Source organism: Gallinula chloropus (genome assembly GCF_964237585.1).
Source record: "Gallinula chloropus genome assembly, chromosome: 1".
Lineage (NCBI taxonomy): Eukaryota > Metazoa > Chordata > Aves > Gruiformes > Rallidae > Gallinula > Gallinula chloropus.
The window spans coordinates 66,721,851-66,793,318 of NC_140085.1; the positions used below are offsets into that span (position 1 = coordinate 66,721,851).

Here is a 71,468-nt window from a genome sequence, read left to right on the forward strand (position 1 = left end):
TCACAGAATCACAGAATTATCAAGGTTGGAAAAGACCTAAAAGATCATCTAGTCCAACCATTCACCTATTACTACTAGCTCCCACTAAACCATGTCCCTCAATACAACGTCCAGTCTTTCCTTGAACACCCCCAGGGTCGGTGACTCCACCACCTCCCTGGGCAGTGCATTCCAGTGCCTGACCACCCTTTCAGAGAAGTAGTGCTTCCTAATGTTGGTGTTAATTCTGTCTCTCACTAAGAATTTGACCAAACGGCTGAAAAAGGCAGGTAGCAGGCATAAGCCTTTATCTGCAGTGAAAGACATGGTACACGTACGTCTGCAAGTAGGTGCATTCAGTGCTAGAATCATAGACTCTCCTGAGTTGGAAGGAACCCATAAGGGTCATCAAGTCCAACTCCTGACTCCACACAGGGCCAGACAAGTCAGAGCATGGCACTGAGTGCATCGTCCCGATGCTTCTGGATCTCAGCCAAACTCAGTGCTGTGACCCCTTCCCTGGGGAGCCTGTTCCAGCGCACAACCACCCTCTCAGGAAAGAGCCTCTTCCTAATATCCAACCTAAACCTCCCGTCACACCTTCATGCTGTTCCCTCAGGTTCTGTCACTGGTCACCAAAGAGAGGAGATCGGTGCCTGCCCCTTTGCTCCCCCTCATCAGGAAGCCACAGACTACGATGAGGTCTCCCTCAGTCTTCTTTTCTCCAGGCTGAACAAACCAAGGGACTTCAGCCCCTCCTCGGCAGACTTCCCCTCCAGACCCTTCACCATCCTTGTCACCCTCCTCTGGACACTGTCCAATAGCTTCATGTTCCTCTTGTACTGTGGCACCCAGAACCGCACCCAGTACTGTTCGTGAGGCCAAACCAGTGCAGTGAGGGACAAGTCCCTCCCCTGGACCTGCTGGCAATGCCGTGCTTGATGCACCCCAGGATACAGCTGGCCCTCCCAGCTGCCTGGGCACACTGCTGGCTCATGGTAACTTGTTGTTGACCAAATGCTAGTCAAATAAAGACTAAGATGCATACAATTTTCATGCTGTGGTGCTAAACTGCTCCTTCCTTGTCCTGTCAGAAGTGAGGCCAGGCAAACTTTCTCTCCAGCTGCAGCAAGACAGCAGCTGCTGCACCTGACTCTTGCCACCCCTCTGCAGACCTAATCTGCTCAGGCACAGGTCTCACTGTCACAGTATCACTGCTCTGAGCTTCAGTACTCAGAGGGTCTGCAGTGCTGCCCACCTTACTAGCTATGTGTGTGGTACTTTTGCAGAGGAGGTATCAAGAGCTGTGAGATGGTGTCCTGGATTCAGCAAGGATATGGTTAATTTTCAGCAGAAGCTGGGACAGGGCACAGCTGCGACAGGAGAACAAGCTAGCCAAAAGGATTATTGTATACCATATGATGTCATGATCAGTGTAGAAGAGGGCTAGTCAGGGAGGGAGAATGTGTGGCTCAAGGATGTGAGGCTCAGGGATTGTCCAGCTTCAGGACGAGCCTGAGCTGGACGGTTTGAGCTGTGGTGGTGTTGATGAGAAATGGCATTATTGTGCATCACCCCTTTTTATATTCTAAATCCTGCTGTTGTTATTTTCCTCTCCCTGTGCTCTCCCAGTAAACTGTCCTTATCCCAAAATCCATGCATTTTGCCCTTGTCTCCCCATTCTCCTCCCCATCTTGCTGTGAGAGGGCTGAGCGAGCAGCGCAGGGTGCTCAGCAGCCAGCTGGGACTAAACCATGATAGATGGTGTGCAGGATAAAGCAGGGGTATATTGGATGGCAAATGCAGGTAAAGTCTAATTCATGCAATACAGTTCATCTACTCCTTACTGTCCTGCTAAAACTACAAATAGAATGCGTTTACCTACTTCTTTTTTTTCCCCAAAAAATTATTGCACACAATTTGTACTCTGTATTTCTGCGGTAAGCGTTGGAGCCTGGCTGCTAAGATGCAGGAGGCAGCAATGCAGCAGCTATGTCAGTACCCAGCATTCTTCCTAGATGGAGGAATTCTTCTCTAGGGCATCACCATGAGGACAGCAAAAAGCCTGCTTCAAAGGGGTGGTAAAATCATGCTTTCGGTGGTGGGAAATGGTCAGAAGTATCGCAAATCAGAGAGGTGAAGTCCAGGTGCAAAGTCCGTTCTGCCTGGGCTCTGTGGCTCCTCTGCTTCACACAGAGCCAGCTGGGACTGGCTGAGTTATGCAGATGGCCCTGCCCTCACAGAGAAAGTTTCAGTGGAATAATAAATTAACATTTTTCATGCAAACAAGATATTCTAATTAAACAAATCAACCCCTTTCACTGAAAACTCCATGCTTCTCCACAAAACAACCATGAGAACATTTTCCCCACGCCTTCAGTGGATTCACCGAGGAGGAATTCATGCATGAGTCCACACTGATCCTAAAAATTTAGACCCATGCTTGAACAGAGACTGCCAGGTGGAAAAGATTTCGAAGACTACTTAGCATGAAGTGTAGTTATACTAGGACAGCTCCACATGTATCATTCCTTTTATGCCACTATAAAATAATCCAGTCCCTTCCAAACCTGCCTGGGGGAAAGATGGTTAAACCAGAGTAAGAATGCTCACATTGAGAATGAAACCACTTTATTGAAAGGTAATTTAATTTAGACCTTATCATAAAGCAGGAAAATGTCTTTCTGTGGGCAAACTTATAAGCAGGGTCTTGGCACATACTTGCTTTCAGGGGGAACTAAAGCAGATCTATTGTTAGAGGCTGGAAGGTGCTCAGCATCCTGCATTCCCACGGATCCCTTTGATGGGAGCTTTGATAGCAGAAACAAAATACGAGGACTCGTGTAAACCAGGACATTGCTTTCTGTGATGTAACAAGATAGGGAGCTTTGAGAACAGTGATGCATTTGTCACATTTATCTCTCCGTTTAACAAAGCTCCCTATGAACCACTGTGCATTATTCATCAGGTCTGCAGCAGCACCACGGGCACCATTCACGCTCCCGAGATTGTGTTACATATCCGAAACGCACCCAGTTTTCACTGACAAGACCTTTGAGGCTATCCTGTTCCTGTCTGGGAGGCTTCAACCAGGCAAATATCTTTTTAATGAACAGTTTATTCACCAAAAAAAAAACCCCACCCCTATCTGACTGGTTATTGTGAATTTGACTTAAATTTACCAGGTAGCTTTGAACCCCTTTTCAAGTGAAGGAGAGAGAAGAGGCCGTTGTCATTTTAGCATTTTAGAAGAAGATGGTTCAATTCTTCAAGCCAGATTTATGGCAACAGAGGTTATGGACATTGCTCTGGCGATAAGACAACACCATAAGAAAAGCCAGAAAGCCAACTGAGCACCCTTTAGTAGGGTTTGCAATGCTCCAGTATATCCTGATAGCACACGTGCTGTTAAGAACTAACATTGCTTTTACTTCTAGATGGAAATGGTTTCTTATAAAGCCAAAGTGATCTAGGAAAAGCCACCATTCCATCCATGCTGCTTTGCATTTAGGAGAGAAAGCTTCTTAACATTGTCTTTGGACAAAGACCAATAAATTCTTATAGAAGACAGAATCTAAACTCCTTTTACACCTGTGTTTAATATCTGTGATGGTTGAAGACTTCCTTCAGGGTGAATTCCCCTTCAGAAGAGCCATCATTTAGCTTTTCTCACATCTTTTTTTTCTAAACTTTGCATCCTACATGGTCAACACACCTAATCTGTGCCTTGTAGGATGCAGCAGGGCTGCAGCTTCTTCTGAAGTTGTCACAGGTTCAGCTACATGAAAGACAAACCTCATGAACACAACTTCCGTGGGTCTCTGTGCTCTCTGACTTCAAACACAGACAAGGGTTATGCCGACTGGAGGGATGCTGAGCAAACACTGAACCCACTTTTCACACAGAACAGCAGAACTATTCCCTTAATGTGCATATATGCTTTTTTCTTCTTTTTCTACAAGCAGCTCTGTTTTCCCTCTAAAAACCCCCATGAATCAATTAACCTGGCAATTAGCAACTCAAAAGAGAAGCACAGGAACAAATGACCTGCTTTGCTCAAAGGAATGATTGGTTAAGGACCTTCCCTGAGAACTTCAGATCTGTAAGGACTTTCTCCTGAGATAGGGATGGGATAATGCACCTTTTGTCTTTGAGGAAGCTCTTGGCCCTACAGCTACTGCAGGGAAGGTGCACTCTATATGAAGGTGCATTACATTAGTGTAACAACTTCAGCGCCCAGAGATGGGTGGGCTGGTTGGCTGTTTAAATGCAGTGCCCATTCTCCCATAGGAAGCTGGAGTATGAAGCACTGGAGAAATCCCAGACATCTATTAAATGCTTAAAAGGCAAGAAAATTATTGTCTTGAGCAGGTCCTTAGTGAATGGACAGGCATCTATCCATTTGTGTTACCTACCCTGTATGTGTGTTCTGATAGGGCAGTGCCCATCGATGCAGTTTCCTGGGACTGCATCAATGGGAAGAGGTTGGGAAGAGGTTTGCAGAAACCTCCTTGGGGTGGGTTGGTGCTGGCTGGATGCCAGGTGCCCACCAAAGCCACTCTATCACTGCCCCTCCTCAAATGGGCAGGGGAGAGAAAAATGCAACAAAACACTCGTGGGTTGAGACAAGGACAGGGGGAGATCACTCAGCAATTACTGTCATGGGCAAAACAGACTCAGCTTGGGGAAATTCATTTAATTTATTGCCAATCACAATCAGAGCAGGATAATGAGAAATAAACCCCAAATTTTAAAACACCTTCCCCCAACCCCTCCCTTCTTCCTGGGATTAACTCTACCTCTTCTCCCCACAGCAGCACAGGGGGAGACAAGGAATGGGGGTTACAGTCAGTTCATCACGTGTTGTCTCTGCTTTTCCTTCCTCCTCAGGGGGAGGACTCCTCACACCCCTCCCCTGCTCCAGCATGGGGTCCCACTCACAGGAGACAGTCCTCTACGAACTTCCCCAAGGTAACCTGTTCCTACTGGCTGCAGTTCTTCAGGAACTGCTCCAGCATGGGTCCTGCATGGGGTCATGGGTCCCGCATGGGGTCACAAGTCCTGACAGCAAACCTGCTCTGGTGTGGGCTCCTTTCTCCTCAGGTCCACAGCTCCAGCCAGGATCCTGCTCCAGCATGGGCTTCCCACAGGGTCACTGCCTCCTTTGGACTTCCACTTGCTCTGGCACAGTCTTCTCAATGGGCTGCAGAGGAATCTCTGCTCTGATGCCTGAAGCACATCCTCCACCACCTCCTTCACTGACCGGGGTGTCTGCAGAGCTGTTGCTCTCATGTATCCTCACTCCTCTCTTCCTGCTGCTGTTGTGTAGTGGGTTTTTACCATTTCTTAAATATATTATCACTACCAACATCGCTGATGGGCTCAGCTTTGGCCAGCAGGAGGTCCCTCTTGGAGCCCACTGGCGCTGGGTCTATTGGGTATGACAGAAGTTTCTAGTAGCTTCTCACAGAAGCTGCCCCCACAGCCCCCTGGCTACCAAAACCTTGCCACACAAACCAAATACACTCCTTTAATTCGAGTTTCTCATGCCATTTTCTTCAGCTTCCTAAACCCACTTTGCTCTCAACTGACCACTGGCGGAATGATACCAACAGGTTGATTTAAAAGTAATAGTTTGGTGTTTCTGGCATGGAGGAGATCTGATCTCCATAAGGTGTTTGAAAAACAAAGGGATCCCCCCACCCCAACACACCTCATTCTGAGCTTGTAAAGTGTCTAGAAAGGGCAAACCCAGAGACTTCTCCTTTCCTAACACGTGAAAGGTTCCTTCAGAGTACAGTGTATTCTCTCACTAGACTGTGCACATCAACACCAGCAACATTAGCATAGAGCTCAGGCACCACTGGCTCAGGCACCTGCAGCACTGCATGGTCATTGCTGGTCTTTACAGCTGTTTGTAAGGACTGGAGCAGGTCTGCTGGAGAAGGCCGGTTAGTTGCATTCCACTGCCAGCAGGACTTCATGATGCTGTACCTGTAAGATGGAGAAGCAGGGAAGCATCAACACAGAGTTTTGCTACAGGCAAGTCATTTCATATTTAAATTGTCTAGAGACTTCCTCTGCTTCACATGAAGTTCTTTCAATGACCCCTTGAAATTTGGAACCACATAATAATGTGCAGGGACAAAGGCCTGCAGTCGTTGGCCAGGATGCCAGCTATGAGTATGGGAAAAGTTTGCTATTCCCTTTTGAAATATCCACTGGGATTCCTCATGGATGAAAATCCCTCTGAATATTAAGAGACATTATGTTTTCACAGGAGGAAATGTAGTGCCTTTGATCCTCCCCGTGAATGCTTTGTTCGTTTCAGGAAGCATCGCGCAACTTACACAGAGGTTACTCCAGAATAGTCCCACATCTTGCAGGGAGGCAGTGGGGCAACAAAATGCAAGGGCAGGTAAGGAAACAGAAATAAGCACATTTCAAAACCAGGAAAAAAGAGGTTTTGGCAATCAAGACTTCATGCAGCACAATCCAGTAAGGAGATATGTGAGAGCAAGTCTCCTCAGCTAACAGGTTACTATTTTGTGTAGTCTAGACTTAAGGTTCTCTATGTCTCACTTCCATTTAGCTCTGCAGATCTCAAGTTGAATTGTCCATAAAGCAGGTGGCTTACATGGCTTGCTGGCAGCTTGAGGGCTGCTTCATGATGTTCTGTCTCTGCAGGTACAGTAATATTTCAGAAGGTGGAACTTCAGGATAAGGTGGAGCACCTGGAAGGGCAAAACAACTAACAGTATAAAAGCTGTAAGGTAATAATTGAAGATAGCAGCTTCTGTGTAAGAATGCCTTCCTTCCCTGCCAAAGTCCATTTTTTCCCTACCAAAATTTGCCCTGACAGAAAGGCTAAAAGGAATTGCAAGTTGGAGCATACTGGACACTTATTTAAAATGACACAACTGTAGGTTCTACAATTTGAGATTTGGGGACTTGTTAATTTGCTGCTTCCTTACATATTTTTTTATTATATTTAAATCTTCTTACCTAAGGTAATCATTTCATACAGTAGAATTCCAAAAGACCATCTGCAAAAAAAAAATAAAGAAAGAAAAAGAAACCAAAAATTGCTAAGTTTCTACTCTAGCTGGCTTAAATACATACAATGACTAGGCACAACCTGCAGGAATGAGAAGGTAGGAGCTGTAAAGTGGAGCTTTATGCTGAACCTAGGTATGTCTCACTATGGACTTCAGGATGTGAAATGACACACAAGAGAGTGAAAAAAAGACAGGACTGACAGACAGATTAACTTCTAGTCCAAAAATTAAATCATACATGTCTGCCTTGATGCTGGGGGGCTTCTTCATGAGCCGCTCTGGGGCCTGCCACTTGACTGGCACAGTCTGTGTGGCTGAGTTGGCACCGTATGTGTGAGTTTCATAGGCCAGACCCAAACCACAGAGCTTAGCAGTGAAGTTGTGATGGAGGAGGACATTCCTGGCAGCAATGTCACCATGGAACAACTTCTTCTCTTCAAGGTAAGCCTGGAAAGTTGGAAAAGAAAGAGCCTGTGAGAATTTTAAAAGCCATTTTAGCTGACAGAATTTTTCACTTGGTTTGTGCAGGTCTTCCACTCTGTGGAAGAGAGGTGAATGCTCACCAACACAATGCAAGCGTGTTTGGCTCCGTTTTAACATGGTGCATCCTCAGTGCTTAAGCCAAGACTTAGGTCACCATGCAGATTTGTGTCACAATCAAGCAAGGAGGAAAAAAAAGTGCAGTGCATGTGAGCAGACTTACCAGAGCTGCTGCAACCTGCTGGCCAACTTCATATACTTGCCTCTCGGTGAGGTCATAGGGGATGCCATCCATCATCATTACATCCTGGGGAGAGAAGAGCAGGCCATGGATCAAACAAATGCCATAGCTGCAGGGTACCAGGGAATGCTTCCTGCTAATCCAATAAAATGACTGTTATCAAATCTTTTGCTTCCGCAGCTCATTTCATAGTTAGTCATAAACTGACTGAATTATAAGGGTACATGGGTGGGTGATGTTGATGGATGGATGGTTTCCTGGGTAAGACAGGTACACTAGAGACAACTGGTGGGTAAATTTAAGGGTGGAGAAGAGAGTAACAGGTTAGACAGAAATGGACAGAATGACAGTGGAGAATGACAATCCATGCAGATGAATTAAAGGTGTATTATAAATTAGAATGATGAGTAGAAAAGCACATTTGTAATATATGAATGGTAATCTGGTATGAGACCAACAGTCCACCTCTCTTACTACCCTTTCTGTTACAGTGACCATGGGTGATGCCCAAGTAAGAGAAAGAGGATAAGGTAAGTACACAATGCTTTTCCTGGGTAGTTTTTCAGCCCCCATCTGTTTTCAACTTAAGAACTTCCTGGGATGGTTATGGTTTCAACACCTTTTCAGCAACCTTTGAAAGGTTATTTTCCATGAATGTGTTCACTCTTGTATTGAACCCATGTAAAGTTTCAATATCCAGAGCAGCCTGTGGCAAGGAATCCCATTAGCCAACTTCCCACTTCATGAAGTGGTTGCTTCCATTTGTTTGTTCTGAACGTGGCACTTACTAGCTTTATTTGCTACCACTTCATCCTCCTGCTGAAAAAGACAGTGAGCAACCTCTGAATTTAGTGTTCCAGGTGTTAGAGAATCAAGATATGCACCAATTCTTACACCTGTGTAGAATTTCTAGGGGGGTGGAAACAGTTTAGACTGAAATGGATGGACACATAAAGAGATTAAAAGAATCATCTATGACTTTACAGATAGATGCCTATGTGAGGAATTTAAAAAGATATTCTATCTACCATCACTTCTTTTGACTCACCTTCCGACATGTCCACAGAAATGTCAACAGGTCACCAAGAGACACATCCTCCATGATCATATAAAGCGGGAGCTGGTTTACACAGCATCCAACCAGTTCAACAAGGTTCTCATGATGCCCAAGATTCTGATGGAATTTAATCCTTCCCAGGAAATCCTTTACTTCCTGGGGAGTAGCCAGGTCTGAAAGAAACAAAAAAATGATATAAAAAAATAAACAAGCAAACATAACAGACAAACCCAAATGGAGGCAGCAAAGAACAGGATGAGTAGCTTTGCAAATCAACATGAACAGAGATCTCCTTTAGTCCTGGCAAGGCACTCCGACCAAACCCCACCCTGACAAGCTAACGTGACACTGAACACAGCTCGAGCTTGCCCAGCAGTGACGGCAAAGTTCTGCCCAGCATCACGTCTCTGACACAGAGATACGTGCCAAGTGGGTCCCAGCCACGTGCCTCACCTTGTAAAGCTTTCAATATTACAGTCTTAGTCTTCACAGAGTTCCCCAGTTCCAGCTGTGCCCTGTAGATGCTTCCATAGCGGCCACGTGTTATCAGCTGGAAGGTGCCTGGTGAGAGCTTCTCTCGCGGCACCTCCAGTTCCTTCAGAGACAAGCAGGCAGAACTAAGCAGGCTCTCCACAGATGTCTCGCTCAGCTGGATATAGCGCTTCTCTGTCGAGCTGCATTCCTGCTGCTTCTTGTCATTCACTGACAAAAACAAATGCACATGATGCACAAAAACATAAAGCTGAACTTCTGTGGCAGGTGGCAATGCCTGTCCTTCCACCCTCTTTGATTTTGGCTCAGTATTGTTTTGGAAATCAGGACAAAGTGAGGAACCGTTCTTGTATCTTACTTACCCTGGCCCTTGAAGAGGTGAAGGAATTTATTTCCTACTCTACTTGATGAAACAGCAGAACAAGTCTGAAGGCTTCTACTATGTTTAACTGTGTAAACTTTCTAGATAAGATGTACTTGATTCCCATGTGCTGAAGCAATGACTTTTTTACCACCAGCTACCAGTTGTTATGAAAGTGACATGCACAGGGTGTTCTCACAGAGGCCTTATCTTTGTTCTCAATTATTTCCCTTTATATAGGCTGAAAAGGCTTTTTCCTCTACAAACCCCAAGTCAGTTCAGAACCAGACTGTGGTACCAACAAACCCTTCCTTACCCCCTCACCAGACCCTGTTCTATTTCCTGTTGTCCCCACAGGAAATGGGAGACAGCTGCTGGAAATTTCTTAAATGACAGTATAGCAAATAGATTAGGTGTCACCTACATCAAAAGGGCTGTCACTCATAATTACCCTAGTGAAATTCTCCTTGCAGTAACAGATACAAAGTTGTTACACACTTTTCAGCTCTCAAGTAATGTCACCACAGCATGTTAATCAGCCTAAACGCTATGTCTATACTGCAGATTCCTACTCCTCCTGCAAGTGGAGTTGATCAGGGTTCCCAGTTTTTCCTATGTTCACTGGATTGCTGAATACCATTCAGGCTCTTCACAAATGCTACTGCCTAACACTGCTCCAGCAACAGGGCAATGGGGTTGACTTCTGGCCACTGCAACCAATGCTCTTTCCTACGGCTGAAGTACGTTTTCTCACCTTGGTGTCCAGATGATGGTGACTGCTGCTCCTGCTTTGCTCGCAAGCCTCGGCAGTGCAGCCAAAGGATCACAGTCAGCACGATGACAAAAAACCCCACAAGGAGAGCTGGGACAACGATCACTTCAGTCTGGTATTCGCGCACAACTATCAGCAGAAAAAGAAAATGGGAAAGCAAGGAGTAATCAGCACTGCCTGGTACCTTGGTCCTGTATAACTAAGTAACAATAACCCATTTCATGAACTCCCAACCCCGAAAGCATGTGTATCTATCTGCTGTTCCTTGGAACAGCAACTGAAAACTGTTAGTGATGCCACCCTATTTTTTAAAGGTGCTGAGAATCTAAGCTGCATGAAACCACTGGGACTCCTGCACCTACGGTCACTTATTTAGGTGACTTAATGCAGAGGCTAGAAATTATATCCATGTGTAAGGACCATCCACCAGTGGAACAGACCAGCCCTGGCAGAGGAATAGGAGGGGAATGGGAAGGGATGGATATTGCTGTACCACTGCCGATACAGGTGCAATTGCAGGTTCTGCTCCTTCCATTAGAATTATAGGGAACATTTTAAACAAAACAGGGAGTGGTTACCTGCTTTGGATTTGCCCAGAAGACACTGCAATCAACAAGAATGTTGCAGGTAACTGACTCTCTTAGGTCCCCAGGTTTGGAGGTGGTGCTATTTTTGTATAAGGCAAGATCACATTTCAGTTCCCAAAGATGTCAGAAAGTCATTAAATCAAAACCTTACAATACTTGTCCTTAGGGAGGCAGTGGGGAATCTATAGTGTGTCTCATTCAAAGCAGATATAGTCTAAATTGGCTAAAATTATGCAAGATGCATCCCACTACAAAGGGCGCATCCCCTTAAAAGTTTCTACCTTGAGACACAATGCAGGGAAAGCTCTGTCAGATCCTTCTGTGTGGGCTGGAACACAGGTGGAGAAAGTGAAAGGCTTGGCCCACTTTTTAGGAAAGCTGGCCTTCCTGCTCAGCATTTGAACACCTATGAGGGAATCTGTGACTCTTACCACACAGCTTGTCGTTGCTGTTGCATTCCAGTAGCATGCGCGTGAACCTCTTCACACCTCCTGCCATGTTCAATTACAAGCAAGTGGGTCTCTCACCTCTGTCCTCTGCAGACACAAAGAATATTAATCAAATTTATCAGGAGGAAGGATGATTTATGAAGCAACAGGTGAGGTGAATATGGAGCTTTCTAGCCCTTACGATCGGTGGCCGTGTGAAGAAGCAGCACTGGGACTTCAAGGCTTAGAGAATGACACAGGATATCCACTTATCAAATCCTATGAGTGGTAGCTTGCATGAAGAGAGAGATTTTAAGATTAAGCTTCTTCTACAGTTCTCCACAAGCCATCAAGTAACCCTAGCCCTAAAGGTTGGCACATGCACAAAAATTCATTGTCATGAACAGCTCAGACACACCCAGCTAACACACTTCTGAGATGACAAAATGGCTCTGGTGCCTAACAAAAGAACAGATCAGTAGCACACATACAAAATGCCTGTTGTTCTTGACTACAGCCCCTGCCACAAGTTGTGTTATTCCTCCACAACAACAAGGAAGGAGAAAAAAAGATCCTAGGGTCATTAGGGTTCTCTGGTACCGACTCCTTAATGCTGCCAGATCTATAGGTAATTTGAAGCACAACATCTGGACCTCTTTGGGATTTTGGTTGAAAATCCAGAGCCTGTGCAAACATGCACCTTTCCAGCTGTAATTTCAACTATCAATAATCTCTACAAGGCACATCTCTGCCAGAATCACAGCTGTTCTGCATTACAGAGGGAGATTACCCCTGCAGAAATTTGTATTTCAGTTCAAATGGGTGTATGTGGTTTTGTTTGTTCTCCAGAGAACACTGAGTATTCTAGAAGATGCTCCACTGCTACACTAAGTATACTTACAATCTTTACTGAGGGCTGAGGTCATATGATAGGAATAGGCTCTACAGTGCTGCACTGATTTACATCAGCAGAGGACCTGGACTACTATTTCTAAATTGCAAAAATCTATGTGGTGAAGAGTGATGACTGATGCTGAAAGGCAAGGCAGGTACATTTACTGGTTTTATAAACACTGCCAAAAAGTTTAAGACTTAACAGCTTCACAAACCTTCTAGAACATTTTATAGGCATTGGGACTTTTATCCTGGAGGTACTTACTTTATTTTAAGCTATGAGTTCAAGGCAATTAACCTCAAAGGCAATTTTTAATCATAATATATGGCATTCCCGTTGATATCAATATGGTTTTATGGAAGTTGGTGATGTATGAAACATTAAACAGAGTTTGTTCTCATGCCCAAAGTGCTTTATCAGTTGCAGAACAGAGGCAGCACAAATAGGAAAATGGAATATATCTGCACTTTAGGTCTGCTTCATGGCCACAAAAAGTCTGTTTCATTTTTTATTTCCTTTGATTATCAATGTACTAGCAAATTCACCTGGTTTCAGGGTGTGGCTACGAGATGAATCCAGTCAAAAGAGCAATAATACAGCAACAACATCAAGCTTTTCAAGTGCACTCTGAAAGCAAGCACACTGAGTCAACCCACCCTGGCTATAACATATACACACACAAATGCACAGGTGTTACTGAAGGAGGAACAGTCCCAGCTTCTTTCACTCTTGGATACACAGATATGAACAGACATGGTGGCATCACAGGAAAAGAGACTTCAGCACCATTAGCCAGCAATCATGTGCTACAATCTGAGCCATAAACTGCCCAAGCTCCACCTTAAGACCAGAAATGCACTCTTACATTTAAATGACGTGCATGCACAGGCATGTGTAAGGGGACACACACACCAACATGTACTCACACAGAAACATACTCATACAGTCACAAAGACCCATGGAGAAAAGCTTGGACACAGCAACCATGACTACACCAGGACACTGTCTGTAAAAGATTCCTACCTACTCCCTTCTGCACCTCCACCAGTGATGCCAGAGCACAGCACCCATGTTTTCTAACCACACGCAGGGCAGAATTATGGGATCCAGAAATAACAACGCTGGCAGCCACCAGTGTGCTATTTGCACTGGCACTCCTATTTGTTGTTACTTATGGAGCCACAGAGATGTAACCACTGGAAAAGTCTGATTAAACAAGTCCATTTACTCCCTGTGTGTCTGTCCTCTTGCAAAACTCAGGAAGCTGGAAAAGAAGTTACACTTAAAAGGATAATTCTACAAGTGCCTTTCAGTGCTACTTTCCAGGTCCAGACCACCTGAATTCTCATAATTAGCTCTTTCTGCAGCTTACTTGTCTCTCAGTTAACCTCACTGCAGTTCCTAAATTTCCATCCTCACGAGTGGTAGCTCAGAAATACACAGATCTCATCTTACTCTGATTTCTCCCTCCTTCAGTTGAAACTCATTATTTTTGTTGTTTACCCAAAGCCTGGAATTTCCACATGCAGTTTTTTCATCAGGTCCTCTACTGTGCAGCACATCAATGTGACTTAACACCTTACCTAAGGAAAATAGTTGGCAGTGCAACACAAAAATCAAGCACAATAGATAATGAGCACTGCAACTAGACCACTCTTCTTGCAGAACACCAAGGCTCAAGGTAAAGGTGGTTCATTCCCGCTCAGTTTCAGGCTCCAAAGCCTTCCTTAAAGACACCTCCCCTTTGATAACAGTGACCAGAAAGCAAATTAGCTTTTCTAGAACAAACCTTCTCAACACAAGGGACTGAATGGGAGCAACAAGGGGCTCTGAAGGTCTTTGTAAACGAGCTTTGAAAAAGGTATTTGTTCCCCTCACTAGAGCTCAGTGAAGCTCAGTGAAGGGAGCAACAGGATTTCCGATGAACAGACTTGGGGAGATGTGGGAGCTTTTGCTGTGGCAAAGGGAAACCAGTTGGAATCAAGGCAGACACAGTGGCCTCAAAGGGCAACACTCCACATGTATTAAAAACGTTCAGATACTACACAGTTACAAGCAGACTGCAGAAAATATGTCTGTCTTTGACTAACACCTGAATCCAAAGCCCCACATCCAAGCTAAATATACAACACAGACCCTGGTATCCAGAAATAGCAGCAGTGGCTGCTCTCAGGCAATGAGAGAGGCAAGGCAAAACCTTAGCAGAAGCTAACCTGCAGCCAGCAGTGTCTGCAAACTGCTACTAGCAGACTGTTTGGTGAACTATGCATGGCACAGCAGTTTCACAGCCCGGGGACTGTTTATTAGCCCCTATATCTGCCCTGCGCTGACACGGCTCCTCTGTGCCTGTTTGCCAACAGGATGAACGCTGGGGGAAAGGTGGTGCTTTGTTTTCAGCAGTGTTTGTTTGCAAAGCACATCTGCTGCCCTGGCGATTGAAACAAAGCACAGAGGGTGGCAGGGGCAGGGCAGTAAGAAGCTGAAAGATGGCAACTGTGGCAGCCCCAACACCGAGGCTGAGTATGGTGTTGTGGATGCAGCTGAGCTGAAGTGCGCGCTCACCGGTGCCAAAAGGGAGCGAGTATCTCTTCTCTCTGCCTTCTTATCACTCCTGCCTTTGCTCCCAGCTGTGCACCCGATCACTTGATAAACTTACTCAAACAACTAAGCAGGAAAAAACCAACTTTTCTTTTGCCATGGTAATTTGCTGCCATTTTAGTGAGTGGTATTAGTTCACCAAGCAGTTAAAAACCGCAGGCAGGAGGAAGTGGCAGGAGCACACACCCAGCAGCACGAACAGGGAAAATGGATCTCCCACTACCCAGGGTGGTGAACAGTCAATTTGCACTGTGAACCCACCCCCTGTGTCATCACAGCATAAGCCCTACTATGGTTTTCCCAGTCCCTTGTCATTCATTCCCACGTGTACACTGTCCCCTTAGTGCTAGCGGCAAGCATTCACATGGCAATGTGGTAAACTGGATTGGGAAGGTGAGCTGCCCTGAAATATGCAATCCTCTCTCATGTTTTATATGGACTTAATTTCTCATCAGGCTCAACTTATGCTATTTAAAGTGTCAGGACGCAAAAGACAAGAAGCCTGAGTGACAGGCATTGTGGTGAAGACTGAGAAGAAAGAGAAACACCAAGTCTTATGTGCCCGTGGAATATATGGTAACAGGCAGCTTGAGGGCTGCACGCACAGAACCTGCCTGCTACTTGCTCCTGCCGTGTTCAGGAAAGTCAGGTGCTGAACATATTCCTGGTAAATGCACAGTTTTGCAAGTGAATATGTCTGACTTGGGAACTAACAGTTCCCATCATCAGTCCAAATGCATAAATCCCTGAGTACTGACAGCTTATTCTGTCTAAAGAAACGGCTGATTAAATTAAATATGACAAAAATAAAGGTTAAGATTCACTTGGATCTTCATTAGCCCTTTGAAACTGCTATATGACCTGATGTGGAAGTTCATGTGGTTATTTCTCCAGACTTTCTGGCCTGCATTAATCGCTCACCGTTGTAATATAAAAATACCCTTACAGGAGTTTTTCATGCACTCATCATGAGGATCAACTGTAACAGGGCTACAGGCATGTGAAGAACAGCTGAGTAGTTACTCACTTCAGTCCAGCATACTGCCTGCTAAAAGACAAAATAAATCCTTTAACCATGACACCTTCTATTTCATTTCTTACAGTGGCAGAACCACACTCTTAAGCTTTTCCCAGTCACCATTTCTGTACTACTACTACTATTATTTTCCTCCTCTTTTAACTGACCTTTGAACATGGCCACCAGTCAAGGCTTTAATGCAAAACCACACTGCCCCTGCCATGCAGCTGAAGGGGACTGAAGCTCCCAGGGAACTGCAGGAACCCAAATGGCAGTGAAGCCACAATGTGTAGGCACAGGACAGCTGAGCAGCTGTGGGCATTAAATGTGAGAGAAGAGGGAGAAGAAAATCACCATGGACAAACAAACAGCAAAACTGAGATTATTTTTTCCCCTGTAATATCCACCATTTTACTAAAAGCAGCGTCCAAAACAAGTAAAAAACAAGTCCAACTTGATGCCATAACCTATTTCTGCAAAAAGCTGTGCATTTGTTAAGACTACATATCCTGCCTCTTCTGGCTTCTGAAGATCTCAGGTCACGACATCTTTGCATGGTCCTTCCTAGACCATCCAGTCACCTCACCATAAGGCACCTCTGGGCTATCAAGCAGCATCTCCAGCTGTGTAGAATGAGAAATTCTGGCCAGTCGACCCAGGTTACAAAATACCAGGGCCACCTCATTTGTGGCCTTCAACAAAGATTACTGATTATGTCCTGTGGCTTGCTGTACTGACTGTAACAATGTCTCAGTTATAAAGACTGGGTACTCTAACACACTTCCTGCAACAGCTGCTAGTTGTAACATCCTGTAAGGAAAAACTGAACTGTTTCAAAAAAAATCACATACAGCCATTCAAGATTTTATGTTGATCAGCAATTAAAAGCAGTACCTGAACCTCAAACCTAGGCTATCTGCTACCAAAGCATATTAAAGGAGTGAAACAAAATTAAGCTGACCGTTTCTGAAGAGCTAGACCATAAAGTGAACAGCAAATAATGAGATCCGTGCTGCTATTTGAGCAGGTGAATTACTTAGGGCAAATCTGGCTCCTTTTCAAGGGAGCAGAAAAAAAATAGGCAAAGTCAGCAGTCTCTAAGAGGACTCTGTACTGCTGTGCTTTTATGCTAACAAGGTTAGTCCAAACTGGCACCATATCAGCAGAGATATGCAAGTCCTCACAGTGCTAAGTTTTGCTTAATCTCAAAAATTAATTTACCTGTGCAGTGTGAGGAAGTCTGAGTACAGAAGTGTGAAACAGTACAGAGACTGAATGGTGATTAAGACAAAAATAGTTTTTTTCTAATGCAGACACAGCCCACTATTGTTTCTGAAAAATAACATGTATCTTGATCACACTCCCTCTGAATTAAGGCCACAAAATGTTATTCCTCACATGTAATCTGCAAAAGAAAAGTTAAAGTAATTTTTAAAAATGAGGAATACATCAGCCTTCCCTTAGTGAGTAAGCAGGCTGTTTGGAATACAGAAAGTCTAGCAGCAAGACTCCCAAAAGCACAGTCTTACCTATGACTCTCTCTTGTAGTCAAAATCACAGACTACCTTTGCAAATGCCTGCCATTCTGTCTCTTTCTTACTGACTGATGCTGGTTTTGGTGCTAACTGCCAGTACTAAGCCTGTATCAAATGAAGCCCTAGCACAAACTCAATACAGATACTCTGAAAAAGCTATGACAGGACATAAGAATGAAGGTGTTTGCCAAAAGAAAGAGAGCTATATATGTATGCACACCAAACCCACTGTGTGATAACAGTACTCCACGATATCACAGTGCTGCGTGACAGCTTCAGATCTGCTTTCCTAAATGCACAGCCACAGGGAAACTGAACTGAAGCTGTGCATACTTTAGCTTCACAGTTTCCCAACTTCTGGATGTTTCTTGGGTTTTAATTTAATTTAATTAATTTAATTTTCAATTTTGTTTATAATTTAATCAGTAGTTCATGCAGGTGCACACACAGACACACGCAAACAGGCGAACACATGGAAAAATCTAGCTATCTGCACCACTGTGGGTTAGTTTCCTTACAAACAACAGTGATGGAAGTCAAATGCTAATCAGTCCTGATCCCAGCCCTAGGCATGTATTACATAACCACACACGGAACATCCACACACATGCATGCATACGCATAGCTTTGCCCTCTGTTGTTTCAGCGAAGCGAGACTAATTTTATATGCAACTTATTGCCTAAGTTATTTTCTGCCTGCTTGAAATGTGCCTAGAAGTTCTTCCATTTAAATCAGCTTGCACTTATTTTTCTCAACCCCCAATACCATTACGCTCACAGAGATTTATTACTGTAAGTAACGTCAGTACAAGCAATAGGCAAATGCACAGATCTATAGACATACAAACACAGAAGTACAGACTTTAAAGTACAGCTATATCCTAGTCCAGGTCGCATTTATTTTAATCAAAATCTTTTTTACAAAAAAAATAAATATTCATTAGCTAATCTCCAGCAGTGTTTTCACTCACTTACCTGAATTACACCACTTCTCTTGCCCTGGGGAAGTCTTTTCCCGAAACTCGCCTCCTGCCAGCTCCTAGTTCGTCTGAGGCCCCTCCTGATAACGCTGGTGGTTGCCTTGTGTGGTTGTAATTCTTATGACTAAGTTCCTCCTCGCTGATTTTCCTACTCCAAACCTGCCCAGCGTCAGCTCCTTATTCCTCAAGGTCTCCTCGGCTGTCTCCCCAGGGAGATTGCGTGAGTGTATGTCCAACACCCGAACTGGGGAGCTGACTGGTATCCACACACTTGTAAAACGGGTCTGCCGGGCTTCCAGGCACCAGCTGCTCACCTGCAGATGACAGAGACGGGCAAAGAAAAGAGTCCACGGGCAGGCGGGCAGGCGGGGACCTGAAGCGCAGCTTGAAAGGCAGGCAAACACAGATCAAGAGGGATAGGCTAATGTGACAAACAGAAATCACACACTGCAGATTACAGGTTCACCTTCATTAAAAAAAAAAAAAAAAGAAAGATCCTTGGAACAGAAAATCTGTACCAAACCCCTGGAAAGCTGGAAAAGCTTTCTATCAGGAACACAACCCGCAGGTGAAGACCGAGAGAAAAGGTTAATAATACAAAGATGTGCTACAACAGTCAGCAGCAGCGCAGGCTTTTTTCACATTCTGCCTTCCTCATTCATATCCCTCCTGCTTGGGCTGTCCATGTACTCTGCCAGCAGTTTCCAGCCCTGCTGTCTGCCCTTTCCTCCCACCACTCCAGCCCAGAGCTCCCACACAGCCCTGGCAATGACCCTCACTTAAAAACCCCCTTCAAAATCCATCCTGAGCTCACCAACCGGACTGGATAATATTCTTAAACTTGCCCTGTCACCTTTTCCTGCTGTGATGCCCTTGGGGTCACTGTTGTGCTCTGCCCTCGGTCTCCAGCTCATAATCTTCACTGCATGCCAGTTCCTCGGCATTGTAGTTCTGGGGACTTTCTTCCCACCCAATCCGCGCACGCAGAGTCCCAGCTGCTGGCCTGCAGGTTCCCTCCATTAGCTGAAAGGCTGCCCTCTCCTATCACTGAAAAATCTTAAGTGTTAAAATTCCTGACTCCTGGTTACTTGAGTCTGTATGAAGATTCTTTTCTTACCTTCTTCATACAAGCGAGGGGAAGAGTTGTATCACATGAGGAAACAGCCTGAGACCTCTCCTTGAGAGACAAAGTTCATTTCACAATCAACAATACCACACAGGTAGCCTTAGGAAGATGATATCATCTGGTGCCAGCTGCTTGAGCATGACTTACCTTCGCCTCAACGCTTTGGTGCTGCACAAATTGTTTTGCTATGGGAAAAATTTAGTTATGACAGTAGCAATAGCTGTAGGTACTGAAACACAGTAGTTCACTTATCCTTAAGAGAGACTGTGTGTCAGTGTATTTGTACAGCAGTGCATCCTAAACTTCTCTCTGGGATTATTCTTCCAGCTGGCATTTCCTGTCTATCTGGGCAAAATGGTGAAAACCAGGAGTGGTTTTCTTCACTGCTCGATCTCTCTTACAGAGACTGGCAGAAGCAAAATAGTATTAATGCAATAGCTCTGAGATGCTGTCCTGGTTTCAAGGACCACAACAGAGGTGGGCTTTCATCCCCTGAGAAACAAGGGGAGACTTCTAGACTGAAAATCTTCTTGAGTTAGAAAGATGACTGCAGCTGCAGATGGTAGGCACAGACTGGGGTTTCAGCTTTCCTTTCACTCAGGTACTAACTTGCCCTGACTCTCTGCAGTGTTTTCTCCATGAAAGAGCAGGAGATCCATCCTGTACCTCATCCCCCATTAAAAGGTAGCTAAAATGCAAAGGACAGTTCCTCATTTAAACAAGCTCTTTGCTGCAATGTGCTGCTTTCCACAAGTACCTTCTCCAAGGGCATCTGGAGGAACCTACTCAGACTCCTGCTTAAACACATGATAACTGACAATCTTCCTCCTTTTGCTCCTTCTTTCACAGTTTCTACAGCCCCCAAATGTGGAAGAGTGGTAAAGGGTTAATATTAAAGGTGCACATATGCAAAAGCAGCAACCTCTGCCTCTGCTACTTTTAGTTTCCCCAGACAAACCCTCTGCTGTGCTCCCAGTCGGACTGGTTGGAGAAGGTATTTTAATGGTTCAGAGTTCAGGCCTCAGACTTTAGATTCTTCCTTACTGATCGACAAGCCCCTCCCCCTGTTTAGTTAAGGGACAACAGTCATTTGTTGTCACATTCTGTCTTGTATAAAACAAACTTCTCCTGCTATGTCTTACATTGTTTGCACATCCGTGAAGAAAACCCTGCCTGTTTAAATGCTTGTGCCCTCTCTGGTTTTTTCCTTAAGCAAGTACAATTGGGCACACTGACAGGCAGTAGACTGGCAGCCTTATTAACAAAAGCCTCCTCTTTTATCACCAAGACAGGTACAGAACAAACCACAACCACCCAAACCACACAGTGGCCTCGAGATGTGTTCACGGGACTAAGGAGCAACAACCACCAACTATTCTCTTTGTCCTGTGTGCTGTGTTAACAAGGGTGCTCATTTTGCAGTGCAACCTCCAGGAGGTAAACATACCCCAAATAACCGCTGCTGGTTAAGAGAAAGCAAGTTTTAGATGAATCATTGAATCACTGAATTATAGAATGGTCTGGGTTGGAAGGGACACCAAGGATCACACAGTTCCAACCCTCCTGCCACAGTCTGGGCCACCAACCTCCAGGCCTGGATCTACACAAGGTTGCCCAGGGCCCCATCCAACCTGGCCTTGAACACTTCCAAGGACGGGGCATCCAGCACCTCTCTGGGCAGCCTGTTCCAGCACCTCACCACTCTCTCTGTAAAGAACTTCCCCCTAATATCTAGTTTAAACCTTCCCTCCTTTAGCTTTAATCCACTCCCCCTTGTCCTGCCATTGTCTCCCCTTTAAAAAAGTTGGTTCCCCTCCTGTTTCTCTGCTCCCTTCACGTACTGGAAGGCTGCAATGGGGTCCCCCCACAGCCTTCTCTTCTCCAGGCTGAATAAGCCCAGCTCCCCCAGCCTCTTTTTGCAGGATCTCTTTTTAAAATGTCACTGTGATACTCACTTTTCCTGCATGAATTTAGGGTTGGTAACATCTCCTGACTTACATTCACCTCCTAACATAAAATTTGAAATTGTGGCTTACAACTAACTGACAGACTGTGACTTTTTGGTCAGCCTAAACCCGAAGAGGAGACTGAAAGGCTCAGTACCTGATGGTTTGTTTCTGCAAGCCAGCCATTCATCCCCAAATGGGGTAAGTATCAGAACTGAAGATCTAGAACTGAAAGAAAATTTCCCATCATTGTCCCAAGTTCTGCCTCATGGGCTTTGCCTCTCACGATGACATCAGGTGATTTGAGAACAGTTCACTTGCTTATTTAATATTTAGAATTGTCTTGAAAATGGTAGTTCTAGTGTGATTTTAAGTTCATCCTTGCTGGTTTTGTAAGTTAAAATTACCAAAAGAACAAAGGCTATGAGGGGTTAGCATTATATGAGATGAAATAGGGGGAATAAAGCTTCTTATAAAAATGAAATTACTGAAGGATTACATATCAGTCTTCTTCAGCCAGCTGGAGGTCCAGTAATTTGCTAGCACTTCCTCTAATCAGGGTTAAGCACTCTGTAATAACAGTCTTTTTCTTCAGCTTTCCTGTCAAACTATATCTTTTCATTCCCAACTCTTTTCTTAAATCTATATTAACATTTCATGTGCACAGTTTCATGCAGTGCCTGGCCTGGTCAGCTCTCCCTTCTCAAGCCAGATGCTCAGGAAAGATCCCAAAGGTTGCTTAGATGCTGTAAGTAGGCTACAGGACAGTTTTCCCATTTGGTTTCTTTGGCAGATTTTCCAGGCTCAGAAGCTGGGATTCATTCTACACAGCTGAAAAACTAAATTAAGGGCATAGAGGACATAGGTTCTCTGTATAGTTAATACAAGGTCATAAAACAATTCAAGCACTAAAATCCTTTTCCCCTACACTGACATCACAGGTATAAAGGGTAACCTAGCTCCTGATTTGCATTTCTTGGTCAAACATCAGAAGACAGATGCTACACATTGAGATTCCATTGTCTTCCTCTCCTTCAAAGAAGTAACTTCCCCGAGCAGGAGCTCTCTGGTCTCCCAAAATCAGTGTGGACTCACAGCGTAACTTGGTGGCTTGGTCACAGTCTCTCCCTTAATGTCAGGGTTGAGAGATGAACTGTGAGACTGCAAGTTCACTGCAGCACAGGGATTCAGCTCGGCTCTGCCCAGTTCCCAAGTGCTTTTGTCCTGAGCAACCAACCACCTGAGTATGCACATTCCTCGCGTTACTTTTGCCTTTTCTCTTTCAGTTTCTTACGTTCTTTTTGTTAAATATATAAAATTTCCTTTTAAGTGCCTGCTTTTTACCACTGCATTTTTAAACTGTTCCCATTTTTACCAGTCAGAGCCCAATAGTTCCTCTTGGCAAAACCTAGAAGCTGGTGAACAGAGCTATAGTGACCCACACACCTGGTCTCAGTGTGTTGGAATAAATCGTGGGGTTTCACACAAAGAGAAGCCAGCAGCACCCTGGAAAGGATGCCCATAGAGACCTTAGAAGAACTAGAAAGTATGTTATCACCAAGAGCTGCAACACTGTTATGTAACAATGCACTTAACACCTATCCCGTGTAATGATATAATTTTTACATCTGTAATTCACCATCTAAGACATTGCTGTGTCCTGATTATAGCAGAGAAGCATCACAAATATGCCAAGGCGTGTTGAAACAAAGCATGCTCCTGTCTGCCAGTGCCACTGGAAACAGGTTCCAGCACTGTGCATTAGCAGGGTGGATGCTAAGCTACTGGAGTTACACACCTAAACACATCGGATTTGCTGCCCTGATTTTCACTGAGTAAGGAAGCAGCATTAAAAAGCAACAAGACTAGACCAAAAATCAGCCTTCTAACCTCATACACATACGTGTACAGCAGGAGGCAGCATCTGGGAGGCAGTTTAAAGGCACCTAATTTAGGAGCTGGGGTCACCTAAGAAATGACTGCGCCACCTCAAACCTCATAAAATGATACTTCCATTAACACTTTCCCCAGCCTTCAGCAGCCTGTGGTTCAAGGATTTATTTAGCCACATATAACTTCTTCTCTCATAGGCCTTGAAGGATTTTGCTCAACTGCTTTTGAATCCCTGCAAAACTTTAGCAACAGAGTGCTCTGTGGTAAAAAACTGCAGCATTAATATGAAGAATTAATTCTTCCTGAAAAAATACTTTACTTTTTTGTTTTAAAGATGGATTTCAGTCTTCAAACCAGCTACTCAGTTGGCAGTAGAACGAGTGATGACAGGAAGAGACGAGTAAAGAAGTTTCATGCATGACAAGAATACTAATATACTGACTCATTTAAAAACACGACCAAGTTTGTGTTTGTGGACGAAAAAGAGTAAGCAGAGACAGCCCGGTCTAAACCATAGTTTAAGGTTTGGATATTTGTCTGGAACAGAACACTATTTGGGGCATGAACAATTCAGAGAAGATGCTGGATTCTCGCCCTGCTATATATACCAGATAATTCCTAGTGTCAGCAAACTTCACAAACTTTGAGTCTTGATGGTCAGTCAATAGAGCATTTCTAACCCTTATTTACCTACTACTGCAAACACCTTCTCTGATTCTTTTATTTCATGAAGACAAAGATCACTGGATCACAGAGTGGTTTGGGTTGGAAGGGACCTTAACGATCCCTTGAAGGGAACCTCCCATGGGCATCCCTTAAAGGCAGGGACACCCTTCACTAGACCAGGTTGCTCAAAGCCCCATCCAACCTGGCCTTGAACACTGCCAGGGAGGGGGCAGCCACAGCTTCTCTGGGCAACTTATGCCAGGCCCTCACCACCTTCATCGTAACAAACGTCTTCCTTATATCCAATCCAAACCTAGTCCCTTCTGTTGCCGCTTGTCCTGTCCCTGAAGGACAGGCCTGAAGTGTCCTGAGGTGTCTCTCCATCATGCAGGTGGGGAGATGGACCCCTGTGGAAAAGCAGCAGAGGCATCACCCACATTTCAAACTCTGGGCCCAAAGCGTTAAGCTTTGGGTTACTTTCAGGTCCAGGCCAACTGGTGCCAGCTGCCAGCCGTGACCCGGGGCGGGCAGAGAAAGGGGGTGCGGGGAGGGCCGGCACCGGGGTAACGTAAGGGGCCCTACAGCCCGGGTAGGCGGAGGGGGACAGCCAGAGGGGCCGCAAGTAAGGGGAGAGGTTACCTCCTGCTCTCCGGCCTCCGGGACGGGCAGCTACAGCACCGCGGCAGGTAGGGGGCGAGGCGCTGCCCAGGAGGCCCGGGGGTGGCCAGGCCCTGCGGCACGGGAGGCGAACCCGCGCCTCTCCCCTTCCCGCCCCTCGGCCGCCTAACCCCTCGCCCAAGCGCTTGTTTTCGTGAAACGCAGAATTAATCGAGTTGGCCAGCTCGCGGGCAGAGCAGGCAGGAGAGGACGGAGAGGACAGAGGGCCGGATTTTTGTGTCCCGTGCCCGCCCGCTTTCCTCTCCGCCCACGCTGGCGACGCCCGCCGGCCCGTGAGGCGGGAGCTCAGCGTCTGGCGTGGGCGGCCGGGCAGCGCGGCTCGGTGGGAGGGAGCGGGCCATGGGCCTTCCCCTCGGGAGGGGGCGGGCCGCGGGGTGAGGGCTGCCTGCAGCGGGGCCGCGGCCACCCTCTGAGGGCGGCCCCTCAAGGGACTGTAGGGCAGGGCCTGGCAGTCCTCAGGCGCCGCGGGCCTGGTGCAGCGCCGGTGGGAAGTTAAAGGGTGGCCGCAGGGGTGCAGCGAGGGGTGTGGGCGTTTCTGGGGTCTGTGGGGTAAAGGGTTTGTCGGCACAGCCAACGAAATTGGTCGTGTGAAGAGACCCTTGAGCACCCCAGCGTCTTGCAAGGCTTGGCATAGCTTTACAGGACTGGGAAGCAGTGCGCGCCTTCCGCCTTTGCCAGTGGTAAAACACGGAAAATGGATACCCTCTAACTGAATTTGAGAAATCATATAAAAAAACATAAAGCTGGCAGAGACTTAGGCCAGCTGCATGAGGCGTACGGTCACTACAACGAAGCTCTTCCATCTCCCTTCTTCCTAGCTTCCTCCCACCCACAGGTGGTTCTCACAGAAGGAAATTAAAGGCAAGGCTGCGTGTCACGTTTTTTGGTTAATATCGAGGTTCTGAAACTTCTAATAGCCTAAATCAGGCCCCTCAATCTAAATTTTTGCCCCAAACATTTTTACTTCCTGAAATTTTACTACCTACAACTCAAGTGGAGGTTAGTAAATCGCAGGTGCTTTGCTGCTTACGTGGTGACAGAACTTCCTGCGTGTACTCTACCGTGCCAGGATGAAATACCTGATACAAATGAGGATTTTACAACCCACTTTGAAAATGAGGAATTGCCCTACAGCAGAGAATTTGGGAGAGAAGCTTGAAGACAACTGTATCAAGATAATAGCTAAAATTTGCTGATCTATGCTATTATTGATACCAAAATCTCTGTTTGGCACAAATATGGTGTGATTCTTTCTACTTAAAATAATTTCAAAACAGATTGAAAATAGTATGCAACATACAGGTATCTTTTAAGGGTAAAACCGACTTAGAAGTAAAATGAAGTAAGAAGTTCCTCTTTTCCTTGTAGATGGCTGAATCAGAACCTCAGGAAGGAAAGTATGATAACATGCTAAAGATGATGGAGGACCTGAACAGGGACTTAGAAAAACTTCTGGAGGAAATGGAAAAACTAACAGGTACAGGTCTTTATAAAAGAATGAAACAGATTTGTTTACTAGACTGAAGACATTTAACATTTATTATTTGTATTTATTGCTCTGAACTTCCATATAATAGAAATGTGAAGTGGAAACAACCACCATCAACTAATGCCCTAATGTTCTTGCTTGGGAGAAAGCATGCAAATAATCTAGAAGTTTCCAAAGGCCCCAAATTGAAAATTAAGAGGTGATGGCTGCTCATTTCAGACTGGTGGTTGAAAACAGAAATAATGCCAAGATACTTAATTTACAGTTATTAAAACATGGTATGTAGAATGAGATTTAATTCTGAAAAATGGTGGGATATGCATATCAGAAACTGTGCAAGCAACAAGAACAGATAGAGGCTGTTAAAGCATTTATAGTTAAACAAAATTTCTAAGTGCCATTGATAAAGCTACAGTCAATTATGGTAAAACAAAAGGGAAAGTACAAAATAAGTACTAAAATTGTTTGCCCCATGTTATCAGAAACTTGTTATTTCAAAATCAATTCAGTTATTTAGGTGGTTCTTAAAACATTTCATCTCTTGCTGCAGCCTCCTTTATCTTCCTCACCTATCACAAGCCTGTAACTGGTCTGGAGAGAGGATTCTTCATTTATATTAAAACATTTCACTTTGATTACCTATTTTGTTGTAACATTTAAATAGATGTCCCTTGTAATTTACATCGTTGTGCTTCCATTCTGAAGTATTTTGAGACATTCATGAAGAAGAAATCATAGAATCATAGAATGGTCTGGGTTGAAAGGGACCCCAAGGATCACAGAGTTCCTACCCCCCTGCCACAGGCAGGGCCACCAACCTCCAGACCTGGATCTACACAGGGTTGCCCAGGGCCCCGTCCAACCTGTCCTTGAACACCTCCAGGGATGGGGCATCCACCAGCTCTCTGGGCAGCCTGTTCCAGCACCTCACCACTCTCTCTGTAAAGAACTTCCTCTTAATATCCAATTTAAACCTTCCCTCCTTCAGCTTTAATCCATTCCCCCTTGTCCTGCCATTGTCTCCCCTTTAAAACAGCTGATTCCCCTCCTGTTTCTCTGCTCCCTTCAGGTACCGGAAGGCTGCAATGAGGTCCCCCTGCAGCCTTCTCTTCTCCAGGGTGAACAAGCCCAGCTCCTTCAGCCTCTTTTCATAGGGGAGGTGCTCCAGCCCTCTAATCATCTTCATGGCTCCTCTGACCCCTCTCCAACAGTTCTACATCTTTCTTGTATTGGGGGCCCCAATATAATGGTTAAATAAAATAAATAAATATATAATATACAATATAATGGTTAAATAAGACCATTGCTTTTATTTAGGCCGGCGATTTAGCCCTGGCTTAACTGTTACATTTTGGGTTTGCAGTGCAGGCAACCTGGATGACCTATGACATGGTCATCATGCGCACCAACCCAGACTTGGCCAGCTCCATGAGGCGTTTGGAAGAGGTCTTCTTGAGCTGCAAAGAAGAAATGGACAAGAAGTGGCAAGAGGTGCTCAGTGAGCCTAAAAGCGAAGAGCCAAAAGAGGAATAAATTTAATTCAGTCATCCCTTGGAAAATCACTCCAGCCTTTTTGTTTCCCAGCTGTGGAGGTTTCATGCACACTGTGGAAAATGGTTTGGCTTTTATCTTACTAAGAACTACAGATGCATATACATCCATGGAAGCATTTTAATAAGATTACAGATATATATATATATAAAAAGGTAAAAGGTAACAGTGTGCCTATTTTTCTTATGCTCATCTGGAACCCTGGTAGTGTGTGTGCATACACAACTTACATGCTCTCTTCTTCTTCCTGGAAAACCATACTTGCTTCACTGTCAGTGGATGTGGAATTCTTTGACATCTGAACAAATGGGGGAAGCAGAGTGGGATACAGTGGTAGCATCAGCACATGCCTTTCCAGGAAAACTGAGTAATTACTTCTCTGCAAATGAAAACCAGGTGAAATTCTAAATTTGCAAATAGATTTGGTGTGATGTGGGATTCCCAAATAGGCATTCAGTTACCAAGTTTTATTATTTGGGTCTTATCTGCAGTCTTTTAATTTTGTTTCCTTGGATTTTTAATCATTTCCCAGAAAGGCTGTTATTCTCACACCCTCTGAAGGTAGTGTGTCTTATTTAAGAAAAAAAATGTTTACCATTAACGACTGCACTCTGTGTGGTGTAGCCTGTGGGATTGCTGCAGAGGCCAAATGTTACAAAACATGCTTTTCTCCATGTGTTCCTACTGTGCAATATTTAAAAAAATAAATCCTTTTTCTTTCACAATCAAGGTGTGGATTAGGATGGTGACCTTGTGACTTACAGTTAATGCATAAATATTTTATTTGAGACAGAAGGCAGTTCAAGTTTTGAGGAGGAATTTCCATTTAATTAGTCTCTCTTAACTAGAAAGTAAGCACTATGTAAGGAGAGCATCTCCCTAGTCCTTTAAAGAGGCATTTAATGATTTAAATAACATCTCAACATTCTGTCAAGTCTGCTCAAATTATTCGACCAGGTATCCGTTTGAGAGTAGCTAGAATCAGGCAATGTTCATGCTGCTGCCATGAAACATATAGAAGCCATTTCAACTTTTTCTTTTTTTTTTTTTTTTTTTTTTTGCATCACTGCTAGTTGATTAAGAACATAAACCTGAGTTCTTCTCTTGATTTTCCAGCAGGTAGGTCTTCATTCCAGCCAGGCTAGGGTCAATGGCAGAGCAGCACAAGAAAATTTGCACTTTAAGTACAAGCAACTCCTTTCTAGAGGATTGCAAATGGCACGTTGTCACTTTGGTACCTTGGACTAGATTGCCTTCATTCTTCAAGGCTGTGTTAAAAACTACACCCTTGGAAGAGGCACTGTCTTCAGCAGCCTGTGCAGGGACATACTGGGTTTTGTGAGATGTTTTGGCCATGAAGTGCCCAGTATAGATTGACTACAGATTTTTCCAGAAAGCACAGTTTTCGTTAGACCTTTAGCTAGGTGGCCAATGTTAATTTATTCATTTTTATATCCAAGAGTCCCAGAGAGAACAGAGAATTGTGACATTCAATGAAGTCTCTTTTATGTGAATGCAAATCCCATTTCCTGTCATTGGAAGGCTACAGTGAGTCTGACAGAGTACTCTTTCTCCAGAGCAAAGGGCCACTGTTGGACAGTGCGGCCGCAAGGAGAGGGGACACATAGTAACTTGGTTTTCCTCACTTGACGACTGCTCCTTTCTGAATTGGTTTGTTGGTTCTTTCCTGCGTAACCACTGAGGCAGCAGGCATTACAGCACCACCAACAGGGACCATGAAGACCACCTCCAGTCTCTCCTCACTAAAAAAACAGACAAGTGACATGCTGCTAAACCTAGGGCACCAATTTAGCCTCAACGATAGGGTGGCATGGAGTGCCAGGTAACCCCACCGTGAAGGAACAGAATGAGTTTGCAGAAGGGGTGATGCAGATACCTGGGAACTCTGACATTTCTGCCACCCTTTTTCTTGCTCCTTAAAGCTCTCCTGCACGTGACCATGAACACCCAACTGGATTGAGTAGTAGGGGTGGAAGTCAGGAGGAGAGACCCAAAAGTTGCAGCCAGGAGCACAACACGCACATTGCCTGACAGAGAATCTGTCTGGCTGAGTAGATCAGGTTTTCCTCTTTCTCCCCAGTATTTTCTTCCCAGCTGTGATGACAGAGAACAGTTAGGGATACTGCACCAGCCTATTCCTTGAAATGGCATTCAGCAAGGTGATTATACTTACCTTTCACTACTAAAATAACTTCTGTTTATTTTAGGTTGGTTTTTTCTTCTATTTTTTTACATGGAGAACTCTGCTTGCAGAGATACTGAGTTCTGCTTCACACATCCCACCATCTACCACGCTTCGTCCCCAGGTAGATGCTTTCGGCTTGCAACACAAACCAGAAAAAAACCCCACACGGAAACACCCGGCGATACCCTGTCACAGGAGCGTCTCCTACACGTTCAGTAAAAAGTACGTGGAGCCACAGCCCCACCTAGTGCTCACGGAACTGAGCGCTGTGACAGTAACCCGGATTGGGGGGCTGGCTGACATCTCTTAATCACCCGTCACCGAGGATTTCTGTAATGAAAAGCGTTCGCAGCGGCTTAGCTGTACGTGCACTCTCGGTGAACTCCACTGTTGTGACCCGAGGCTGCACAGTAGTTACTCACAGGTGGCTCCTGTGCTGTACTATGAGAAAAAAGCACACCTTTTCCTGTCGTTACAGAGGCAAGAAAAGCTGGCACGGGTACACTGCCCGTCTGTATGCCCAAACACACAAGTAAGGTGTGCCACTGTCTTCATTATCTGCTCCTTAATCTCTCTCAAGTAACACTAGATAAGCAAGTCGCAATCCATGCTTAGCTTTATGTTTTGTTCCATGCAGACACCCACACAGGTACTGGAATCTCTCTTCACCTGGGCTCATCTTGCATGAATAGATCTGTTTCCACAGCCGTTTACCAGCTTTAATCAAGAAGTGTATGAGGCTTAGCAAAGAGGTTATGGACTAGATCCCTGCCTATTAAAGGCAGTAGATGCTCCAGTGTTTAACACCAGTGCCTCTGTCTGCTCTTTTTGTCACAAGAAAAATCACTGATCTTCATAGTTGCATCCATGAGAGTTGGATGCCCAAGAATGAACTACCCAAGAGCCATCAAACCCTGTGTTCCCCAGGGCTCAGTACTAGGGCTAGTTCTGTTTCATGGCTTTATGAACAACATAGATGAGGGAGTCAAGTGCACCCTCAGTAATTTTGCAGATGATACCAAGATTGGTGGGAGTGTTGATCTTCCAGAGGGTAGGCATGCTCTACAGAGGGACCTGGGACAGGCTGGATCAATGGGCCGAGGCCTACTGCATGAGGTTCAGCAAGGCCAGGTACAACGTCCTGCTCTTGGGTCAAAACAACCCCATGCAAAGCCACAGGCTTGGAGTCAAGTAGCTCAAGAGCTGTCTGGAGGAGAGAGACCTAGGGGTGTTGATTAACAGCCAGATGAGTACAAGCCAGCAGTAGGCCCAGGCGGCCAAGGGCCTGCATCAGTAACAGTGTGTCTAGCAGGAGTAGGGAAGTGATCCTTCCCCTGTACTCAGCACTGGAGAGGCCACACCTCAAGTACTGTGTTTAGTTTTGGGCCCCTCCCTACAAGGACATCGAGATCACAGAATCATAGGGGTTGAAAAGGACCTCGGGAGATCATCAGGTCCAACCCCCCCTGCCAAAGCAGCTCCCTAGCTCATATCAACATGCTTGATAGGATACCTTAATAAATTTGTGGCTTTATTAAGCCCACCCCTTCCTTCTAAAATTCCATCCCTAATTCTTCTTTTAACTGCTCATATGTCTGGATCAAAGAAAAGATGGATTTTAGTGTATTTTATAAAACCCTGAGCTTGGAAAATGTTCCTAAAAATTACTAATTGTGAGATGCTTGTGTTTACCCTGGGAAGACCTACAGAGCTGGTGAAGGGTTTAGAACAGAAGTCTTACGAGGAGTGGCTGATGGAGCTGGGATTGTTTAGTCTGGAGAAAAGGAGACTAAAGGGGAGACCTCATCGCTCTCTGTAACTACCTGAAAGGTGGTTGTAATGAGGTGGGTGTTGGTGTCTTCTCCCTGGTAGCTAGTGACAGGATAAGGGGGAAAGGCCTGAAGTTGCATCAGAAGTTTAGGTTGCATAATAGGAAGAATTTCTTTACTGAAAGGGTTGTCAGATACCGGAACAGGCTGCCCAGGAAGGTGATTAAGTCGCCATCCCTGAAGGTGTTTAAAAGAAGAGTAGATGATGTACTTGGTGACATGGCCTAATGTTGGACCTAACAGGGCTGGATAGACAGTTGGACTCAATCTTGAAGGTCTTTTCTAACCATAACTATTCCGTGATACCAATCCACATACTGCTTGGCCCAAACAGCCTGCAGTGGCTTAAGTCAAAGCACATTCTTTTTAGAGTGTAAACATCACATTCTCTCCTGTAAGAAGGGCGTGTAAGTTCTCCTGTGGCCCCTTTTTGTCTACTAGCTGAGGTGCTACAGGACTCTGAGCTGCCTGGATTCCTAACACTGTTCAGAGTTTCCATTAACAGTTTCTTACCAGGAAGGAGATGCAACAACTCACAATGTCCAGGGAAATTCTGATGGTTGAGACTGTATCCTTCTCTCCCACACAGAGCTGAGAAGGGACTGTGGGCACTTCATGTGTCCACTGAGGTACCATGATCCTTTACCAGAAGGTGGCCTAGAGCTTTGTTTAGAATATTTCATTTAGTACTTGTGCTTTGCAGTTCTTGATTATTGCAGCTCCAATTCAGGTTACCTCAGAAAAGTATCAAGAAGAGAATCCATACACAGTAGTTGTTTTGCTTGCTGGCATAATCTGCTTCCAAAATTCAGTCCAGATCCTTGCAGCAGTTTTTCCTGAAGCACGTATGGAGAGATTACTGAATCTGTAACAGCCTTATTTACACACTCCAGTATTAAAACAACATTATTTTTGCTAGCGCTCTTCGAGAGGCAGAGAGCTGACTGAAAACAAAGGGGGTGAGCAACATTCCTCCCGAGTCATTTCCTCCAGGGCAAGGACTGTATCACCTGGGCACTATCAGCCTGAAAGCGGCAGCGCCTTTTCTGTGTACATTCTATTAATACCAACTTATTTTTCTGAGGCACTGCCTCCTCCATGCTCCTGCACTGCTGTGAAACACACTGACTTCTTTTTTCCCCCAAAGAAAACACATTGGGTTATTTTCTCAATTCTGTTCCTGGTAAAGTATTGTCTACCTTACTTGCCTAGTCTTCTCCAGGTGCTCTGGGTTTGGATCACTGGAATAGAGACATGGGCAGTAAGAGTACAAAGTTTTGAGGTGACATCTATCTTAAAGGGAAAAGAGCAACATTTAGAGACTGTTAAAGTTAACAGCTGTCACGGACAGAAGTCTGAGTGCTGTGCAAAGTAAGTGAAAATAATTGATACATGGATGAGTTACTACAACACAGAGGCATTCTAAGCCTCTGAAAACAACACAAGACTACTACAAGTTGCACTGTAGTAGTACAAGACTACTACAGTTGCACTGAACAGAGCCACTAAGTAACGCTACCCAGTATATTAAAACAGCAGAAATTTTGACTCCAACTTTGTTCTAAAGTCGGATGCAGTACGTGATTTCAACCAAAGCTATTCCTGCTAAGGATGTCTGCTGTACAGCCCCACCCCTGTGTTAATGTAAGAGCACTAATTAAGATGTGATTGCCAAAAAACAGGAGAGTGCACGATAAATTGCTAGTTTGACCAACAAACCTCTGAAGAATCACTGAGGATTGCCAAAGAGGAGGAGAAATTAGGGGGAGGGTAATTCCGACAGGGGCAGTCCAGGATCACTGACTCATGGTCCACCCACGCTAATTACATCGCCAACTTAAAGGAGCCATTAGGCACGCACACTAATTTACATAGAAGGCAAAGGCTTATTAACCAATCCTACAATGATAAGTAACACACATGTAGTAGAGACATGAGTATATTAACAACTACTGATTTGGAGCTTCAGTGGGCTGTCTTGGGACCAGCACCCAGACCTGCGCAGACACCTCTGCTCTACCTGTATCTTGGCATACTGCACACCAGGAAAAACCCACCCCCAGTTCTGGGGCAACTTGAGGTGCTGCTCAAGTGGCTTTCTAGGCTGCCACTTATACAGGCTGCTTATTTGAGCTAAGACTGTGTGGATCCTTCCACATTTAATCCACACTCCCCATTTTGCCAGGTCTCTGCATTAAAAGACCTGTACTTCATGACTGATCCTCCTTAGAAACGTGCTGTAAAAGCAGTTCCTGACTAGCTCTAACAGCCTGTGTGGTCCTGCAGAAGTCAGTTTACAAGTTAGAACCCCAGATTGATAACCCAGCACTGAAGAACGGTGCATTTTTACAACAGTCAGGAAACATGATGAAGCTCTGAACTCAGCGACAGCTTTCTGTAGGTCTTTCCTATCACGTTAAAGCCTGAAGATCTTCGTACCACCAGCTGATACAAGTAATCAGGATCAATTTTCTGCACAGTGCATTACTGTCTAAGATTCGCAGTCTAATCACAGCTTCATTGATCCACTATTATCAACAGCACAAACTGAAGTTTAAGCTGCCCCTTGTTTGACATAGCCTCTGGAACTCTTCTCATTTCCTTTGCACCTGACCAAGGGTTCCCCTACTGCTTGGCTCATGCCACATATGTCTAAACACCCCTGAGTGCTCCTTCTTAGAATAAAAAAAGACCAAAACAAAACCCTAACAAAAACCACAATGCAAACAAAACAAAAACCCAGCACCACCCCACCCACCCAAAAAATTACCACATCAGTGCTGAAGGCTAGGTAGTTCTCCAAAAAGCCAAGCCAGCAAAAAGGGTAACATCTAAGATTGTGACTCTGAACACAGGATTTACAGACTTTGTAAAAACCTCCCCCAACAAATCACTTCCCTGGAACTAGGTGGGAAGGGCTGCACATAGATATACTGTTGTTTAATGCAGAAATTTACAGGATAAATATTTCTCTGCATCAGTACCTTGTCATTGCAGGCTATTAGGTTTAAATAAAACAGTGCACAAAGGCTGACAGAATTTGCTTCTCCCTGCCTTTATCCTCCTCGAAAGAAAACAAGCCCCAGATCATGTTTTTGCAGTTAAGTAAAAGGAAACAGCAGTCTTCAGAAGCAGAAAGCCTGGTTACAGTCAAGCAGGCAGAGTATTATGAGAAGACTAAAATAATTACACTATAAAAATGTAATCCCCGCCAAGTGTAAGCCATTTTAAGTGCCCATGAAAGGGAAGAGTGCTAGAATGAGCACAGCACAAAAAACAATAGCTCCAAGTAGGTACAAACACATGTGAACTACTCAGCAAATTCAGAGCAATTGTAGCTAAAAATCTTTCTTTAAAAAAAAAAAAACCTCCAAAAACCAGAACTGGCTCAACACACTTCTGAAGTTCTGCTCAAGGCAAATAATCCATACCCTTATGTCCAAAAGCACCACAGCTGCCAAAAGAACTCACCCTTATTACTGAGCACCAGTTTTATTTCTTCAGCCAAAGTCCAGCTACCAAGAGAACAAGTGACCTAGTAAGGAAATAATTTATACCCAGCCTGAGACAGCTAAAATTTAATTTTAGCAAGTGCTTTAGACTTGCTAGAGTTGAGCCCATGTTTTCATACATAGGAACTCAGGGATGAAGAGGGTCATCAGACAAGAATTTTTGCATAAATCAGAAGGTTGTTGCAAATGTAGGACTGAAATAATGGGCGGGGGGGGGGGGGAAAGGGGGGAGCAAACAAGATAGATGCAAGGAGCCTACTTGCATCTCCCTCAGTTTCTCCTTTCCTAAAAGGAAAGTTAGATGCTTCTGATAATCTGATTAAAGTCTGGCCATTTTTGGAGATATTAAAAAAAAGAATATTAGCCTGCTGAATCTCACTTTAAGAAGAAACCACTTCCTTTTGAACAACTGAAAGCAGTTCAAGTAGTTTTTATAACAAATTCCACTGTAATGTTTCAATATTTATGAATGTTAATGTTTATACTACAGTGAAACTGCCAACCATGCCCCAAGCTGCCTGAAGTAGACTTAGTTCTGAACAAAACTGAACTGTACGAAGAATTAGTCTGCTTAACTAGTGCACCTTTTAAGTGGTCTTACATTTTCTTCTCCTTATTAAATTTGTTCTGAGTCAGAACAGCCATATTCTTCCAAGGAGAGACATTAGAATGCCACTGTGCTTCTCTTGCTATTTGTCCCAATCTACATCTTACCAGGTTTGCTACAGCAGCTCTGTCTCTCAGCAGCCTGTGTGCCACACTCCTGACAGCACGCCTGCACAACGCCTGGGTAAGCGACCCAGTGCCACAAGGGCAGGTCACACTAGTGCAACAGCTTGCAGGGATAGAAGCATTCTCCTTCCTGGATCAAACCTGTCACTTCCACTTCCCATCTCATCAGCAGTTCCTAATTCAGTGCAAAGGCACACAGGAAATGCCCAACACAGTCCTCTGCAGGCAGTGCAATCCGTGTGTGGCTAAGCCTTCTACTACCACAAGGCAAAAAACAGAGTGCAAGGGCCTCGCACCACCTTCCATGAAGCTGGAAGCCAAGTGCTCTGGAGTGCAATTGCCCCCTACACTTCTCCTTTCCTGAGGGGTAAGGTGAGAAAGTGTGTGTCCAGAGAACCTTGTCTAATTTTTTAGTTATTAGTGTGCAAGAACACAGAAACTAGAGGACACAAGAGCAAACTATCAACCAAGAATCTCAAGTCTCAATTTAGTTCTACATGTGAGGAGCTACACAGTGTTGCTCCAGACCACTGGGTTCTGGGTGAACTGTTACAAAGGACTGGGAAAGGTTGCACAGCTAGGAACAGAAACAGGCATTTTAAGGAAACAGACTATTCCAAGGTTTGGGTAACAGCAACAGGAGGACAGGAACGTGAGAAACACCAGGCTAGAGAATGAAGGACATGAGAAGATAGCTGCAGAAACGTACCCACGTGCAACAGCTGGGAGCAGACTGATAACACTTGCAAAACAGCCAAGGTTTGGGGCTGAGCAGTAGAATAAACACATGCATTAGCAAGATAGCCAAGTACTTTGCTCACAAACACAAGACTGCACAGGTACAGAGATTTTACTGCTTTCAAATAAGGAAAAGCAGAGATGTGAATGTAACAGACTGCTGCTCCTTGGAACAGCAGCTCTCACACAGTGGCAGTTAACAAGTCCACTTTGTCTTTTTCAGCAGAGAAGTCTCAAAACTAGGATACTACTGTTTACAGAACACAAGAGCCTAGCAAAACAGATGGGGGAAATGATATCCCAGTAACCCGCTCCAAGTCCCCCCAAACCCTTGCCACAAGATGGTAACAAAAAACCCAACTACTAATGCTATTTGAGCCAGAAGATGAGAGAGAACAGTGTAGGTTAGGTTATAGTTTGGTCAGTAGTTTTTTTGCAGAGGTTGTTTGGGATGGAAGTGGAGCCACCTCACCTAGCCATGTCCTCACACATGTATCATCCAGCATGGTTTTAGACAAGCTACATCAAATCTACTAGGGGCAGCTCCAATTTTCACATATAGATGCTGAAGCAGCAAGACTAAAACAAATCACTGTTTTCAAGGTAAACATGAACACACTAAACCAGACAGTTCTTTGGTAGTTGAAATCACTTTATTTGTGAGGAACGTCACCCATGCTGCACAGTTTCAAATAGATCTTACCAAGGAAAGCGGAAGTTTCTCCTCCCCGTGTCCTGCAGTGACCAGGACTGGCACAGAAAAAAAATTAAAAACTCACACCTGGGAGGTTTAGCACCAGCATCCAATAAAAAACACATTTTATTTCAATTTCAGTTCTTTGGTTGGGGTTTTTTCCCTTCTCAGTTTAATACCAAAAGAAAAAAAAAATTTAAAGATTCAATACTAGTGAAACAGTGAAATCCAAAAAAATAACCAAAACAAAAATTCCCACAGTTGCTGTTGAAACTGGGGAGGTTGCTCTTTCTCAATCTCGCTCTCTTTTTTCTCTCTTCATACACATCTATCTTGCAGGCGTTCCCTGGATCTCAGCTGCTGGTATTTAGTTTTCTTTTAAGTTCTGATGTTTCAAATCTTTGCTTTTGTCATCACTGTTGACAATTTATTGCTCGAGTGTTTCTTTGGTGTTACTTTAGAGTTGTACTTTAGGACACCTGTTGAAAAGCCAAATTTTTTTTTTAAATGCAGTTTAAGTTTCATTTTCCTGTTGAAAACACACGATGTCAGGTAGAGCAGGAGTTATAACAACACACAGGTGGGCTAAGCATGACTGACACATCTGATCTGCAGGTTGAGAGTACACTATCTTCTGAAAGCAGAACAATGACTCATGCACAGAGGCTACTGCTATAGAGACCAGACAGATCTTCCTGAAAGAGAGACCGATAAAGCAAAGTTTCCTTTGTGCCAAATGCAGACACAGGGGAGAGAAAGCAGAGAAAGCAGCCAACAGTTCCTTGGCTTGCCTTACACAGCCCACTGAGGAGTCATTGAAAATAAATCCCCCACGTAAGGGGATGTGGCCAGCCTAGAAGCATACACAGCACTGCTCCAACTGGAGAACAAGAACCACCAATACTGCTTACCTGAGGGATAGTAGAGGTGCCTGGGGAGCCGGACACTACTCAGCACCACTCTGCTCGGTCACTGGAGCAGGATTTTCAGCAGGTGTTTCAGTCGTCACCTTTGTCTGAGACAAAATAAACCTTTATTATAGCCAAAGACTGACTTCCAGGCCTCTCCTCTGTGCAGTTGTAAGGTCAGTATAGCCCAAGTTTTCAATAATTAAAGATGAATCCTCGGAAAATGTAAACTTCAGTGTATCTCCTACAGTTAAAGTGTTGCACAGCAGACTGTCAGGGACCACCTCAAGTAGACAGCAAGAAAAGTGTTCCCTCATGAAGGTGCAAATCCATGTTTGCAAGCAGTTCAGGAACTGCACCTGTAGCTTTCAAATCCATCTCTTGTACTGCATACCGGATGGAGGTTTGAGGAGGCTGAAAAACCCAACCATCTCTCCACTTCAAAAACGTGTTAGTCTGACCCCACTTAAGAACTACCCAGAAGCAACCCTTATCTTGAACAGCACACGCAGCGGGATAAGCTGCTCAAAGACATTGATGAGGAGCGGGCAATGAATCTAGCTACCTTCAACCATCAGCACTTCCCTCAACTTAGCCATCAGACTCCTCTAGCACCCCAACACTTGTTAAAGCTCCCGCAGGACAGGTGGACTTGAGCATCCACCCCATGAAAATTCAGTCTCTGCCACATTTTGCAGGACCAGGCTCACCTCTTTCCCATCCTGAGCTGGAGTGTTGAGCGGACGAGGCCGACGCCGGTAGTTGTACGGGCGCCTGTACCCACGACGTTGACTCATGGCATTCGCCTCGTGATGGTTCTCTTTGTTTTCGGTCTCTCCAGCCACCGGGGCAGGGCGTGGACGTGGAGGCCCTCTGAGGGGAAGGAATACATCTTAAGTACAAGAGAAGCCCTAGAAGGTTAAGCTAACATCATTTTAGCCTAGTGAAAACCTCTCTAACCTAGTGTCCTCTAACTGCTTTGAACGCTAACACAGCGTCCCTCTGGAGTTCAGCTGGCATTTAATTGGAAGGGAAAGACCTGTTTCATCAAATTAGACAAGCAACCTTGGTGTTTCCATCCTGCCAAAGCCACATCTGTATGTTCTGTGGTCTGCCCTACAAAGAGAGGTAGTTAGCCCATTTCAACTGCTGGCTTAGAGAAGAAACCAGCCAGTATTGGCCACACAGGCCAAGTTAGCCCTGGACTACCTGTATATGCCAGTGCAGCATTATTGGTGTGATCCCTGGGAATTGCAGTTCCACCTGTAAACCATACCTGAATCTTCACTCACTGCCTTATGCTGCTCCTCTTAACCACATAAGCAAGCAAAGTGTGTATCTCAAGCAAGTTGGACCTCAGTAGCACTGAGCTACCAAGTCCATGTTCCTGAAGTACACATTTCATCCCACTTACAGCATGAACAAAGTACACTTATACGCTGCCAAGACACAGCCAAGGCACAGCCTCCACTGCACCAGGTTGCCCAAGGACCCACCCAACCTGGCCTTGAACACTGTCAGGGAGGGACCAGCCACAGCTTCTCTGGGCAACTTGTGTCAGGGACTCACCACCCTCACAGTGAGAAATTTCTTCCTAATATCTAATCTAAACCCATCTTCCTTCATCTTAAGGCCATTACCTTTTTTCCTATCGCTACATTTCCTCTCCAGATTTCTTATAGGCCCTGTTTAGGTACTAGAAGGCTGCTAGATCTCTCCAGAGCCTTCTCTTCTCTAGGCTGAACAAGCCCAACTGTCTTAGCCAGTCTTTGTAGGAGAGGTGCTCCAGGCCTCTGACCATCTTTGTGGCCTCCTCTAGACTCACCCTAACACATTTCTGTTTCTTATGCTGAGGACACCACAGCTGAATGCAGTACTCCAGGTAGAGTGTCACAAGAGCAGAGGAGGGAGAATCACATCCCTCAACCTGCTGGTCACACTTTCTGATGCAGCCCAGGATATGGTTAGCTTTCTGGGCTGTAAGTGCACAGTGCCAGCTCACATCCAGCTTTTAATCCACCAACATCCCTGAAACTTTTCTCCTCAGGGTTGCACTAAATCCACGAAGCCTGTATTGACACCAGGGGTTGCCCCAACCCATGTGCAGGACCTTACACTTGGCCTTGTTAAACCTCATGAGGCTCACATGGGCATGCTTCTCAAGCTTAACCACGTCCCTCTGGATGGCATCCCTGCTTTATGAACACCATCAGTGGAAGTAATCCAGTCTTATTTAACTTATCACTCATTGTCCAAGATAAATCACAAGACGCTAAGGATCTGAATGAGCTTTTTCACATAAAGAACTTTAATTTAAAAAAAGGAAAAAAGTGATGCAACATTTCAAAAGGTATGACAGGCAGAGACTGACTATTTCACACTGATATTTTTAACTGCACCAAATTCCTCAGCTATGAAATTGTTCCCTCAGTGTAGAGCCTGGAAGCTGGAATGGTCAAGTCAGAACCAAGCCTGGAAAATGAAGAAAACAATCCTATACCAGACACTTTAAGGTATGACTAACACATGACTCAGCAGCTTACTCTGCATATCCCACTGGAAAGCATCAATGATTATGTGAACTCTAAGAGATCTTTACTAAGAACAGCTTGGTGGGTCTTTGGGTGCCCATTTATGCCAGTTCTATGGATCCCTAGGCAAGACAAGAAAACACACTTCCCAAACAGCCTCCCACACTCTAATTTTCACCACACATAGTTACCCAAACCAGACAGGGTTTGCTTAGAGACACCACAGTGGTATTCTCTTCTAGCTATTTGCCAGTCTCCCCCAAGCTCACACGAGCTTTCAACACTGCCAACACCCTGTGGCAAAGCGCTTCAGTGATCTGCTGTGTGCAGAGCAACCTGAGCCAACAGCCTGGGCGTGAGTCAGCAGCAAAGGCAAAGCAGATCCCAGGCTGTCCCCACAGAGCCATTACTAGCAGAGGGCAAGCTGTCAACATACCACTGCTCAGCACTTACTAGACACTACACCTGGAGTACTCTGTCCAGTGCTAGTCCCCACAATTCAAAAAGGAGACAGACTGAATACAGCCAAAGCACAGGCATAGTGAAAGGCTGGAGAAAGCAATGTATGAGGGAAAGCTGAGGGTGTTTGGTCTTTCCTCCCTGGAGAAGAGGGGGCTTTGGGGGAACCCATCACACTATTCCAGTTCTTAAAGGGTAACTACAGAGGACAGAGGTTCTCTCTTCACAATGAGCCACCTTGAGAAGACAGGGGGGACAAAAGATACAAGTTGCACCAGGAGATGTTTTGTCTTGCAAGAAAGTTCTACATGGAGAACAATCATTTACTACAACAACCTCCCCACAACTGTGGTGGAATCCCCATCACTAAAAACTTCCAAGGAGCAACTGGGCATGATGTTAGAAAACTTCAGGTAGGCTCCCCTTCCATCAAAATTCTGCAATTGCTTCCTTATTCCCGTGTCTCACATTTCTTCTTCTAATTAAAAGAGCTCCTGCTGTCCCTACCTTTTGCATACACATTAACACCAGGGAGTAGAGCTTCCTGCTCCTCATGAAGCCTGCACAGATCACAAAGGTCATGGTGAGAAGAGGAACCAGTACAAACCTGCGATAGCGGGGACGATAGGTAGGATTCCTATGCACTTGTTGATGGAGTTGTCCTCCTTCTGTGACCCCTTCCTTCATTTCTCCCTCACCACCCTACAATGAAAAGGCAACACAAGACAGTAAAAAAGCACAGTGTTGTTTTACATCACAGGCAGTATATTAACTATAAAACCCAATGGCTGAACACAAGTTCAAAAACAAGTGTATCTGTACAGAAACACCTGCATATGAGGTAAACAGAAGCAGGAGCAGATACTCAAAAGACTCATTTGGGCAAATATAAGATTAGGACAGAACTCTTGTTCACACAACAACGCTGCCCTTGTTCCCCACAGTAAGACTCAGAAACTACCTAAGGATGCCTCCTCCCCATCTGCCAAGAACGGCAGAGAACTTGACAGCTCTCCTCAGTGCATATGAGAGTACATTTAGAAACATGACATTGCATTGTAAGGGGTAAATCTGTTGTGGAGAGGCAGCTATTGATCAGGGCACTTCTGAATTTGGACAGCTAACTCAACAACATCAGGCTGAAAATTGCCAACCACCACTTCTGGATTCATTCTACACAAATCCCCACTTCAAAGAACTCCTGCAATAACAGAAATTTAAGTACATCATGTCAAATACTCTTCTACACACTCAATGTTTTCAACCTTCCAGAGATGCAGTGCTTATCTCCCCCCTCTTCAGCTGTCAACAGATGAATCTGTACTTATTTTTTTAAATGCCAGCCATCAGTTAACGTGATTTATTAAAAAACCCCAAACAGATTAGCCATTCCAATTTCACTAACCTTCCCTTTAAAAGATGGGATCTAACAAGAGATAGGACTTCTGTTTCCAGATCTCTTGGATCTGATCCAGCAGGAAACAAAAACTACTTCTGCCTGACAGCCTTCAGCACTGAAGTTTGACCAGTCTCCTTCCAATTCCACACAACTATTTTAATTAGCACCATCGTATTTTGCTCTGTTTTAACTGGCAATCTCAGTTAACTGCATGGGCAGCAAGCTCCTTTGCTAAGATAACATAATTGATAATGTTCTGAAAGGCTGAAGTGCTGCAAGTTCCAAGAAATTTGGGAGAAAATTAAACTAATCTGGACAATCTTCTCTCACTCCAGTATAATACCCTCCAAATGCAGTAATAATTTCAGTCACTAATTGCAGCTCTCCAAGTTAAAAAAAAAGGCAGCTGAATATTTCAGTGTACCTAGAAATTATACCAGCTTTTCCTAACTCTATGAAAGGATCAACTGGTGAGGTGAGAGAAATCAGAATTCTGTTAGAAAAGATATAGTCACAGATAACATAAGGGACAATGTTCTCATGATCAGACTGAACAGACAGTAGCAACAGAGGTCATCTGATCACAGTTCAGAACTACTTGAGACTTGGAACCCAAAAGGAAAACTACACTTCTGAATTTACAACAGCATTATACTATCCATTTTGCAATACCTATCTGTCCTGTTTCATAGAATCAGAGAATGCTTGGGTTAGAAGGGACCTCAAAGACCACCTAATTCCAGACTCCTGCCATGGGCAGGGACACCCTCCACTAGACCAGGTTGCTCAAAGCCCCTTCCACCCTGGCCTTGAACACTGCCAAGTACCAAGATGCTTTGTACTCCCTAATCTCATAGGTTAATATTCCTGTGAGGAGTGGGCAGAAGCATCTCAGTAAGAGGAGAAATAGCACCACCAATACTGCGTGCAATAAAAGTGATTCAGAGGTCTTGGGATTTGCCTTTTGTGAACTAAGGCCTTAACCATGCTCCTACTCTCACTCTTCTGCATGTATGGATTGGCAAAGCACAGAAACAAGAGAGCAGAAAGACACAAAGGAAGGAGGATACAAGACAAACTATCCTGAACATCTTCTACTGTAATTGCCATTTCTCTTCCCCAGGATTTCTGAGCAAGCACAGACAGAATCAGCTCTCAGCCCTAGCACTGGAGTGCCAGAAATGCTGCACCACAGAAACCTACTGGGTCTTGTCTGCAGGACAACCTGACAGAAGTCAAAGTGTCAATTGACCCCAACTGTAGGAGGCACACGCAACAATGTTTTCAGCAACCAAAGCTCTTCTAATAGCACTTGACAATCAGCATCATATTCACAGACCTTTAATAGGCTGTACTGAATTTCTGTGTGTTTTTAACAGCACAGTCCAACTCCACTCCTCCCTACAGAGGCCTGCATTGGAATCTGGAATAAAAGACTCCATCTCCTGTAGTGACAGAAAGAATGACTAAACCTGATGAAGCATTACTCAAAAACAATGCAACCATTTTCCTATTCATCTTGAACTGAATGTTGCTACGTCAGTATTTTAAGCGGGTTTGGCTTTAACAATCAGTTGAAAACAGTGGCAAAAGCAACTGAATTGCTTAGCCCAGAAGTCACAAAAAAAGTTTCCTGTATCTTCTAGAGTATCACAAAAACTCAATTAACACATTAGCGTTGCTGTCAATTGAGCTTAAATCAACCATGCTGCCAGAAGTCACCAAAACAGAAATTTAACCAGAAAACAAACTGAGCTTTGAGGTCTTGTTCTACTGTACTGGAAGTAAGTGTATTAGATTAAGAGTACACACAAAACTTTCCTAATAAATGAATTTACTTTCCTAATAAAGTACCACAAAGTGTATAGCACACACAATCCTATTCACTCAGCTTCCTCCACAGGAGCCTTCCAACTCAGTGTACTACCTTGTAACACAATGTTAGGTCATTTTAAAGGACAAATAAATGAAGACAGCTTGCTGCACTCCACATTCTTCCTCTGAAAAAGGTCAAAACAAGCAGTCAGGCTGCAACTCCCCGTGAACATCTCTCCCAGCTTTCTATAACCCTAAAGAGATACAAAATTTTGTTCCTAACAAAGGTTCTATAAGCACTGAGATAAGCTTTTTATCCATCTACTTATTTCTTCTTACAAGAGCTAAAGACTGAGCTGAAGAAATGTCTAACACTTAATCTTTTCAGGTCTCCTTTCTACAAGAGATAGCATCAGCACATAAAAACAGCCCTCAAACTATTTTGCTTATATTCCAACTCACTGGTATAGAGGCTTCTATTAGAAACACACACAACACGTCGATGAGGACATCGTTGCTTCTCAAGCTTATTCCACCATTCACTGTCTATTGTAACATTCTGACTACATCTCCATGCCATGCTTATGTTGTCACAGTTCAGTGAACAGCACATCCTCTTTTCTGTTGTAGATACAATTAAGAAGTTTCCAACATTAACAAGGACTTTTCCTTTCCATGGAAGTCCCCACACAATCCAGACAGTTTGACTGGAGCTGATTAAAGGCCTCAAGTTCCTCGAGCTTCTCTTCACCCTTGAGAAATTCACACAGTGTGTTCAAGCACAGAGCCAGTAAGTTACACACAGAGTACAGCAGGTTTAAGCTAACATGGCAAACGAAGGACAGTATCTTTAGTTAGCCTAAAACCATGCCAGGAAGGAAAGATAAATCAATTCTTGCTGGACTGCAAGGTTGGACTGGAGTTAGAAACAGACATCAATTTAAGGTTCTGGAAACCTAGAAAGCCACTATGTCAAAAGTCACCTCTACAAATTAAACACTTTCTAGTAGACACAGGACTGATGATGTGGGGAGCTGAGCTCTGAGAAAACCCTTCACCTCTGACAAACAGTAGATCTTCAAGCATAGCAGGCCTGGGTACACTGAAAGTCTTCCTTCAGGCATGCAGCAACAGTAGCCTGCAGCTGAGGAAGTGTCCTTTCAGAAAAGCAGAGCCCAGGAACACCACACCATCAGCAACTCAAACCTTCCAGAATCAATGATCCCAGAGAAAATGCAGTAGGTTTTGGGTTATGAAACAAGAGCTGACTTCATAGGACATCCAGTACCAGTCACACAACAGCTGAAGTCTGGTACCTGCAATCAAATCAGTCTGGGGACTCAGATACAAGCAAGCCAAAGGAAAACACCATAGTATCACAGTTTGTTTCCCCTGTGTACACCTTCAAGCACCAGGATCCAAGTATGTGACAGCATCACACACAATCCAGATTTGTAGCTGCGTGAGCTTGCATTAGACATCCAAGAGAACATGCCCCAGCATGAGTACCCTGAGACTGAATGTTCCCCATGTCCAGGTTGGGTCTCACATTATCACTCTTCAGGCAGAAAGAAACAGCTGCTTCCCATACTCAGCCATGTACAGGGCTGTCTAAGCCTTGATATGTCTGCTTGTTTAAAATCTGAAACAGTTCCAAGACAATGCCAATACCACCAACAGAAGCACTCACACCCAATAAAGTCAGTTGAGGGAGACTTTAATCTCAGAGAGCAAAAGGAAACAGAATCAATACTGAAATGCAGCTGGTTGATGAGCTAACAGGTAAGACCGGAAACATCAAGAAGCTCAACAAAATCAAGCATCTTAGCTCTTCACCACTTGGCATGAAAGCTGAAGCTGCAAACTGTATTGCCAAAGCCATACTCTGCCACCAGTTACCAGCACCAATTACTGGCCATCTTCAAGGGACCCAAAGAATACCTTTCATACATTTCAGGCTCAGTGGTGTCCAGCAGGGTTAAAGAAAAAGGTCTCAGGATAGCTAGTATAAACAGCTAGACTTTAAGGAACAATTTGACACTACTTGCTTTCTTTGCCCCTGTGCTGTCAACACTGTAGAACAAGATAAGAGTTAGATTACTTAGAGACTTCACCAGGGCTCTCTTATGAATGATCATTCACACACCTCTCCGAGTGAGGATCACAGACTCAGCTATTAGAGAAAATATAATCAAGCCTGGAGTACGTTCCAATTTGTTGGCTTGTTCCAGGCACCAATTTAGCACCAGCATGAGGTGAAGTAGTAACTGCTCAAATTACAGCCATACACCTCATACTTAACTCTCCCTCTGCAAAAACTTGCAAGGGGAGCTGCTTAGGAAGGCTTGCAAACATTATGAGTAATACTGCATAGCTAGATTAAATGAAAACCCTAAAAGCATTATCTTAAAACTGAATTGCTGTAGGCAGAGGCCTATGAAGGGTGATATATGGGAGTTTCAACTAGCTGGTCAAACACAAAGTGACAAACTTCTAAGTAAGTTCTACTTTCCAAGTACCCCTTCCAAGTTATGGTTATACTACTAATATTACTCTATGTATTTCCCCTTGCCTATGGGGAGAACACTCCTTTATATTTACTCTTCAATGACACACATATCTTAACACCCAAAAAGATGCTTTTAACATGTTCTAGGAAGACATGTCTATAGGACACACAGTAATCTATCAGTAGCATCAGTGACATGCCAAAGAAACCCAGGATATATTGAAGAACACTCACAACTTAATTGTTGATAGCTTACTGTATGCCAGTGGTAAACTTGTAGTATCCTCTCATGAGGGGATCAGAGGACTGCTGAGGGGTTAGTATGACAACCACTAAAGAAATTAAACACTTACACTTCGAGGTGGTCCACGGCGTCGGCCAAAATAGCCACGTCGATAGCGGCGTCGGTCTGCAGCATAGCGGCTGCCTTCTACAGGGACTCCATCTGGACCAGTGACATTAGCTGCTTCTGCACCCTAAAAGGCCAGAAGAAAGCAAAGCAGGGTGATGTGAGAAAAGAACAGCCAGCTATAGGGAGAGGATTCAACATGAAAGAGGCTTTTCTGTGTGCCAGTTCCAAGCTACAAAAATTCCTTCCAGAGGAACAGACCCGCTTTTGCACTAACACCGTAACCAAGAGTTATAATCGTGAGTTAAGACCCTAAACAGCCAGACTGAGTCAAGAGGAAAAAGCAAGAAGTAACTGATTAAAGATGGGTGGAACAAAAAACATAACTAAAAACCACACACACTGCACAAGGAAGCTCAGAAGACTCAAAGAAACATTTGAGAGCATAGAAACACAAAGAACTTGAAAGTTCTTGTGGTTATTAAGCTACCAGACTCCAAGAAAAAAAATTCTTCAGGGCAATATATGCCTCAGTTAATGATTACTGGGCAGGCTGGAAGCTTCAAATGCTCTATCAAGTAAAAATTAGAGGTTGGGAGTACTAGACTGTTGTTAAAGCAGAGTTTTGATACATATCTAGGAACAGTTCTTAATGAAGCCTTTAAAAACAGACCTTCCACAGAAAGCTGTATGAATGCACCCACCCCAGGGATTAACACATCACACAAAACACACCAGATACTCAGCTCAAGTTCTGTGTTACTCCCCACTACAGCCATATTAACTCTGTTGGACCATACCCCTACATCTCCATGATCTCTCACCTTCTCTCCTTCGACCACATCAAATTCTACAGTTTCTCCATCACCAACACTGCGCAGGTATTTCCGTGGGTTGTTTTTCTTTATCGCCGTCTTCAAAGAAAGAAGGTACAGAGTATTACTTTATTTTACTTACCTTACACATTAGAGAGCCCTGTAGATGAGGGAAGGACAGCATTCTACTGTAATCCCAACTCTACACACCAGATGAGTGATGACAGAGATACTCCCCATACACAGATGTCTCTTACTACACAGGCCTGCCAATATTCAGTTAAGGTTCAGGCCCTTCTCAACATTTGTGAGTTTACATGCCAGCTGTTGTACCAGGATCTCTTTCTGTCAAATCCCCTAAATATCCAAGTCACTATGTATTTCTATACAAGCAGAGCTCACAGAGTTCAATCTCCTGCAAGCTGTACCAAGGCAGCTCCAGCAGTCAGTATGACCCATACCTTCACAGTCATTAGGAGACCTGTAGACTATTCAGGAGATCTTAATGCCATCTTCTACAAAAATGCTCCTGACCTTAACTGTAAGGTATCTGGGCAACTCACACAGAAGAATTACTGTAACGTGACAAAAACTCCAAAATACTATTAACACACACAGTTTAGGATCAAAACCAGTTTAAAACCTCCTCAGTCACAGGAACACTCAAGCCTCCCAGAATCATTTTCAACTGCCAACTACAGATGCCTTTCAGTCTGAGTATTTCTAGCATTCCACAAGAGGCAGTTAGCAAGACAAGCCTACTACTATCTGCTCATTAGTTAAGAGTTCCCAAACTGAAAGAGGCCAAGGAGAGCAAAGAAAAACCCAGAACCACATACACTGTACAAGCCAATTTAGTAACCAGCTTTTGATTCTTCAATACAAATTAATTTGAAGCTCCTGATGCAAGCATATTTTCTGGCATGAAGGAAGCAGGAGCAGATCCAGTACCTAGAAGCATACATGCAGATACAGGGTAAAATCTTAGATTAAGGAGTGGGGTGCAGGGCAGAAACAGAAGACACAGTTGTCACGTCTGACCACAGTTCAAGCAAAACAGGCAGAATGAAGGCCAGCTGAGCTGCTGCCTGTGCATGACAATAGTCATTCAGTCAACAATTGCCCAAAAGGTGTTTCCTGAAGGAAAAGTTCTCACAAGTTTAAAGCTGAGCTTGACCAGTTTAGGAAGAGCATTGTTGTTGAATGCAGTCTCCTTTGTGTTTCAGGCAATAGGCCAGCATCTCCTTTTAGCCCTATATCTAGCCACACCTTTCCCTGTACCCTGCAGAGTCCCTGAACAGCTTAAGGAAGAAACAGAGACTGTACATATTATGACTACCAAAGCAAAAACAACCCAAGAGGGTTGTTTAGTTTGGAATTTTTTGTTGGGGTTTTTTGTTGTGTTTTTTGTTTGTGTTTTGGGTTTTTTATTTTAAACAGGAAGAAATGAGCTGCTCAAGTGAATTCTTTTGGGAATTACGTTCAAACTAGAGACTCCCACCATCAGCTGAGACAGCTTTGTTTGCTTTCTGCTGACCTACTAGCCTAGCTGTTCCATTTCTGAAGTCAGCTGGAAGTGCTAGCTTTCCCATAAATGCTATGTAGTGATACTGAAATCATGATCTTCGCTGCAGAATAAGGGTTTAATTCTTTTATCACCACTTCCACAACTGACTCAAACTCTAAAAACTTGTGTTCTGCACATGATGGAATTAACAACAAGCTGTATTTCAAGGTCCTTCCCCTTCCTGGCAAGTACACAGGAAGAGAGGACTACCAGATTTTTTTCCAGGAGAGGGTGTACTTGAGACTGATCAAGCCCTTCGAAGATCCTCTGAGAAGGGTAACGGAAGAGGAATTCAATGGGGTTCCAGCTTTATGGACAGAAGCATCAAAACTCATGTTTGCACTCAAGTAGCCAGTCATGGGAGACTGAGGCTGCCACACACTAAGTACGCTGAGGTCTGTTTTATGAAGTCAGACTGAGCCTTACTCAGCCTTAGAATTCAGAGCAGAAACAATATGGCTTTACTACTTATTACTTCAGCTGCAGGTAAACACTGCTGAAATAAGCCTCTAACAAGCCTAAGCTCTAAGCCTGATGAAAAGACTTTTACTCCATATATTCAGGGGGAGGGGGGAAGCACTATTCTGCCTGTTACAGTTCACCAGCATCCTGCAGGCTCCAGCTTCTTTCATTCAAAAGACAACACTCAATCAACACCGAGCCCTTCTTTTCCCAAGGGGATGCTGATGAACAGACATCTGTCTTAGTCTTCAGACCTAGTTCAGTGTTTTGTTTGGAAGAGTTCTTCCCATATCCTCATGATATCACCACATCATGTGCACATCCACCAATGCCACAGCAATAGCTGAAGTTGCTTACGCCAGTTGCACAGGCTGTGCACAATGAATAGGACCCAGGAAAGAAAGAGTGACCTAAGCAGCAGATTAACACCTCCTCCACGCTGCTTGTTTATTCAGACTGTGCCTTATCAAACAGTACTTCTCCAGCTACTGACACTTTTAAAGGTGTTCCAAGTGCCAAAGTGTCCTACCCCAAGACTGATTGCTCCCTGCTGCTCACACAGCCTCTAAGCAACACCGTCCCCTAGACAGGGCCTTCCATGGACCAACCGGACAAGAGCACTAGCAACACGAAGAAGGTGAAGAATCTTCTTTCCCCAAAACACTGCTTGGGTCCCCAGCAAAACTAAGGGTTAATTCAAAGCAAGCGATGCATGCCCTAAAGAGAAAAGCATTTTAATCTGTACTAGGTTTATAAATAGCATCCAATAGCCAGACACTGAGCGTTAACCCCCATTCCAATCATGAGATCGGCCTGTTCCCTCCCCGCTGGATGTGTGCCGGGGAGGCAGGGAGGAGGCTACAGCTATTCAACTAGGTCAGCCTTATTCTGAAGGGATTAGGCATGTAATCCAGCCTCTCTTGGGACAGGCATGGGGAGGAGGGGCAGAAATGGCACTAAACACAGAGAGGGAGCTCACTGCAGGATGTTTGCTTATGCCATGGATTTGCCTCTCTTGCCTGGCAGGCCCCATATACTGGGCCTGCAGAGCCAAATGCTCAAGCAGGAGCTCTGACCAGAACACTCCCAGCTCCAGTAGCCAGCACAGGCACATACTGGAAGAGCTCAAGGCAGAAGGGCTGAGGAAGATCCTATTGCAGCCAACTCAGGCCAGAGCTGCTAGCAACTACTGTGACACACAGCCCATCAAGAGGGTTAATCAGATACAAGCTTGCACGTGATGTGCTATTTCTGAAACACCAAGACAGTTTTGTTCAGTGCTCACTGAGAGGATTTCAGCCACACAAGATTGGAAGCAAGTTTCCCATACACACACCCCCATACATTTTGGTGAACAACAGGTAAAGGAGACAGAAGCTAGTGTAGGTAATACTCGCTTGCTGTGGGCCTTCACTGAGTCTCAGCCTTCTCAACATAAGCAGGTTAACACTGATTCCTCACAATCATTAGTACAAACATTTTCCAAGGTATCTTCTCACAGTTCTCAAGGAGAGCTCGTCAAGATAGTTTCACAGTGCTGCCTACACAGAACATGCTCTTCCCACCCTCCTCCAGATGCACTCCCATCAAGCTAGAGGCAGCGCAGGCAGAGAGCACGCTGCCATTAAGGAAGGAGAGTGGCCATTAGAAATCAGTACATGCATTGAGAGCTCTTGCTCCCAGTGCACCAACTGAACCAGTGATGAGTGTAACACTTCCCAACATCATCTTCACTCACTACAGGTACTAGGCTTATCCTCTCACAGCTTCATCTATTTCTGGATAACTGGTCTACATCCCTCAATCCACAGAATGTTATCGAGTTATCACAGTCTATTTAGTTATGAAGCCACAGGAGCTAAACTAACTTTCCATGTTGACCAGCACGTTTAGCAGAGCTACATATGCACAGATACTCATCCTCTGTGATGACTTCTGTGAGTAGCTTTGCTGGTTGCTTTTGTCAGGAGCATCATCACTTATGCACAGGGAAACCTCACGCTTTTAAGAATGACATGGGCCTGCAGACATTTCATGAGGCAAGCTCCAGTGACAGCACTTAATTTTCTGGTCAAGTACAAGACTCAGAAGATGCAAAACCAGAGCTAAGCCAACTAGCCAGCCTACATCAGCACAGAGACAGCATCTTCTCAGCCTGCAACCTGAGATTTCAGAGTATAAACTTAGAACAGCCTACTGACAGTTCAAGGAAAGTTAACCAATGACAAGCTGCTGGGCAGCCTCCCTCTGCTTGGGCACACTTGGCACACAGCCCTCCTTCCCTTCTTCTGAAGAGCAGCTGCCTCCCACAGAACAGCTGATGGCAACCCAGCCTGGTCCAGAGCCAGGTTAGATCACTTTCTCTCCAATACCAGGGAGGGCAGACAGAACAGACCTGCAAATCAAGAGGGCAGGAAGAAACAGGAGGCAAGGAACATGAGGAATTAGGGAGGGAAGGAGAAGCAGGTAGCAAGTTATTTACAAAACTAGGAAGGAACAATAAAAATCACCAATCTACCCACCCCACAAAAAACCCACACCACCCAACCTTTAGCATTCAAATCAGGGCAGACAAAAGCCAGCATGACAGGTTAACAGAAGGTATTGGTATAACTCCACAGAAAAGGAAAATATACCATAGCATTCCTTCCCCAAAATGCCAACATTTCCATTCAAGGCATTTGCAGGAAAAGACAGGGTGAGGTCAGGTGGCTTTCTGAGGAAGTTGCAATAGAAACCTATCATAACATACACATCCAAGTACAATTACTGCTGCCTTACCTGATGAACAAACACATCTTCTTTGGTATCATTTCTGTGAAAAGAGAGTGAGAAGTCATAAGACTTTCGACTAAGAGACTTAAATAGAAATCCCTGACTTCACAAGTGGAACTCTCCTTCCCCCCAGCCTGTAGTACATCCCCTGGATTCCACAGATACCGTGTAAGTCTATACCACCAAGACCCTCCTCTGAATTTCCAGGGTCATATGCTTGACAAAATAAAGCACTCCCAACCCTCCAGAAGGACGAGGGGACAGGGAGGTTCTCTGTGATCTTTTGGCAAGCATTCAATATTTTGTTTTAGTATGAGGCAGAGTTAGTGACTGGACTGCTTGCCTTTCACTACTCCACCCTTCCAAAAAACCTTTCACAGGGGCTGCAACCTGAGCTGTTACCCCAGCTATCAACAAGGACTATCAACAGGTCCAGACACAGCTGTTAACAGAGCTCTCCTTTCAGTGAAACCCAAAGCAACCACGCACAAGAGGTGTCCCCATTGGAGGGGGACCCAGATATGAACATGAGGTTGTCTGCATTAGGCCAGCCAGTTCAGGCTGCTACATGCAAAGCGTGAAGACAGGTCTAAGACCTTGATTCTCTATTTCCATACAATAGAAAGAGCCTAGACCCTGCCATGGGTTCACTCAATTCCTTCTCTGCAGAGGGAAGTAGGGTGGGTGGGAGGTATAAAAGAGTTCATGAAGATAATGCATAATCCACAACATGTTGCTCTGGACTGAGGTAATAGTAGACATCAGTTTAGGAAGAAAGCTCACAAGTTACTACACCACATCTGAGGGTTCTCACATCAACTGCTATGGAAGACTCAAGAGTGCTTCCCAATTTTAGCTGCTCTTCTAGATTTACATAGCACTAGGTAGTAGTCTGCAGAGACTGGGATTAAAACTGTACAAGAAGTGGCTTCAGACCACCCATGAAATGGGGCTCTTGTGCTACTTTCTACTGTATCCAACTGACCCAAATCTACCTGCAGTGTAACAGTTCAAGGCCTTGTAAGACAAAATAACTTGCCAGGTATGCCTTCTGCAAGTCAAGCATTCACCACGGAGAAGCAATTTATGAAAAATGAAGCAAGCCATTTAAGCCCCTCAACCCCACAGACATTCCAGCCTTAAAGGCCAGTGTTTCCTCCATTAACTTGGAAGTGTGAGCCTTGTGCACCTGAGGTTGGAGTGTGATCAATACCACTTACAGCTACAGGGCTTATCGATGCCTTTTGGAGATTTGCTGATGTTCAGAGAAGAGGAAGAGATACAGAAACAAAATGTCTGTGAACTCAGGTCTAGCACATCTTCAGTAAAATGGCATCTGAGAACCTCAGATATTTACAGTAGGTATTTTACCCAATCAGTTCACACTTAAATTTTTATCCAAAAGTATTCCCCTGCCCCATCCTCCAACCCTACTTGCACCTTTAAAAAATGCAGGCAGGCACAAGAGAACATCATTAAAGGTATAGCACAGGTAAACACAAGAAACAAGTAACAGACCAAATTCATAGTGAGCGTGACACCTTCTGTTTTCTCCCTGTACACACAGCCTTCGATGGAGTGTGAGGAGAGAAGAAGAGTCCCCTGAAGTGACATCTGAATGTGCTGAATGCTTTGCCAAATCTATCAACTACATGAACTTGGAGTTGTGTCCTTGGGCCTCCACTGCAATTACTACCACACAGTGTATTATCTGCACCATGAGTCTCAGTACAGTATAAACACAGATATCGGAATTTAAACATACCTGTTGATAAAGCCATATCCATTCCTGACATTGAACCACTTGACTGTGCCAAGAACTTTGGTGGCTGGAAAGAAAATGTTAAGAGTTATTTTAAAACTTAAGGAAGTAAAAGAACATTAAAAACATACTTTTATACCTGCACACCAATTCACAGTCAGACCTATCCTGTTTCCTTGACACCCAAAGCATACCCTTCATCTCCACTGCAGTTTATACAAACACAGTGGAAGGTGGCAGTGCTTTCACTTGCTGTTCTTCAGCCAAGAGTTTACCATTCTACCTTCTAGAATGAAATTCAGCTCTGTCAGAATTAGCCATGCATTTTTTTTTAAAGTTCTTAAACTAGAAACAGGCAGTGAAGTTGAAAGTCCTGCTGCCATTTGTCAGTTCTCTTGCTCTTAGTAGTCAGACACAAAACATCATCTCTCACACTTACCCTTCCTTTCTTCCTTGTAAGCCAGGCCTGACCAAGGAAGGAGTATCAAGCACCTTGCAACTCTCAGGTTGAAAGGCAGTACAGACTTATTTTGGTCAAGATCTTTCTTGCATTGTCAACATCACACTAACCAAACAAAAGAAGATATTATTTTTACATCCCTACTTCCCCAGATCTTCTAGGATCTAGCAGCTACAAACTGACCAGCTTTATGTACCAAGGTTTCTAGGATCAAGAAAAGCCTGTCTCACACACCGCCAAAATAGCGTCTTCCTTAGAAGCCATGCTGCAGTGTCTTATAGGAGCTAGCAAAACCTGTTCCTCCAACATAAAAGAGCACATGTAGGAGGAACTGCAGTGGTGGAGGCAGATCAACCTTCTCCTTCCCTGTCAGCAACCGGGTGGAGACCACAAACGAGCTTTTCAGACCTGTAGGAAAGGAAGAATTTTGGGCTCTAAACTGCTAGAGATGTTACTTATTCCACAGTGTGGCCACAACTACTTAAGCAATCTAAATCTATGTTGCACTTGCCTGAAAAGGGTCTCAATCACCTAGAGATGACTGCTTGTTAAAAACTTCATATAGGGTTGGGGGGGGAGGAACACAAAGGAAAATAGTCTAGAGGCAATCTCCAGTTGTAAGCCCAAGCCACTCTGCTAGAGGCAAGAACACACTGCAAGTCGTTGTTACCTTCACCTGCGCTACACATGCACTCTTCCCCTGAACATCCACTAGGGGATGACAGAGCCAGACAGGCCCTCAGTCTCACTTTGCCTCTCTGTTCTTAAATGCCCTTCTGACACGCAAAAAGGAGCCACCTCCTCCTCTCCAAATACAGAGCTCCAGTAGGAATGTCTGCTGGTAACAGTCCACTGTCTGTAGTACTGTTGCTATTATCAAAAGCAGCAGCAGGACTCATTGTACTTTCAATGCAGTTCTGGTCTTTAATACAGTTTTGAAGCAGAAAACCTTATTTTGAAGCAGAACTATGTTATGACTGAGACAGTTATTAAAGAAAAGGGGTCTAACTAGTACAGCTCCCACTCACAAGACTCCTTGTTTAGAGGTAAAAACCTTGTATTTCACTACCCAGCACAGGTTCAGGAACAGCAACAGTCTTCTGCACCAAGCTTTATTTACAGTTGCACTTTTAATTTTGTTTCACAGAGACATCACTAGGTACAGACACCTACTGCCCTAAGGCACCGCTACATGAAACAGCTCACTGCACTAAGGCAAGTGAAGAGAGGAGGGGGGGGGAAGCACAGAAATAGGTGCCAATAACACATGCAGGTCTTAGCCTGCTTTAAGAATCAAGGCTAATACCACTGATTTTCCCCCTGCCCCCATCCTTTCTCCTCCCCCACAAAATAGCTATTGGATCTGTTGGCCTATTTCAATCAGATTAGGAAAAGGGTGAAAAACCCTAGGAAGGCTGACAAAATCCCCTCCCCGCCAGCAGTAAGAAAGCTGGTGTAAGAAGCAGTAGTCAAAACTCATTCTACACGGCCAGCTGGCTGCTGCTAAATGGGTATTTACACATACGGCTTCAGATCAACATTGCTCCTTTCACACAAGCTGCCAGAAACCAGGGACAAGCCTCCAACATGTTCCAGAAGAGAGCACATCGGGGAATAAACATTCCCCAGCCACACAAGTTCTAGCGGCTCCCCTAAGCATTATCATAGCAGGGGGAAGAACTTCAGACACAACAACACTACAGTGAACTTCCATGTGGCCATGATGCAGCCACTGTTAAGCAAAAGCCGCCAGTGGGGAGATCAGGCAAGGGGGAGGACAAGCCCAGAGGAAATCGCAGCCAGTTTTACCAACAAGTCCAAGAAGGCGTCATCACATCAACTGTCTGTCCCACCAGCAAATGAAAGCCCACATGTTTGTACAAGACACTGTGCTCTGATGCTATCAGAGGAAACAATCGTCAGCCACTCCTACACATGCCAAAATAGCCTCCTGATTAGCTCTAAAAAGGAAAGCCGAAGCTTCCCACAACCTGGAAAGAAGAGAAAGTTGACTAACCTTTATCCTTATTCCTAGAAGTCAAACATTTGGAAGCCCTGGGCAACCATCAGAACTTGCTTCTAATGGGATTGTTTTAAGAGGAGACTTAAGTGAACAATTACAAGACCATTAACAGGGACATTTGAGGTGAACTTACGCACAAGCCCGTTTTCAACCAGCATTATCAATGACTATTTTCCTCACGACTCCTGCTAAAAAGCTCAGGAAAGGCACTTGAACCTTCACTTCCCCCCTCGCCCCCAGCCGCCCTTCCAAGCAGTGACAGATATGGATGTGCCTTGAGTGATTACTGACAAGTCAGTTAACAAGACAGGAGGTGCAGTTTCTGTGGTTTCCCTCTCTTTTTTTTGCTAGAATCCTCTCTACCTCAGCTCTAGGGAATCTCTTTACCCGGCTCCTCTATCTGCTGCAGTGAGACCTCAGTCGCTCCCTCGAGAAAGGGAAGATGCTATCTTTCGTTCGTGAAGCTCAAGACTTCACACTAGCACTCACAGCCTCGGCTTTCTTTACCTTAAAAGTGACAAGAATCATAAGCAACAGGCCCCTACTACCCGGCTGACTGCAGCCCTGTCCTTTCCAACAGGTGGATTCCGTTTAACCACACCAAAGAAACTCTGGCGAGGCACGGGGCTGGAGCAGAGACAGCAAGCCCGCACTCAGCTTGCCTCTTCACTGATGAAGTAAAACAACACCCTAACAAAACATCCTAGAGGCTTTACTAAAGCAGCATTTGTTGCTCGGGTTTTTTTTTTTTATTTACAGCTAGGAAAGTTGTGCGAAGACTTCAAGATCAACGGAGGACACCCAGAGCTCGCCAGCAGCCCCTTTCCGAGGGCAGATGCCCCTCCAGGACACGGGGCCGGAGCGCACAGAGCCGGATGGGCGGCAGGTGCCGGGAAACCCGTCAACATGGCTGCGCCTCAGCCACCGTCCCCGCCCGGTCCCGGAGATGCGCCCGGAGCCGCTTCTCCGGGACAGGGCGAGGGAGCGGCCGCCGCCGCACACGCACACAGGTGCTCCCGCCCAACTCCGAGCTGGCGTCCCGGCCAGAAGAGGAGGGGAAGGAGCACAGCCACCTCCCCCTGAGCGCAGCCTGACTCACAGCCGCGGAGGCGGGGGGGCAGGAGGGGGGGGGTGTGGAAGCGGAGCCGGGGGGGGGAAGCCGGGCTGGGCCGCGGGCGGCGGCCATGTGCTGCTTCCCCCCCCCTCCCCGGTTCGATCCCGCCGCAGGTGCCCCGGGAAGTTGGGAAGGGGGGGTCCTAGTACTCACCCAGCACTTTCTTCTCCGTCTCGGGCGCGCCGGTCGCCGTGGTGGCGGTGGCCGTGGCGGCGGCAGCAGCAGCGCCGGGGGCCGCTTCGCCAACAGCCGCACCCGGCGCGGCGGTGCTGACCGGACTCTTCGGCTTGGCGTCCGGAGCAGCGGGCGAAGGCGGCGCGGCGGCTCCAGCCGGGGCAGCGGTCGTAACGGCAGTTGTAGTGACGGTAGCGGCCGTGGCAGGCGCCGGGCTGGCGGTGCTGGTCGTCTCCGCCGCCTCGCTCATGTTGCCTGACGGAGAGGGGGGGAGAGAGAGGCGGGTGACGGGCGGGTGCGGTGCGCGGCGCTCGGCGGCGGGTGTTTCTCGGGCCCGCGCTGGGTCTTACTGCCCCCAAAATGGCCCCGCCGAAGTTTTAACACAGTCAGCGGGGGCCGGCGCCGGGACGTGCGCTGGCTCATTAGCATTTAAAGGGGCCGCGCCCTCATTACGCGGGTGCTGCGGAGCGGTGCCGCCTGAGCCCGGGAAGGAGCGCGTGAGCGCCCCTCCGCGCGGGTGCGCTGTAGGTGCGTGGGGCCGCGTGGAGCCGCGTGGAGCCGCGTGGGCGGGCGGGCGCGGGGACGTTGTCCGCGCGGGCAACATACGTGCGCGCAGACGCGGCGGCGCGTGGGAGCGTCGAGAAGGCCGAGGCGGGCGGGCGCGCGTGAGCGCGGCCTCGCGCGGGGCGTTGTGCGCCCGCACCTACGCGGGCGGCTGCGCGCTGGGGGCACGGGACGGGACGGACGGGGTTGCGTGTTTGGGGGGTGTGTGTGTGTGTGTGTGTGTGTGTGTGACACGCGTGCGGAGGGGAGGGGAGGGGGCGCGGGCGCGCTGCGCGCGCACCGGCGCTGTCACTCCTACTCCTTTCCCCGTCACCCTTCTCCACGTCGGCACTTCACGCGCCCGTGGCGCCCTCCGGTTTGCGCGCACACCCCCCACGCGCACACCTTGCCCCCTTCACACACACACACACACCCCACCCGCCCAGCCCTGACGTAGCTTTCACCCCGCCGCCGCCTCCTCCTCCTTCGCTTCCCGCTGCCCGCACACCCCCCGCGCCGTTTGTCCCACCCGGTGTGGGCACGGCCTCCCCGTGCGGGATGCCCCACCCGCGTTCCACCCTCCCACCCCGCAGCGCTCGCCTCGGTTGCCGCTGCCTTGCGCCCGTCCCCCCCCCTCCGAGGCGGGTGCCCGAACCGAAGCGTCAGGCGTGCACCCGCCCTTCTGAGAGGCTCGCCCGCAGCCAGAGAGCATCACAGCATCACATCCCCGCGCCGTGCCGCCGCGTACCCCCTCCCGGTCTCCGCTTCTCCGCAACTTCGTGATAGTTTCCACAACAAAAGTAAAGGTCTTCGGAGGGCGTCCCTTGCTGAGCATCCCCTTGGGCAGCAGTGCCAGCGCCAGCTCCAAAGCAGCCCGAGATGGAGCGCGCCGCAGGGTATGGTTTAAACTGCACGGCGTCTCGCCTCCTGAAGCTCCTCCGAAACCTTGAACCTGGGTTTGACAGATGTCAAAGAGACAGACGCGACAGTGCTGGGATGCAGACCCTCTCATGACTGCAAGCACACCGAGGCTGAGCTCCTCGGTCCTTCTCCCCCCCCTACTCTGCCCTGGTGAGACCACACCTGGGACATTGTGTCCAGTTCTAGGCCCCTCAGTTCAAGAAGGACATAGAACTCCTTGAAAGAGTCCAGCGCAGGGCCACCAAGATCATTAGGGGAGTGGAACACCTTCTTTATGAGGAGAGACAGAGGGAGCTGGGCCTCTTTAGCTTGGAGGAGACTGAGGGGTGACCATACTAATATTTATAAACATGTAAAGGGCAAGGGTCAGGAGGACAGAGACAGGCTCTTCTCAGTGATGACCAGAGATAGGGCAAGGGCCAGCCGGTGCAAGCTGGAGCACAGGAAGTTCCATGTGAATAGAAGGAGGAACTTGTTCACTGTGAGGATGATGGAGCCCTGGGACAGGCTGCCCAGAGAGGTTGTGGAGTCTCCTCCTCTGGAGACATTCAAAACCTACCTGGATGTGTTCCTGTGCGATTTAGTCTGGGTGACCCTGCTCTGGCAGGGGGGTTGGACTAGATGGTCTTTTGAGGTCCCTTCCAACTCCTCACATTCTGTGATCCTGTGATTCTGTGAAAGACCGATCATGAACTAGTGGGCTGTTTCAAAATTCAAAGTGCTTCTGAGGATTCAGAGGTATTTCTGTCCACACTGGCACCACTGCTCACAATTTGATTACTGACACCATCGCATCCCACTGTCCAGATAAGAAACAAACAAAAAATCAATACTATTTTTGTAACACCGTTTTTAATCCTCCTCTCCACGTTAATTCCAGTATTTTAAGATTACGGCACTTTGTTTCCTTTCACATTTTTGGGATCTGTGAACAATTCTAAGCACATGCTCGTTTGAATGGGTTTTGAGAAGGCGGCTTATTACGCTCCATCAAGTGTGTTATCAAAACTCAGACACCGATACGCACTGAAGGCATCACATTTATTTTCAATGAAGTTGTTAATTAATTTTTCTTCCTCAGGCTGATTTGAGAGCTTTATGGAAAAGCCCATTCAGCAAAAAAACCCTACAGTATGCAAGCTGTGGAAACGTTCCGTGCTTTATTCCATTCCTTTGTAGAAAATTGGCAATGTTTTCCTCTATTTTTCTCCGTTATTTTAATATTGAGAAGATGTCAGAATCATAGAGTAGTCTTGTTTTTCCTTTTCCAGCTGACAATTGGTAATACATCTCCTCTGCTTCAGTATTCAATCTCTTTTCAAAAACAAATTATGCTGGAAGAAATTAATCCACCTACTTGGGTAATAAAAAGATTCTAATTGTTGCATGTGGAGACTGATTTTTGCATCTCTAAAGTTTCTGACTATTTCCTGTCAACTAGTTGTAAATAAATATTTTACAGCATTAACAGGACAGAATCACAGCCTGGTTGAGTTTCTCAGGGACCTCTGGAGGTCATCTGGTCCAAAATCCCTGCTCAAGCAGGGCCACCCAGAGCCTCGTGCCTCAGACCATGTCCAGGTGGCTTCTTAGTATCTCCAAGGATGGAGAATCCACAACCTCTTTACTGAGAGTCAGACTCACGATAAGAAAGTATTTCCTGATGTTCAGGGGGGATGGTTCATGGTTCATGGCAGCCTCTCCAGTATGTCCATGTCTCTCTCTTGAACTGGGGAGCCCTGCACTAGACACAGTACTCCAGGTGTGGCCTCACCAGTGTGGAGATGTTACCTGCTGGCAAGACTCCTCTCAACGCAGCCCAAGATACTGTTAGTATTATTTGCAGCAAGGGCACACAGCTACCATTAGCTTGTGTTCAATGTGGTGCCCACCAGGGTCCTCAGGTCCTTTTTTGCAAAGCTGCTTTCCAGGTAAGTGGCCCCCAGCATGTCTGAGGTTCTTCCCCCATGCCAGGTGCAGGACTTCTTCCTATTGAACTTCATGAGGTTCCAGTCATCCCATTTCTCCAGCCTGTCAAGGTCACTCTGGATGGCAGCACAACCCTCTGGCAGATCAGCCACTCCTCATAGTTTTGTGTCATCAGCAAATGTGCTGAGGGTATGCTCTGCCCCATCATGTAGATCGTTAATGAATATGTTGGACAGGATGCAGCCCACACTTCAGCAGCTTTTCTGCGAGGATCCCATGGGAGACAGTGTTGAAAGCCTTACCGGGGGGCAGTTAGACAATGTCCCCTATTTTAGCCTTGTCTGCCAAGCTAGTCATTTAACCATGAGGTTGGTCAATTATGATTTCCTTTTGGTGAACCCATCCTGGTTACTCCACCACCTTGTACTTCATGTGCCTAGAAATGGTTACCAGGATTAGTTGCTCCATTATAGTTTCCCACAGATCAAGGTGAGGCTGGCAGGCCTGTAGTGCCCTGGGCCCCCCTTCCAGCTCTTATTGAAGTTAGGGCTGATATTTGATTTCTTCCAGACCTTGGGCTCTCCTCTCCGTCACCACGATCAATCAATGAGTGTCTAGAGTTGCCATGCAATGACACCTGCCAGCTCCCTCAGCCCCATCAGGGCCCATGGACTTACACATGTCCAGTTTGTCTAAGCATTCTCTGACCTGATCCTCTTCCGCCAAGGGTACATCCTCCTTACTCAAGCCTTTTCCACTGGTATCTGAGACCTGGGATTCCTGAAGGCTGGTCTTGCTAGTAAGGACCAAGCAAAAGGTGAGTTCAGTACCTCAGTCATTTCCATGTCCTGTGTCACTAGGTCCCCTATCTCATTCTGCAGTGGGCCCACATTTTCCCTAGTCCTCTGTTTGTCATCTCTGTACTTGTAGAAGCCTTCCTGTGGCTTTTGACACCCCTCACCAGGCTGAATTCCTCTGTGGCTCTGGCTTTCCTAACATCATCCCTGCATGCTTGCACAGCGTTGCTGTATTCCACCCAAGTTATGCAGTCTTGCTTCCACCCTCTGTATGATTCCTTTCTCAGTTTAAGTGGGCTTCCCTTTTTGTGGGCAAGAAGCCCCTAGTTCATTCTCGCATTTCTGCCTAAACTCCTCATTGGGATGGATAGCTCTTGGGCTTGGAGGAGGCAATTGCTGAGTATCAGCCAGCTTCCTTGGGCCCACCTTCCCTCCAGAGTCTTACTCCATGGAACTCTTCTGAGCAAGTCTTTGAAGAGGCAAAGTCTGCGAGCTTGCATTTTGCAAGCAAGATCCTTTCAGGATCTTCACCATCTCATGGTCACACAGCAAAGGTTGCCTTCAGCCTTCACATCCCTTGTGAGACCTTCTTTGTATGTGAGCAAGCAGTTTAGCAGAGCATCTGTCCTCTTTGGCTCCTCTGTCACTTGAATTATGAAGTTGTCATCCAGGAGTGAAGTCCTTGATGAGAACAGGATTTGGGAATATGAGGCTGCTCATGTCTGTACAGGGCCTCATCAGCTTGTTCTTCCTGGTCAGGTAGCCTATAGCAGACACCCATTTCAGTGTCACCCATACTTTCTGCCTTTTAATCCTTGTGTTGCTTGCATCTTTGTGTTGGGTCATCATCCATCCTCAGGCAGAGCTCTGGGCACTCCGGCTACTTTCACATAGTGGGGAACTCCTCATCTTCCCAGCTTGTCCTTTCTAAAGAGCCCAAGTCTCTCTGTTGCCGCACTCCAGTCATGGGAGCCATCCTGACACACCTCCATGATCCCTGTGAGACTGTAGCCCTGCAACTGCTAACTCATCATGTTTATTCCCTGTGTTGCATTCATTGGCACGTAACACTTCAGAGAGGCACCCCCAGCATTCCCATTTTCCCAAAAAGGGTCTGGATTTCACTGAGTAACGTTGCCCTGTCAGCACTTCCTTGTTTACATCCAAATGCTTGAGTTTGGATTAAGTTTTGCTTTGTTGGGTTTGCGTTCCCTTTTGTTCCCATCTCCCCAGCCCCTTTGCTCATCAGCACTGTGCATCACTCCCTCACAGGGCTGTTGGTGACTTGCCCTCCTGCGTGGTTCCTAGTTTAAACCAGGTCAGCCATCTTGCTGGCAAGGATGCTTTTGTCCTGCTTAGTGAGGTGGATCCCATCCTTCACAAGTAGATCTTGATTCGGCAAATGAGGTGCCATGGTTATAGAAACCAAATCCTGTTGCTGCTGACAGCAGCTTATCAAACAGTTGTTGACACAGTCATCTGTAAGGGTATATAGTGATAGGACAAAGGGCAATGGTTTTAAACTAGAGCAGAGTAAGTTTAGATTAGACTTTAGGAAAAAGTTCCTCACTCTCAGGGTGGTGAGACACTGGAACAGGTTGCACAGCAAAGTGCTGGAGGCTCCATCCCTGGAGACATTCAAGGTCAGGCTTGATCAAGCTCTGAGCAACCTGATCTAGTTAAATGTGTCAGTGCTTACTGCAGAGGGGTTGGACAAGATGACCTTTAAAGGTCACTTCCAACTTAAGGCATTCTATGATTCTATGATATGGTCTTCCTCACACCATTTCTCCTCATCAGCATGGCTGAGAACACCACTTAGACTCTCATCTATCCCAAACTATCACCCCCCAGAATGAACAGTTTGCAGAAGATACCTTTTTGGTTTGTTTAATTGTCTTAGTAATTTCTAAAAATTATTTTCATGCCACTCTTTCGTAATAGGTCCATAGCATATCAACAACAACTTTCTGACAGTGTAGGAGATGGGAAGCACCAATCTAACACACAGTTTCAAAACTGCTCATAGCTTGGCCAAACTGTGACAGCTTGAACTGAAACTTGTCCTTCTTGTTCAAAAAGTTCAGCAAAAGATACTCATTCCTGACAACAAGATGAGAAAAAAAAATGCTTTATTTTCCATCGTTTGAATTTGATTTAGGACTTGCCTTTGTAAATGACAATGAATCTGTGCTTTGAATGGAAAGCTGGAATTTAGTTGTAAAGGAGGTATGTGTTTTACAATTCCTATTTTTGGGGGGGGGGACACACGACACACAACACAAAAAGCATTTCTCAAAACTACTACCAATCAGATTTCACCAACTTCTGAAAAAAATATCATTAGCATGTGGTCAGTAGAGAAATGATCTGAAGGTGCAGCCTGGAGGTGCACCAAGCATGCTGCAGCTCTGGCTTGCTGTTTGAACCCTGCTGTCATTCCCGCAGGAGTATAACAAACCATCCAGCCAGGGACAGGCGAGCAGGTCACCCTTGCAATTGCAGTTCTTCTGGGTCACTGTGGTGCCAGTCACTGGTGTTCGGAGAGAGAGGAGATTATCCCATCGATGCTCTTCCACGAGCCTCATGCTGCCCAGGTGGTAACAAAAGCAGGAAGCAGAGGGTGGCTGGGGAACATGGGTTTCACCAAATGCAAGGTCAGGGTGAAGACACTTGATAGAAGGGGATGAAATACTGGGGACAGAAGTCAAGCAAGAGAGAGACCAGAAACGCCTGGTGATGGGTGTTTCATACCCCTCTGACTTGCACATCAGGTGCCTTGCCTGCTGCTGCTCTAGCTCTCTAAGTGGAAGGCATCCAAGCTGAAGCCCTGGAGATCCAAACCTTTTGCTGTGGTTAGTCAGAGTGACTGTGTGGGACAAAGGCACTACTCCCCAGCCTGGGGCTCCCTGCTGTTTTACCTTTGGAAGGAAACTGAAACCTATTTGACAAAAGACAGAGAAGTCGCAAAGTTAAGCAAGGAAATGTTAAGAAATACTAGGAATGAGGTTACTTGTAATCCTGAAGTTCAGCCACTTTAAGAATAGGGATAATGATGTATTTCTTAACCAGTCAATCACATATTCCTCTTCCCACAGGATTCTGCCTTTTTTTTTTTCCCTAGCAAATGATCTGGTTTTCAATAGTCCCTTTCATCCTTCTCACTCGATGAGCAGCTCAAGCTGTTACTTAATGCGTGTTATATAACCCTCATGATACCTATCATCAAACTTGAAAGTTAACCATGGCTTTGTATTATGATGGCTCCATAATTAAGAACGATTGTAGATAGTTGCTAAGTGGTTGCTAAGAAAAGAAGTGTTTAAAGGAACACCTATAGACTAACTGTCCTGGAACACCAAGAACATCTGATACACACACACAGAGCCAGTTTGGCAGTGAAATCTGAAGTCCTGGTGTCCCTATCTGAGCTGTCTTATTGTAATACTAAAAACTACACCCACAGATCAAGGAGACCCTTGCCCAGGTGAACACCCTTCCTCCATGCAGGTGCAGTGACTGAAGATGACACAACAATTATTATAATTACATATAAATTTACTAGCCAGTCGTTGTGCCTGGGAGTGTATTGCCTTCTAACAGTTGTGTATAAATACAACAAAAGCATCACCCTTGGGTGTGCTTGGTTTGTGGAAATCCACTGAGCACTCAGGCCTGAAGAAAAGCAGGATCTCCTGTGTGTGAGAACTGACTCATTGCACAGAGGGTAACGAATCCACTTTTTGGACAGTACTCAGACTAGATGCAGAATTATTCATTCCCTTCTTTCTTTGGGATCCCGTGGGGGGGTTTACCATTATGCACCTGCAGATCACAAGCATCAATGAACATATTTTATCCAGCATCATGTGCAAACAGCTGGGATTATCGTCTCCATTTGGGGAATGGGTAACAGAGCAAAAAGAGATTTATGCTGCTGATTCTGGGTAGCTGCCTTGAACATACATGCATTTCTTTTCCAGGGAACCTGCTATTTTTACAAGGTGGATAGGACACAAGATGCCTTGGTGAAGCTGGGACATGTGCCATGGGAGCGTTTTATGAGGCTATTTTACATCCCAAGCTTCAGGGGAAGTTGCTCCTACAGATCCCAAGTGAGAGGAGATGTCTAACTTCAGCACTGGGTCAGCAGCCTGTCTTCTTTGGAAGGTGTGGTGGGTTGACCCTGGCTGGAGGCCAGGTGCCCACCAAAGCCGCTCTAACTCTTCCTCAGCTGGACACGGGGGAAAATATACAACCAAGAGCTTCTGGGTCAAGATAAGGACAAGGAGAGATCACTCAGTAATTGTGGGTAAAACAGACTTGACTTTGAGAAACGAATTTATTGCCAATCACAATCAGAGAAGGTTAATGAGAAATAAACCCTAAACTTTAAAACACCTTCCGCACACCCATCCCTTCTTCTTCCCAGGCTTAACTTCCTGAATTCTCTCCCTCCTCTTCCCCAGCAGCACAGGGAACAGGGGTTGTGGTCAGTACATCACACATTGCCCCTGCTGCTCCTTCCTCCTCACACCTTTCCCCTGCTGTAGCGTGGGGTTCCTCTCATGGGAGACAGTCCTCCACAGTCTTCTCCAGCATGAGTCCTTCACAAACTGCTCAAGCAGTTTAAAATGAGAAACCCTGTTCTTCACAGGACAAGTAAGAGGCTTACTGGACCTCAGCCCTGAATATAAACTGTAAATTCTTCAAGTTATAAATGGTCCTTTAATGTGCTCTTATGCACACCATGACGTAATTGGGACCTTATCTTCACTGCAGCTTGTGCCTGTGTTGACATTGTCATAAAACTGATAATACAATGATCTACCCCTGGCAGGTCATTTAAACTCTTTACTTAACCTTCCTGTCATGGTTCAGCCCCAGACAGCAGCTGAGCACCACACACTGCTTGCTCACCCCCCCACAGTAGGACTGGGAGGGGAACAGGGGGTTGGGATAAGGACAGTTCACTGGTGCAGCAGAGGAAGGGGGAAACAGCAGGACTTATAACAGAACATACACAGCAGTAATAACACTTTACTGATTTGACGATGGACCAGATTCTCTGCCTACACTAAGACCATCTCGGATCCACCCCTTCCCAACTAGCCCCCTTTTACAGGGAGTGTGACTTCACATGGTATGGAATACACCCTCAGACAGCTTCAATCACCTGTCCTGGCTCCTTGTGAAAATGGACACTACCCTAGCCAAAACCAAGACACTTCCTCATTGAAAAACTGAAGCTATGATACATATATACACAAGCTAGTTTAAAAAGTTTAAACTATCCGATGTACCGCTTGACCCACCAAGTCAGTGAAAAAATGGGCTTGCAATTAAGCCCTAAGTGTAAGGATGGATCTAAAATGTCAAGGATTGATTGATCTTAATTACTTTTACATTGCATTTTATATTGTCAACAGCTACTGCTCAAGTAACATCTTTAATATTGGACTGAAGGCAGTCTTACAAAATCTAGCAGGTTGTTTAGGCTGGGTTTGTTGTTTGGGTTTTTCTGAAGGCTTTTATTATGAAAAAAACTGGCTTTAATGGAAAATATTGATACTCTTGTAAATCCTTTAATCTAGAAGGAATCAAAATGCTTTATAGATTAAATATCTGCAGGGGTGCAGCAGTCAAACGCAAAGTGCTGCTCCACCAACCAGTGTCCAGAATACTTGAGAGTAGTGATGTAAGAGGGAAGTAAATAGTATCTTTCTCATTAAAGCTGTGGAAGGTGATCTTGCAAAATATAACAACAATTGTGTCGTAGGAAAGTAATAACAAGTCCAGAAGTCATCGCGTCTTGATCTTTGTTCATCCAGTATCTCCAAGCCCACCCTGAGAAACATGATGTTTTTTCCTGTGGACAATTTAAGAGAGCATATTGTGAACTGAGATAATATTCATTAATAATTTTGGGCAAAATAAAATTAACAGCACACTTCAAAATTGACAAATAACCCATCTGAATATGTTATTCGAATACGTAGGTAGTCTACATGCAGTGCACCTGCTTCAGCATGGCAAATGAAAAACAATCCATCCCAAAATAACCTGTGTAGTTTGGCACTAATCCGGGAAGTGTTGGATTGAATTCACTTTTAAGACTGCTGTGTTATACCACACAGAGGAGATGTTTCAAACTTGGCTGAAGTAGCAGAGAATTATTGCTTATAAGCAATTTTGGATCATTCCAGATGGAAGGACTTAAAATGACTTCCATCAGGATTTATGTGTTTTAAAGTACAGAAAAAGTTATGAGTGAAATAATATTATTTGTCTATCTGTGAGATATGAAGAACCTGATTCCAGGCCAGAGATGAAGGACATGAACTTGAGAAAAGGCTCCTGTTGCTGAAGAATGAGAATTTCTTTGCTAAGAGACCAGCAGTCAGTGAAGGAAAAATTTTTGTTGATAGATTGACTTCTGTGAAGTTTCAAGCAGATCCTGTGCATTTCAAAAACTGGACAGTTGACTAGGCTTAGATACATTACTGTACTACCATGCAAACAGGACTTTTAATGAAGAAACTGAGGAAAGACCTTAGCATGTGCTTGCTTGAGCTGTTCTCCATCTCGCTCAGTGACTGGGGAGCCTCGGCTGACTCACTGTCCTCTCAGGGTCCTGCTGCACGTTTTCCTGTAGAAACGGGGTCAACCCTCTCTGTTCCTGTTCTCTGGATGCTCCCTTGTATCGTTGCTCCAGCCAGGGCTTCTTGCGGTGCCTTAGGGGTTAAGGTTAAGGCACAATAGGTGATGTTATTCTAACAGAGTATAAAGTATATCTGGAAGGACCTTATCAAGATAAGGAATTAGCTCACTCGAGCACTCAATTGTGTAGTGACAGTCACACCAGCTTTCTTCCGGATCTTTGTTTATTTACCATTTTGAAAGGGCTGGATGACAGCCAGCTGTTGGCTGGGTGAGGAGGGAAAGGAACAAGGTATCTACATTCACAAGGGATGTTGCAAGTTGCAATTTGTGTTTTCGTTGCAAGCAAGCAGAGAACAGGGTACCTAAGTTTCAACTCAGAAAACCGTTCCTCAGCCACATACAGACACCACAAACCACGCTCGCACAAATTTGGCTGCACGTGGAACAGAGACCACATGCAGAGAGACCTACACCCAGCACATCCCTTCTGAGGTCACTGGCAAATGTGTATTTGCCTGCACTACAAAACAAAAGCTCAGATTGCTAGAACCCCTCACCACCCACCCTGCTTGGTCAAGGAAGACAGGAGTGAATTGAGAGTAGCACCCAGAGACCTATGGGGAGTTGGGGGGGGGGGGGGGGGCTGCAGATCAAACCTGGGGCTCGGTGTGAGCAGCTCATCTCAGTACAGCAGAGAGAAGGGTCAAGGTGAGCAAGTAATGGGGAGGTGCAGAACATGCTACACTCCTAAGGGAACATGAGAACAATTTTCTTGTGTCCTCCAGCATCTCTCTTGGAAACGGTCTTTTCCTTGCATTTCATGGTTATTTCTGAAGTCACAGGCATTGACTGCCTTTAACATTTTCTCCAGTGATTGTCCTTCTACCACTATGGGAAGTACAACAGCAGCAAGGATCAGGAATGTAAACTGACCTCTGACATCAAGTAAATAACACGCCTAGAGGAGTGTGTCTATGCAGAAGCGTCCTCTGCCCATGCAGTGTGTATAAAGTGCATCATATGTAAGTGCTATCCCAGGAATGCTGTGACATCTGCCTATGGCACTGGATTCTCCATTTGCCTCTTGTGATGACTTAAGACTGCAGAGTTAATAAATTCCTTCTCCACTCCCAAATATGCTATTTTTTTTTTCTTTATTGTCTTCAGGGAGTTTCACAGAGGAAGCAGGTGTCAAAACAGACTTGGACACTGTGATTCAGTCCTTAAGTCTTGGGCCTGATCTTCTGAAACAAGTTTTCTCCTTTTCCTCTGAACCTGTACCCACTAGCTGTAATGTAGCACATGACTGCACATCCCTACAGGGAAAATGGCTTGGGAGAGACATTGAACACAGACAATTCAAGGTTTTGTGGCAAGTGATTAAAGTTTTTTTTTTTTTAAAGTTAAGAGTGGCAGGTGAAGAATGGAATTGTCTGAGCCACTGCAAAAGGTTTATAATTAGGAAAGAAAGTGCTGGAATAAAGAAAAATTATCCTGGTATCTGCAGGCAGGTGGCAACTCTGTTCCTGGCAGAAAGAGACATGCTGATAGCTAAGTGGTTCAATAATTTGTTCATGAAAGCAAGTGTCAGACCGCGTGGGGGTGGCAAAAATCCCATTTAATTTAGATCTAAGTTGCATTAAAGCAAACCAGAGCTCCAAAGAATAGATTGTAGAGAGTAATCGTGCTCTGCTAAGTAAGAAGCGTCGAAGGGGGAGATCTAATACAGTGCCTTTTCCCTAGGCATTTAGAGGAAGGACCCTGTGAAATGTATATGCTCCAGCAGTGCCTCCTGTCTGAGTTGCACCATGAGCTAAACGCTGTTGGAGTCACAACAGCTCCCAGCAGACTGACAGCCCAAGATAGCAAAAGTGCTTTCCTGGGAGGTTGTGCTGCACCAGCACTGGGGGTGGCTGGGTTTGGGGCCTGCTGTCCTCTTCTGTTCTGACACT

General features: G+C 45.4%; 3 protein-coding genes across 3 annotated transcripts; 1 reads left to right on the top strand and 2 right to left on the bottom strand.

Moving 5' to 3' along the window:
- Positions 1 to 4,665: 4,665 nt before the first annotated feature.
- On the bottom strand, positions 4,666 to 18,680 carry STYK1 (serine/threonine/tyrosine kinase 1). Its single transcript, XM_084275412.1, has 10 exons — positions 18,477 to 18,680; positions 11,459 to 11,563; positions 10,423 to 10,569; positions 9,269 to 9,517; positions 8,807 to 8,988; positions 7,741 to 7,824; positions 7,276 to 7,484; positions 6,985 to 7,025; positions 6,617 to 6,713; positions 4,666 to 5,973 (listed from the first exon to the last, which is right to left on the bottom strand). Exons 2-10 carry the CDS (start codon positions 11,523 to 11,525, stop codon positions 5,769 to 5,771), a joined length of 1,281 nt encoding a protein of 426 aa, XP_084131538.1. The 5' UTR covers positions 11,526 to 11,563; positions 18,477 to 18,680; the 3' UTR covers positions 4,666 to 5,768.
- A 6,072-nt stretch (positions 18,681 to 24,752) lies between these two features.
- SYCE3 (synaptonemal complex central element protein 3) lies at positions 24,753 to 27,812 on the top strand (the record flags this gene model as incomplete). Its single annotated transcript, XM_084279194.1, has 3 exons — positions 24,753 to 24,798; positions 26,159 to 26,267; positions 27,643 to 27,812. Exons 2-3 carry the CDS (start codon positions 26,159 to 26,161, stop codon positions 27,810 to 27,812), a joined length of 279 nt encoding a protein of 92 aa, XP_084135320.1. The 5' UTR covers positions 24,753 to 24,798.
- A 9,666-nt stretch (positions 27,813 to 37,478) lies between these two features.
- Positions 37,479 to 59,001, bottom strand: YBX3 (Y-box binding protein 3). Its single transcript, XM_084262546.1, has 9 exons — positions 58,643 to 59,001; positions 54,896 to 54,959; positions 53,137 to 53,170; positions 48,336 to 48,425; positions 47,516 to 47,638; positions 42,047 to 42,141; positions 39,160 to 39,322; positions 38,453 to 38,556; positions 37,479 to 38,020 (listed from the first exon to the last, which is right to left on the bottom strand). The coding sequence occupies exons 1-8, from the start codon at positions 58,911 to 58,913 to the stop codon at positions 38,488 to 38,490; spliced, it is 909 nt and encodes a 302-aa protein (XP_084118672.1). The 5' UTR covers positions 58,914 to 59,001; the 3' UTR covers positions 37,479 to 38,020; positions 38,453 to 38,487.
- Between the last annotated feature and the right edge of the window lie 12,467 nt (positions 59,002 to 71,468).

Bases quoted from the DNA above. Each gene is read 5' to 3' on its own strand.
- STYK1 (XM_084275412.1), bottom strand. From the start codon at position 11,525: ATGGCAGGAGGTGTGAAGAGGTTCACGCGCATGCTACTGGAATGCAAC. The intron at 9,518-10,422 runs GTGAGAAAACGT...TGTTTTTGTCAG, and splicing joins ACCATCATCTGGACACCAAG to TGAATGACAAGAAGCAGCAG. The intron at 5,974-6,616 runs GTAAGCCACCTG...TCCATCTTACAG, and splicing joins TCAAGCTGCCAGCAAGCCAT to GTACAGCATCATGAAGTCCT.
- YBX3 (XM_084262546.1), bottom strand. From the start codon at position 58,913: ATGAGCGAGGCGGCGGAGACGACCAGCACCGCCAGCCCGGCGCCTGCC. The intron at 54,960-58,642 runs GTGAGTACTAGG...TTTTCTTTCCAG, and splicing joins GACGGAGAAGAAAGTGCTGG to CCACCAAAGTTCTTGGCACA. The intron at 42,142-47,515 runs GTAAGTGTTTAA...TTTTCATTGTAG, and splicing joins GCCGTGGACCACCTCGAAGT to GGTGGTGAGGGAGAAATGAA.